Below are 70,792 nucleotides of genomic sequence, written 5' to 3'. Positions count from 1 at the left end.
ATATTCACTCCTGCCAAGTGATTCCCCTCGGGCTTGGACTTGTCGTAGATGCCAATATGTTCTAAAATCTTGACAATCGCGAGAGGCGTGCACGGTAGGACGCACTTTTGCGTTTCGTCGTCGTCTACGTAACGAATGTTACGGTACAAGTTGCCACGGTAGAATTGTCCCAGTCCTTCGACATCTTTCTTAATGCTGATGCTATCGCGGAGAAAGTCGTCCATTGTGCCACCAAAGAAGCTTGGAAAGGCTCCAAAACACGGGTAGTAGACAAGTATACCGTGAACGTTTGGGTCATGGTTGGCGGTAGTTAAAGCTTCAAGCAGATCGTCCTTGGGCACCTCGCGTAGCTCGTATTGAATACCATCGCGTGCACAAGCTTTGCCTGTCCACTCGGCGTACTTTTTAGCAGCTGGGTCGCCGTGGGCAAGTAACCCAACGAGCTTTGGACCGACTCCACCCATGGCGTCATCAATGTAATGACGCACCGCGCTACTAAAAGGATCGGCGATGGTCGAAGCATTAAGCTTGACACCTCCAACGCTTGCGTCGGTCATACTGACGATTGAGGAATTCCCGCCACCCAAAACTTTGACTTATGCCACAAAGTCACAAAGTACAGATTGAAATAATGCCTTAAGTTTACTTTTTGATTAATTAGACACAATTATTGGCTCCGCCTCAAAAGAGTTTGATTTCATTATGACGACGTTAAAAAACTGTTTTACCAAGTTTATTCCGAGTCTGCGGGGTACACGACACCCACATCTTTCCGAATCTTGTCCATGATGGTCATGATCTGGAGCGATTCGTCCAGGGAGTACTCTTTGCATTCGATTTGCTTGTTCTGGACGGCTTGGGTTACGGCTTCGGCTTCATAGCGAAGTCCCTCCGAGCCTAGGTAATTAAACGTTGTACCCGCTGGAGGTGTCGGCCACGGAAAGAGTGACCGACTCTCTTTGTGCAAACCATCTTCCAGGTACTTGACCACTCGCACCTCCGTTGCCGTATGAGCCGGGGATGGCAAATAAATGCGTCCTTTCGAGCCCGAGATCGTAACCGTCTCGTCCATTAACGACAGGACCGTGTACTCGACGGTGGCAAAACGCGAGTCACTAAACTCAAGGGTTACGGTATTGTAAATGTCCACGCCACCTTCATTAAGTTTACCGGCTGACGTAATCTTTTCGGGGGTCGAGCCAAACACCATCGTGGCAAACGCGAGTGGATAAATTCCAACGTCAAGTAACCCTCCACCTCCCAAATGATTACTCCACATTCGGGCGTTGTCTGCCCCAAAGGGTACCCCAAAGGCCGCATGGACGTGGTGAACCTCTCCGATCGCCTTTTCAGCCAATAGCTGCCGCACATGGCGAATCGCAGGAAAAAAGCGCGTCCACATGCCTTCCATTAGGAAGAGCTGCTTTTCGCGAGCCAGAGCAATGGCAGCCGACGCTTGCTTGGCATTCATGGCCATGGGCTTCTCCACCAGCACGTGCTTTCCGTGGCGCAAGGCGAGGACTGTGTGCTCGTAATGCCATGGATGGAGCGTGCCAACGTACACGACGTCAACGGTGGTATCCGAAACGAGCGCCTCGTACGAGTCGTAGGCCTGGTGGATGCTGTGCTCCTTCGCGAACGCTTGGGCGCTGTCCATCGACCGTGCGGCGCATGCTCGCAGCTCGACGCTTTCAAGTGACTTGATGGCACTGACGAAATCTGTCGAAATGCGGCCGCAGCCGAGAATGCCCCAGCGAAGAGGGGACGAGGGAGTCATGGCGTGAGATTAAGGATTATCGCGGAGAAAGATCCACCAGAGGGATTATTTATAGCGATCAAATAAATTCCTGATTTTCGGTCATCTGAACAACTTGCCATGTTTTACTTCAAGCAATTTTAAGCGTGTGTTTGATTTTAACTTGCAACTTTTAAATATTTCAGCCACTGCTAATTCAATTAAATATTGCTTGCTAATGTTCGGTTTAATGATGTTCCACTAACGTAGGGTCAGCAATAATTTTGTGCGCTATTGAATTGCAATTGCTGCCACGTCCTCGTTCACCGGTTTTGATGCGCAGATAATACGTTGCAACTGCTCAGCTAGTCTAGTGCTCGAATTTAGCTCTTTAGTACTCTCACATGCATCCTCCTGTCGTGTTTCTGATGCCATCAGTTCCATTTTTGCGAGCAGACCATAATACAAGTCCACGTCGTCCCTTAAACTAAATATTTTCAGTCTCATCCGAGCATTATCTCGCAATAAGTCTTCCTCGAGACACCGCGCCACTTCCACCTGGCGGTGTAACTCATCTTCTGTGCTCATCAATTTGTCCTCCTCCCTTTCCATCTCTTCAATGGCGTCTTCCGTGACAATTGCATCACTGGTGTCTGCTTTTACGGTTTGCGAATTTATAGACTGCAGTTGACTTGACTTTAAGCATTTATTAGTGCTTTTTAAGGCGCCTTCTTCAGCATCAAGTCGCCTCTTCTTATACCTCTTAGTCTCAGGTATCTCATGAACCTCTCGAAGCAATTTAAACTTACGTAAATCATACAGTCTCGTAGGCGATCGTATCCCAGTTACGGGAGGTGGCGACGGCTTTAAGGGCGAGCTATATGCACGTGAAGCCGACTCTTGGTGCTCTGACATAAAACCAAGTTTTATAGGGTAAACGTAACCCAAAGTTCGAGTTTACAGATAATATTGTCCAAAATTTCGAAGTTTCGTGTTTATTATTTATTGATATAATTTGATCAACTCGTCTGAGACTGCGGATGGAGTGAGTACACCTAGATCTGTAAACATGAGCGCAATGTATCTAGGCGGAGTATAATCAAAGAATGGGCTTGCAAACGACACATTCTTAATCGTTTCGTCAGTAGGCTCGCCACCCGCAATGTCACCGGAAATCGCTGCCATTTGCTTCTGTGGCACGTCTCGTTGAGTCAACGGATACAATCGCGCAAACTTATAGCTTTCTGCAGCCACATAAAACTGCTTTTTTAATGCCTGTGCAATTACTGCAATCGAATAGGTGCCAATCTGCAGTAGCAAGAAAAGGTTAGTCTAAGATTTTCATCTCCATAAAGTGTCCGAACTGTACCGAATTTACAATTCCTCCATTTTCCACGACGCCCTCAGCTCCAACTATGACAATGTCTAGCTGCTCCATATAGTACGCTACTGCCGAGTCAAGAATCACCGTTGTTGGGATCCCTGCCTTTGCCAATTCCTCCGCAGTTTTCATCCTACCAAAGCAGAATTAGGTTGACACATAAGTACAAATAAACTATAAATTGCGAACCCAAAACAATTACTACGCCCTTCAGTCACATAAACAGTGAAGTTTCTCGTTCTGGCAGCTTCACACAGCAGCGCTATTACCACACGTGACGTGCCGTGTGTCAACACTTTCTACAGTTTAATGACATAAGTTGACCCACCAGCCTAACTAAAATTTATGTAATGACACCAAATGCGTACCATGCCATCGCGGATAAAGTTGTGTCCCACATCACTGATGCGCTGGCGACTAGATAGCGAAGTCTCGGCAAAGACTTTGCCACGGTCAATCAATTGAGAGCGACACAGATCAAAGTCATCAAATTCAAGAAAGCAACGCGTCACATAACGTAGAAAGAGCTGACAGCCAGCGGTCGTAGCAATCGAATTGTGAAGCCGTGAGGCTTGGGCAATATCATCGGCGGCCTGAAAAGTGCGCAGCTGCTGCGCGGCTTCCTGAAGCTCTACCTCCATTTGCATCATAGTACTCGCTCCGCTGCGGATAATGACGCCTGTCAGTGCCTTAATAACAGCCACGGCTACGGCCACGTCCCGGTCTTCGAGATAGCGCAGGAAATCCGTCACTACTTGTGGCTCTGGCATGATGGTTCTTTGGTTTGGTCAAAAGATGATGCGAATCAAACATGCGTTGTGGTCCACAACGTTTGTTCTTTTCTTTTTAGCCAGTCTCCTGACCAATTCTTTCAGCCAATCAAACAGTCCAATAGCTTCGATCCGCAGACATCCATTCACCTATGACGGATATTGAGACGCCTCTGCTGTGGTGCATCGATGAGCAAAACGTAGCCACGCGCCGTGGCCGTGTGGTGCGTCGTGTGCGTGAGCGCTACTTGCGTGATGATCTTAGCTGCTCACTTCCCGAATGCGCCCTCTGTAGCACCGAAAGCGACGTATCAGCAGCCTCGCACGTACTAGGCACGACCAAGACCCTCTTAGCCGAAACTCCGCGCGACGGACTATACCTTTTACCATCCATGAAGACAGTCCTACTGCAAATGGACGTATTGGAATATAGTAGTAAAAATAAGAAGCGAACAAAGGTCGACATTATCGGCCCTGAAGTTTTCGGGGACGTCATCGTGCTCGAGACTGTGTGGGAATACGTCAAACGTCAGGATTTGGGTGTTTACAATCGTCTACGCGCGTTAATTATGAACGCTGATCGACGCTTTGTGGTCTTTGCCAATGAGCATCACAGGGCATGCTATGTTCAGAAGAAGACATTGTTGCCGAGAGGGTACACCGATACTCAGCGAGGCGACACGCCACTCGAGACAGAAGCCGAGCGTAATGAGCGAGCCGTCGCTGCTGCTTGGAAGTGGTACGCCAATCATTTGATAGAACTTCAACAAAAGGGTACGAGAATTCTGTTTTTAGCCAATGATGGCGAAGACTTGAAGCAAGCGGAAATGTTGGGGGTACAAGGGGGCATTACGATTGCCGACTTTGTAAAACCGATGGCAGAGCAACATCCTGAGCTTCAGGATTTATTGTCGGCTTCTGCAGTGGAAGAGAAAGAGCTCATGACTGAAGGTGTGAGTGGCATGAAGAAGCGAGGAAAAAAAGCATTGTATTCCGAGCACTGGGGTACGACAGAATTGCTGGCGGGTATAAAGAATCAGAGGTTATTTAAAGGAACAATTCGATGCAATCGAGATCATTGGCTAGAATGCCACGTCTTTATTCATGGAACTAATGGGGTCAAGGTGCCTGTCTTGGTGCAGGGACGAGAGCATATTAATCGCGCGATTGATGGAGATGTCGTGGTGATTCAATTGCTACCGAAAAACGAGTGGACACAGCCATCGGATGCTTTTGCTGTGAATGAATCAGCAGCTCAAGAGGCCGAGGATGAAGCCATGGAGTCAGCACAAATTGGTGTCGCCGAACCCACGGTATCGCTTGCGCAGGTGGAGCTGGTGCAAAGTGACGACATATTGAGTTTAAAACCTGCTGGACGCGTTGTCGGCATTCTCGAACGCAATTGGCGAAAATTTTGTGGTTCATTGGAGCCTCCTCGTGACAAAGTCATGCGCTCTGGATCAGGGAGCTGCTTTGTAGTGCCAGTGGATCGAAAGGTGCCGAAAATCAAGATTCAAACGCGTCAACAGGAGGCTCTGATGGACAAACGCATATTAGTCGCGATTGACTCGTGGCCAGTGGACAGCGCGTTTCCATTGGGTCATTATGTGCGAACTTTAGGGGTAATTGGGGATAAGGAGACCGAGACGACGGTACTTCTAATCGAGCATGATATTCCATGCGATCAGTTTAGTGACGATGTCATGCGGTGTTTACCCCCCGAGGACTGGACGATCACTCAAGAAAACGCTGCAGGGCGTCGGGACTTGAGGGACTTGCCCGTGTGTAGTATTGATCCTCCCAATTGTAAAGACATTGACGATGCGTTGCACGCAAAACTGTTGCCCAACGGGAATGTCCAAGTAGGGGTACACATTGCGGACGTAACCCACTTTGTGGTACCAGGAAGTGCACTGGACGAAGAGGCCGCGGACCGTGGCACGTCGACGTATCTCGTGGACCGTCGTCTTGATATGCTGCCTGGTCTCTTGACGACCAAGCTCTGTTCCCTCACGTCGACGGAAGATCATTTTGCCTTTAGTGTCTTGTGGGAGCTCAAGCTTGTCGGGACCAAGGATGTACAAATTGTAGATGTACAGTTCTGTAAAAGTCTGATTCGTTCGGTGGCATCACTTTCGTATCAGGAAGCGCAAGAGATCTTGGACGATCCAAACGCGGGTAGGGTCTATGGGCAAGATGTCACTGAAATGAAACCAAAGACAGGCGAGACAATGCAAGTGTTTGAGCGACGCCAAGTGCTTGGAAGTGGCATTAAGACTCTTAATGCAATTGCTTGTCGACTGCGTGCGAAGCGTATTGAGGCAGGCGCCTTGACGCTTGCGTCACCGGAAGTGCGCTTTGTGCTCGACACGGAGACGCAAAATCCGCTGGATGTGCAAATGTATACTTTACGGGACACAAATGCGCTCGTGGAAGAATTTATGCTATTGGCAAATATTACTGTTGCCAAGAAAATTGTGCGCCATTTTCCGACGTTTTCCATGTTGCGTCGTCACCCCGCACCGTCGAAGCGCCAGTTTGATCTATTATGTAGTCAGGCTAAAGCTGTGGGGTTTGAGCTACATGTGGATACATCGAGGCAATTGCAAGATTCGCTTGACGGGGCCGAAATGATTGGACCAAATGACAATGAAGTGACTAATTTGCGGAAACCCAGCGTCAAGGCTAATCCTTACTTCAACAAGCTACTGCGAATTATGACCACTCGCTGCATGATGCCTGCAAGTTACTTCAGCTCGGGTGAAGTAGCTCCATCCGAATTTCATCATTATGGGTTGGCGGCACCCATCTATACGCACTTTACGTCACCTATTCGTCGGTACGCTGATGTGGTGGTGCACCGTCTACTAGCAGCGGCAATTGGCGTCGCTCCGCTTCCTCACTACCTTGAAAACAAATCGCATCTGCATGAGATTAGTGAACAGCTTAATCGTCGTCACCACGCTGCTCAACTTGCTGGTCGCGCTTCTGTGACGCTCCATACGGTGGTGTACTTCCAGCAATACCCTACCCGCACGGATGCCGTCATCACAAAAGTCAAAAATAATGGGGTAGGTGTGCTGTTACCTCGTTTCGGTATTGAGGGTATGATCTTTCTATGCAAGAAGGGGGAACAGGACAACGAGGAAATTATTAAGTTCGATGGCACCCATCACATGTTGACTTTAGTGCAACAAGGCAACCGCACATTGCAAGTCTTTGACCGTGTTCGCGTTAAAGTTTACGTAGCGCTCACGTTTGGCAACCGGCAGGAATTAAAGATGGACTTGCTGGATGAGAATGATGATGAAGAAGGCGGCATGCATCGAGACGAGGCGCAAAAGGAGGCCGAAGCAAATTTGTGTAATGCTCGCAAAAAGCGAAAAGTGGCCGCGTGAAGATTGCCTCGTTCCAGACGTAAGGTGTCGGTCCATACTTTGAACATGTCGTAAAAATCACTCGGCCATATCAGAATTTGTGCAAATTTAGTACATTTCTTAAAAGTCATTGATTGCTTCGGTAAACTATACCTCAGTTTCTGCTTGTCGCAGCTTAAATTAAAAACTATACCTCAGTTTCTGCATTTGCACCACGCCGCTAGATTTTTTCATGATAGCCTGTTGTAATTTTAGAGTCTTAGCCCCTAGATCATTTGCAGTTGCTAGATCCAAATTCGCGCTTCATAAGCACTTATGATTGATGCGAAACAACCGACATGTGCGTCTTCATCGCACATTGTAGCAACACCATCAACTAGAACCCGCTTCGTAGATTTAGGTGTCGCAATGCCGGAAATCCCTTATATAAGTTTACGGAAGTTAACAACACGGACAGCTGCCCATTAATCATTTAAGATTACTTTCGTTTATACACTTTAAGCAAGTAATTTACCACAAGATCACTTACTTAATCGAGGAACTCGTTCAATTTTTATTATTGTTCATATTCGAAAGCCACGGGCGTTACGTTTCATAGTACTGTAGTCAATCCAACAAGTTTCCCCCCCCATGTACTATGCAACTAAAAATCAAGATGACCACGACGCAGATTCTCGTCACTAATGCGAATGACAAACGAACGGTACAGACACCCGATACTCAACTCATCCGGGGTTCTCAAGCCTGGCGAGGACGAAAGCTGGTTCTTTGTTGATGATTTTTCCGGCATTAATGGTACACCTACAAGCGCTGCAAAGAATGTAACTCCTTTTTTTCAAGCTTGAAATGCATTCGTTGAGAATGTGCAAAGCATAGGACGTGAGGCCTGGCTTGACAAACTAGTAACTTTTCGCGACCGGTTTGAAAGACGGACTGTAGTCGGTGAACGCTTTAGGCAGCATATTTGTCCAGAGAGACAAAGTTTCCTTAACTCTCGTGGGATGACTCATAATCCTGCTTGAAGACGGTGCAATTTAGACATCTAGGAAGGCTTATCTCTCCCCTTGAAGACCTTCATTGGAGGACGCGCATCTCAGAAGAGATGCACAAAGGGATTGAGAGCTGAACAATCTACTACGAGCGCAGGAGTAGCTCATCCTCTAATGGACCCTCTTGAAGAAAAGGTTGGATCTTATCGTACTGCACCGGATGATCACCATTAGTTGGGAACGAGTTTCTAAGCTCATTATGCGAGGGTGGATATCCCCGCCATCAACCAAGATAACTCGTTCGGACGCCATTTACCTTGCGATTGGTTGAAGAAGCGTTCAGCTGGAGAGCGCTTCTCACCACTCAAGTTCATAGGGGGACGATAAATCGAATTTGACTTCCTCGTCGGACCCGACTTATCAAATTGATACATGCCGTATTCTCTGGTATTTCCGGGAAGACTTCAACTATGAAAAATTTCCGTCGTCGTGTTGTAATGTTGACGGTCGACCAGGTTTGTCGCGTACGAGTGGGAAAACAGACGCAAATTGTGGTCAACCAATTTGTCAAACGAATGGGCGCATCAGATCTTTCGCGATGAGCTGGCGGCATCTCAACCAAATAGTTCATCCTTGAAGTATGAAGCAAAAAACGTCTGATTCGGGAAAGTTTAGTCTTTTACCATCTATCTGTCTTTGGCGGTGCCTAGACCGTACCCGTGTTTATCGGGACCGAAAAAAATCCTGTTACTGGTAGTACGATGTCCGACACAAATAGTAGGATGCCAACGCATCCCTCCAGGCAGCTCGACGTGGACGTATTGTCTTGCCGGTATTGTTCACGGAACTGGCCGATATACTTGGGCATACAATTATTACTGACACTTGTCTCTGCATTTTTAGGTAGATTTACCGTTTACAGTAGGAATAGATTAATTAATTTAACAAAAGCAGAAAAGCAAATGCTCGTTAAATGTTGACGTTTGCTCTTTCATTTCTGTCAGAATTCTGTTTTTGTCAGTTCACCGCATCAACGATAAAATTTTATACGATACGAACCATTTCTTTCGACCCAGGGGGAATTCTCCTGCTGACATAATTCTTTTTAGTGTAGTGAGACCATTATTTCTCACTTGTAGTGTCGTTTTCGACGCTGACAATGTCCTTATCGCTATTTCTGAGTTTGTTTTCTTCAATGTTGATGGAATGAACATTGGTCCCATGATTAACACATCTTGCCAAGTTGGTTTTCCGTACTTATATTTTGTCGCATCGATGCCGATGCTGCGATCTTCAGTGGTCTTGTTGAATTCGAGCAGCCATCTTACCAAAAAGTTGGCTTTGACTGCCACAAGCTTGGAGATATCAATTTTCAAGTTTTCGGATTGACGCGAAAGCGTCGGCGTTTCAACTGCTTGTGAAATTCTGCTGTCTCAATATTTCCTGCTGTTGAGCACCTTGTTCGACAATTCTGCCTGTTAAAAAACGTGCTGATGAAGCTACGTTACATCCTTCGCATTAAGTGTCGAAGGCAATGTGTGATGAGCAAGAGGTCGATTAATCTTTGCTCGAGCGACCCTTTGAATAAGAGTCTCTCTCAAAGAATGTCGGTTAATGTATATGGAGTCAGCCGCTCACGAGAAACGGTGCATGCTATTTATGCATGCATTGAATTCTTGATGGCGGATGCTGCCGTCAGAAAGAGCTAACTCAACTCGTAAACGAGTAGACGTATCCGCGAAGTATATCTTTTAAAGATACGATTTGTACGTGTTTGACCATCTGTTTCCAGATGGTCAGAAGTTGACATTTCCAACTGTTTTAAGCGATNTCTCATTCGAAGGCTCATAATCAGCCGCCTGACGGGTATCAGGCGACTGTTCCATCCTCCCCGAGTCGGCCATTTCGTCCGACTCGCACTCATAATCGACCTCTAAAGAGGGGTCGTACTCACGTGGTGAATCACCACGTGCACTCGCAACACCAAGTGTTGTGCGAGTGGAAGACACTACGGTAGACGGAACGTCTACCGCAAGAGATAACAATGCGTCACCCGCGGCTGCACGAACCGCAGCCGAAGGTTCAACACTATCCTCACCCCGCATGAATTGTTCCTTCATGCGATGGAATTTAAAATGATGGATCTGACCAATCAAAATCATTTTAAAAATTAAGTGGTCATTTAGCGACCACTCCACCTAATGACATTCAGAGTGATTGTCGTTTAAGGGAGGGGTGATGTAACGGGGTGTATCGTTACATGAAATTAACAATAAAAGATTGTTAATTAATATTATCCAAAAGGTAGATAATATTTGGAGGAAATTACTTTAAATAGTAATTTCCTGAATTCTTATCCATAAATAGGTATAGACCATTATGTCTATTTATTCCGCAGACTAATCAGCTGTAGAAGTAATCAAAGAGAGTTACGAGATAAGATAGATAAGAATTCATTTACATGTTTAGTATTAGTTTATAGTTAAGACAACATTTACAAAGATAGATTAACAAAGACACTTAACTATATTAATACAGTTTTCATTTTACCCTCTTAAGCTAACTTGCCTAAGAGAAGTCTTCCTCTATACGTACAGTGTACGTTACTTAACGAAGGCACCACTCACAACTGAAGCAGTGTGAAGTGGACTTGTACTGAAACAGTACAAGTCGCAGTGCCCCGTCAGAAAGAGCTAACTCAACTCGTAAACGAGTAGACGTATCCGCGAAGTATATCTTTTAAAGATACGATTTGTACGTGTTTGACCATCTGTTTCCAGATGGTCAGAAGTTGACATTTCCAACTGTTTTAAGCGATTTGAACACAGATTGCAAAATTCCGTTGTGAACCAAGATCTCGACCCGAAACCAGTTCACGGATAATCCATGGAGTCGAAATATCGTTAGTAGAGAAATGATCATACCCTTCGGCTGTGACCGGGGCTGATCCTCACTGCTGCTTAGTTCAGCCGGTCCAAAATCAGGCCGGCAAAAATTGCATCAGCGACAGCACAAAGTCACCCGGCTTATGTTCACACAGAACTCGTACGCCGCGATAAAATACAACCATCTCGCCATTCTTAACACCATTGTTGACGATGACAACAGAATTTGCCAAGGCTGGTGTCAGTGGCAGGACAAGGATCAAGTTATTACAATTTTGTGACGCATGCAAAAGATCTCACGCGAGCCTACTAGAAGATCTCTGATTACGCTATTGATTGCCTTCGCTGCCTTTCTCTTTCTAAATTTTCGCGGCATGCGCTTGAACGTGCCCTTGAATTGCCACAGATCCATTTAGCACTGATGGTAGAGATGTCAATCTTTAAGGTTGACATCTCTAAGTATAGGGGAGTCGAAGAAGACTCCCCTTTCTTTTCTTTCTTTCTTTCTTTTTGCAGTATATTTTCGTTTTGTAATAACAAACCTTTACCCTTGTAAGGTTCAGGTTTTTATAGTTCTTAATCATATGTACAAATTGATTTAAAAACGTGATGTTCCTCGCGCTCCAAGTCCTGTTTGTGGTGGGAGGCATTGGTCCGATAGCTATGCATCATACGGTTCTTCGTGAATGGCTTACGTCATCCACGTCGGCAAAAACTATAAAAGATCTATCTCCTATGAGATACACCCTAAACTTAGCCAGGCATATTTGATGGCAAAGCGGTCCTTGGCATGCAACGGATATTTACATTTAGTTTGTTGAAGCTGACTTGAATGTTAGTAGAAGACGCGCTCTGCGCCGTCTGTATCAACTGCATCAACGCACAGCCGATTGCGAGAATGCTAGGAGAGAGACCACATGAAATGGTCTGTCTTGGTCTGCCAAGATTGGCGATTGCTTCAATATTGTCTCCTTTGAAGCACTGCTGAAAATCAGCATTCCCGGGCATTTTTATATTTTCTTTAACGAACAAGAAATATTATGGCATAGTCCCTCATGTGATTCGCTGCTAAGCGAACGGTAAAGAATTTGTCGATCGCTGACTTGTTCACGAGGCAATGGTCACTGTTTCATGACACAGTATTTCGAACCAGGTATCATGTCGGTTTCGTGTCGAGTGCTTCTATTCATCGGCAACTCGCACGCTACCGAATCAGGAAACAAATTCTTAAAGTCATTCAATACTTATACAAACGATTTGTTTTTAACCATTTTCAGGATTGAGACGTTAACGTTCCATCCGAGTCTTCTCATCGAGGACACTTTCGGCCATCAATAAGCTGCTTAGATCCCGTTAGTTCTCAGGAAATACTATTGCTGACCGAATATCAGCGACGTACTTGTAATACGTGTCAAGTACCCGGATCTACTTGATTTTGCCACTATGCAGATCACGCAAGAACCGTTTCGGTTGTAGCGATGGGAATAAAGTTATCTCTGAAGTTTTTTTCGGAGGCGCTATCAGATCAAGTGTATACGCTATCAGATCAAGCATATACGCTATCAGATCAAGTGTGGAAGCACCTACTTATGATCCTTGTTACAAGTCATTCAATATCTCACTTTTTTCCTTGAAACTTATTTCCAAAGGCATATGAGACTCATACCTATCAGTTATATGAGACTGCTTCCCTTATTTTTTAGGGGCATCCCTCCAACTGACTCAAGTTGTAATTGTGCAACTACAGCGAGATCCTCTACGATTGTTTTTCTTGACGATGTACGTTTTTTGCACTGTCTCTTGCAATAGGCGTTTTAAACTTCTTTTGAGGTTGCTTTTTATCAAGTGTATTTGTTTTAATCCATCCGATCTATTCGAATGGTCGACCTTTGACACTGCCCCCGCTTGTGAACAGCCGCCAAATTCTATTTCCATTATGTGATGGGTTATCACGCTAAGGTCTTGTGCAGTCGTGCTAACGACCATACCACATGTGAAGCCATCACATTTAGTCGTAGGACATTTATACCCTTGTGGACGCTAAAAGACATTCACCAGAAAGCTATCTGATGAGCGAGAGACAGGCATTGTTATGGTTAAATGTGCCAAAATTTGGATGGCTCGTACTTTTTAAGCCATGGTAATCCAAGGATGATATCAAATTTGCTATCTCAAATTCAGTACGATGAAGTTATCATCGTACTGTTTACCCTTTTAACGTGTACTGGACACCAACTACGTTTCTTTACTTTTACAGATTGGCGTGTTGTGAGCGCACTGTCGTCCTCGTGAGAGGTAGATCACGCTAGATTAATTTCTGTGGACGATGTTGTAGCGACTGGCGTCAGATTAAGTTGCTCGATGCCCCACAATCGGCTAGGGATTTAAGTGGCAATTAGTTTGCAACTATTTTTTAAGGTGATGAGGTCAACCTCATCACCTGGGGTGATTATATACAATTGTTATGGGTAAGGAGCAACTTTCGTCAAAAGGCCTGTAAGTTTGTAAGCGTTGCTAGATCAGTTGGGCGCTCCGCCCCTATTGACCCCGACCTTTATTTGATCCCCCTCGCTGTTGCGAATTCGCATCAGCGTCGGGTCCGCGGCTCCAATGTTCCTAGCGGGAGGTCGATCATTTTGCTCACTGTTTCTAGGCACTGGCTACAGTCATAGGCATAGTGGCCCGTCTTTTGACAACGATTACATTTTTGTCATCGTTTTGTAACTTGAAGATTGAGGTTTCCCGCTCTCTATATACGAGAATTTCATGGGCTTTCGCAGTTCGTTTCCCGTCTCAGGATGATAAGCGTGAGAGTTAACAAAAGCTGTTTAGGCTTAAGTCCTTCTGTTCCGCTACAGAGATCGCTTGGTGAAGCGGATCAAGTTCGACCCGGAACCGGTGGATCTTGACAGGACCGGATTGTACGGATTGTACGCGATGGACATGTCCAATCTGGTGCCAAGCACTCGGAAAATAGATTTTCATAATTTACTCGTGGAATCGGGTTGGATTAGAGACAATTCCACAGGCAAGCCGTGTTGTCGAAACACGCGATCAATGAACAGCCTCGCGGTACCTTCACCATCAATTATATCCGGTACAGCCGGCTATATGAGCCATTTTGCTCAATCGGTCAACAAAGACCACGATGCCGGCGTTACCGGCCGAATCTTTCGGTAGGCCACAACCAAAATCCAAATAATGGACTCATAACACCCTGTGGGTACCGGCACACTTGCCAGTGGTGCAGCAGCATGGGCTTATGGTTTTACCCGCTGGCAAGTTTCGCATGTAAGAACGCATGTGCTTATCCGTTTTGAAAGCTTGGGCATCAATAAATTTGGCTTTCAGATCCGTAGGTCCTTTTGCAACCGAGATGACCACCAAGGACAGTATCGTGTGCCTCATAGAGTATTTGATACTTCAAATTCTCATCATGCGCGAAGTATCCGCAGCATCCATGCAATAAAGCAACAGGCCGTTATCGGAAGAAAAAAAAACGATATAACCTAGCACGCAAACGTGCCGACATTTAAAATCCGATTCAGTTCTTTTTAGAGCTCGTGGCAAAGCTACACTGTTCATCCTTGGCGTAAGCCGGACGGATTAATTCCGTGTAAAGCGAGAGCTCATAATTCGGCCTGCATGATAACGCGTCAGCAAAAGCATTCTGCTTGCCAGGCTTATTCTTCAACTCGAAGTTGTATTTGGCGAAAAAGGTTAGCCATCGGGCCATTCTCTGTGAGACATGGGGGCGACTAAGTCGAATTGCGTAATGACGCATCGTCTGTATAGATAACAAACGGTTCAGATCCTAGCAGATGACTCGGAATTTGACGAGAGCATATTTCATAGCAAGTAACGCTTTGTCTTGAACTGGGTAGGTCTTTTCCGCAGCTCTAATCTGTCTTGACTCGAACACAATTACGCGTTCCACCCATCATCATCTGTTTGTAACAGAGCACTGCCAATATCAAAATCCGATTTGTCACAGGCGACACTTAAAGGCCAATTTGGATTTGAGAGTGCCGGGCATGGATAAGACTTCCTTAACTATTTGAAAAGCATTACGCTCTGTGCTAGTCCATAACAGCGGTATTTTCGCTATATTTGTGTAAATGGTCGGTTAGAGCCAACCACTTATTCAAATACTTTTGTTTCTTAGGAACCGGCTAATCAACTACGGCATTTACTTTAGCGGGATCCGCTCGTATGCCTCGCTTCACAATGAAGCACCCGGAAAAGAATATTTTTTTTTTCTTTGTCGCCAAAAATGCATTGGCATACAATTTATTCGTGTGCATGCACTCGGGCACTGCTCACAAATGGTCTAAATGGGTTTTCACATCCGACCGACCCTGCTCCGCACGATTCTGGGCAAATATGTCATTAAAATAAGTCTATGTATAACCTCGTTAGGGCTGAACAGTTGCGTCACTAGACTATTAAATGATGCCGCGGCGTTCGAAAGCCGTTGTGGCATAAACAACCACTCCCGTAGCATACCGCTTAGGGTGCTGACCACTGTAAGCGGGATATCGCCAACTCGCATGAGCAGTTGGCAATAACCATCGACTAAGTCAAGTGCACTGTACATCGTACATCCCGGCATATTGTTCTGGGGAACAATCTTTGTTAGGCAGTTTAAATATTTATTATCCTGCCTTCGCTCTCGTATAATAGAGCCGTGATTTCTCTTTGCGTTCGGCTACTTCTTCATGCATTAACTGCAAGCACTCTCGCAGAGCTTCTAATCTCTTATGAACTGCAGCTACATCAATGTGCATCACCTTGTTGTTCGTCTGCAAATTTCGCGATAGCGGCGCCGTAGCCAGCGGGGTCGGTACATGCAAGTCAGCGAGCAACTCAATGGGTGCTCTCTCACCCAGTAATTTGACAGGTGATTGAACGAGGTTGGCTTGCTGTAGAAGCCAAGAAACTGTCAGCTTTTGTTCCAGGTTGCGTCTCAAAGATCAGTACTCGAATTACCTGAAGTGCATCGCAGTTCAAGTGCTTGAGTGTCCCTTTCATCCAAGAAGTATCCACGTGCACAAACTTATGTAGCACGATCGTGCGGTCAAGCAGATTCTTCATCAATGATTTGTTTTAATGCTGCCGTTGTCAAAGGACCCACATGGACGGCAGGACGAATCTTTTTGTCCAGTCGAGCACAGCCATTGTTGTCACGGAGCTTGTTGAAGAAACACATGGCGCCAACTCACAATAAAAATTAACTCGTCTTTGAGGACGAGAAGGTAGCGTGTACCTCCTATTTCCTAATTGTCTCTCTTCAGCTAAAAGAAAATGCTACACCTCGGTGCGTGCACGTAGCTTACAATGTTCGATTCAGGAAAGATGGATCTAATAACTACCCTATACATGTTTGCACAGCAAACGGGTTGCTACGAAATCATTGTCAAATTTTCCCATCGCTTTCATGCTATATATCTGGCGCAGCTAACGCATCATAATGTCCGCACATACTGTGTACTCAAAGTACAGTGTGTGATAGTGCGCATTCGCGGAAAGATTTCCTTTGCTTGCGTGGGTACTTCAACAGGTGTAGCCACCTTCTCTACACAAGCACAGGGACTCAGTTCATTTAGCTCACATACCATTCGGTAAGTAAGCAGGATGCAGTCGGCGCGGGTATCTGCCCAGGATGTCTTTTTGAAAACGGTTTTGAGGATAACAAGTAGGTCTTTAGACGTACCTAAAACTGGACAGCTTTTACTTGCAATTGTTTATTTTCACGTCGTTCATTTGCTCAAAGCTGCTTCCTTGTAAAATTCACTAGCTATTGGACATTTTTTTACCCAATGAGCTCCGTTTTCACGAAGTAGTATTTGCGCGGTGGTGCGCAAGTCTTCTCCGCCCCCCACTTCATAGGCCTAGGCTCGAGCCTGTCTGCTAAAGGCTTTCAACATTGGTTGTGTTGATGTGTCATCGTATAGACTGCCTTCTGAGCGGTATGCTAATCTTTACCTGGTCACGTGTCTTGTTCACCTTCTTATGCTTCTGCGCGAGCTTGTGATAATGATGCTGCTGCTCGCTGGCACGCTCTACCTGAGTTTCACACAGCGCAACGTCTTCTTTTGCAAGAGCACGTTTCGCAATGACAAGGAATTTCATTTCTAGCCTTGGCATGTCAGACGTAATATCGTCAGCTGCATGTTGCAGCACTTCTTCTTGTGCTCTTCGTACGCGGCCTAATTGTCTTGACCACTGCCTTAAATAAGGGCGCAGGTGAACCCCTAAAAAGGCATGTTCTCTCAAAGATCCTCATTGTAGGACGCTCATCTCTTCTGAGGGTACGCGAAGGGTGGTGACTTTTTCTGAAATAAGAAATGAGGGTCATTAGTAGCTAAGAAGTCTTAGCTACTCTAGGTCAGTAGTAAGGCTTTAGTAAAGAGACTAATAAAATTGTATTACTATATTAAGTTCTTTCATAACGATCTTCTATCCACTGAATTTAATACATAAGCAACAATTATGTACAGCACTTCTTGCGCACCGCCCAAACGTGTCCCATAACGATTGGCGGGGTTGGTATAAACATAAATCAACCAATGAACAAATAATTGTTTTTGTTGCCTAAATAAAACTAAAGTTGGTAATATAGTCACAGTAAAGTCAAAATTATAAAACGATGCTACTTTTTGGGAGCCGCTATTCACCACTCCCTTTTCGCAAACCACCACTCACCTACCATTAAAAATATTAAACAAGCATTTTTGAAGACACAACTTTTCCATACCTCCAGCGCGATTTCCAATCTTAGTCAAGCCGATTTTGAGGAGCTACGGCTCAACAGTTTCTGCTTTTCGGGCCGTGTTGGGCCTAATATGGACGTAGTGGTGACTACAGCCACGTCTCTTACGATCGCTTTTCTGCCGAAAAATTTCCCATAGTGATTTTGGATGCCCAAATTTCTGCATCCATAAAGTACCAGGTTTCCCTATATAAGAGAAATATGATTTTTGAAGAGCTGGCTACACGCAATTTTCGTTTTTGGCGTTGTTGGCCCTTTTCGGACTTAGTGATGATTATACCCACTTCTTTTACAAGCACTTTTCTGCCGCAAAGTCTGATTTTGGAGTGCCCAAAAATCCAAGCTATGCAGATAACTATGTCAGATTTATCCTTGTGTCCCTCATAACTATAAAAATAAACCTCTTCGGATACTGCTCATTTACGTTTGGTCTATTCAAATTCTTCTTGGATGCGCTATATTCTTTCTCGAATTGATGTGGGTGCTACATGCATTCTTCTTGCCAATAAGGCTGCACAACCACCAGTGTGAATCAAATCTTCGAGGCTTAGCATCCTTGGCATTCTGGCAGGTATTGCTGCTGCTTCGGCTGCAGCTTGTCGGACTTGTGCCTGCATGGTGTGTCAATGTTCGAAGTAAACATACTGCGACATTCCACATTGTTATATCATTCTTCTTCAGGTATGTGCCGCGTTGCTGCTATATTTAAAGCTGCAGCAGGAACCTTGCCGGTAACGGCACAAAATACTTATATTTAGCCAAACCCCATTGACGCCCGCTCCCGACCTTTTTGAAGTGTGTAGTCGCAAGCTATTTATCACAAGCGAGCTGGCATATATTTTCCACCGTCAAAATATATCCCGTAGACACAGTAATCCTTGACTGCTACACGCGCGCTTTCAACGCGCGAAGCTGATGTATGACCAAAAAATGCAGCGTATCTCATATAAAGACTGCTTCAAAAAGGTCCTGGAACTGCAGTCAAGTTTCTCAAGAAAAATCATGACATGGCGAGGAAAAATCTCATTCATACTAGTCAATTGTCGATTGTATAAAATTGCATTTTTTCAATCGCATCAAGCTGTTCCAATGCTCTTCAAGACTTTTGGAGGCTGCAAAGCTTGCAAAGGTCTTTCTGCTGCGTAAAATATTTCACTGACGTTTTACTGAAACAAAAGGAATTTAACGTTGTTATGGTCAACAAATACTGTCGAAAGGGCATTCACATAGGCCAGTTCACGATCAGTGACAAATGTCTTAGGTACTAAAGGCAGAAAACACCTGTTGTATATGCCGTAACGCTTAAAGGTAATCTTCTCACGTTGACCAGCCATGATGAAGTCGGCAAAGGTAAAAATTCGATGCGTGGACGGTACTTCCACTTAAATCGATTGACATTTATCATTTAAATATAAATTACTGTAAAGAACATTGATCTTCAATGTTGTCCCTTTTGACTACATCGTACTTCCACAACGTGCATCAAAGTCGATCCAAAACAGTTGATCTTGTACGTTGAGTTGATCAACCAAATCTTTCAGTACTAAATCGGCGGCAATTTTCTTACGCGGAAGGGGAATGGTTAATAGATGCGTCAATTCTTGTTGACCATAAAATGTAGCAAAAAAGGGCACTTTAGGGCGATATTCAAGGCGATCAAGAAGAGCAACAAGCGGGGAACGACCAGCTAGGATGTGCAGATGCTCCACTTGCTTGAAGTTGTTAGCATTCCCGGGGGGGGGTTGTTTTATCCCTGCGACGGCGCATTGCGGCCACTATTCGGACAGGTTTCTGTCGATCAACCGCAGCTTGGATTACATCTTTCCGCTGCTCTTCTGTCAGCGCGCGTCCTTGCGGATGAACAGCTGAGTCGGCAAAGGGTTCGTGATTGTGATCGTATGTAACGGGCTAAAGTAAGCCTGATGTTACACAGTCCCCGTTAAGTACACTTGGTGTACTTTAGGGGATGGTCAATTACTTAAATAAAGTGGTTAAACCTAGCACTCGGATGTGGTTCACATTTGTGACCAACCCTTGTGTATTTGCTGCACACAGGTGCATCTATATTAGGAGGGATGATGCCTAGCGTCATCCGTGATGACAGCTAGCGTCATCCGTTACGCGAGGTATTTAAAAAGATACGCTCGCAATACATATTAAGGTTTATCTATAGAGATGACATTCTGATTATAAAAACTAATGCGATTAAATGTAAATCAGTCTGAAAACTACTTTCTACTTGCTAAGTGCGCACGAGAGGTCGATTTACCGCTCCCGTGACGACACTTAACTAAAGTACTTAGTGCGTTGGGTGAGGTCGCTAACACGCCCACCACAACTACCTCACTGCACGCAAGAAAAGCTGGTTTAACCGCTTTCTCGATGTGCTAGGGTGTGTCTAGGTAGAGCGTGGCCCCATTACGACGTGCCCGCCTACATTTCGTAGCACTTGAAATCCTCTCCACGAACCGCATCTCTGCGTGTGTACGTGAGGATGAGCCTCAACATTGATTGGGCTCATTTTCCCCACCTCTCCGAACATCATCGGGAGGTGGCAGGGCTAATGGCGCAGGGACGTGGTGAATAAGCCCTGGCCAGGCTCCTGGGTAGTCCTCCTGAGCAACATGTTGCTCAGTTGGAGCAGTTTGAGGCATTCGTGCTCGGACAGCGAAGGGCCGCGTCCGAGGCACGGGGCCATGCTGCGGCAGAGTCCGTCACTCACGCTCAGGATGAGCTGCAGGCTTGGAGCGAGGCTCTCAACAGGACTGTTGAGATGCTCTCTGCCCGGCCGCATCAACCGAGGCCCATTCGGATGGACCCGCCCAAGTTTGATGGAACTGCAGCGCACACGATTGTCCACTGGCTTTAGCAGTGGAGCAATGCGGTCATCGGGGACGACAGCCGGATGGTGTCGTACGCCATGTCGCATCTGCGCGGTAAGGCCTCAGAGTGGTCTTACTCGGCGCTTATGGCGGACAGAAAGGCGTTCCCTACATGGGCGATCTTTAAGGAAAAGATTCGCGCCATGTACCAGCCGCCGAACAACGAAGTGTTGCTTCAGGCGCGCTTCTTTGGGGCGCGACAGGCGACGCGATCTCTGCAAGATTATGTGCAAGAGATGCGCTCGCTGTCGGCGTCCATTATCGTAGGTCCAGTATCGGAGCACAATAAGGTGCCTACGTTTATGAACGGACTACGGCATGGCCCATCGCGACAGGGCCTTTTCAGAAAGGTGCCGTCGACGATGGAAGAGGCAATCCAAATTGCCTTAGTTGAGGAGCAATCCTACAACAGTGCCTCGGCGACTGCTTGGCATAAGCCGTCGGCCGAGAGGACAGATGCCACTCCAATGGAGTTGGGCAATGCAGACGTTGTCTGCTATAGATTCGGCAAGTGCGGCCATATGATAGCTCGCTGCTATGCCAGGGTCTCTGCTGGATCGAAGACGCCCAGCAAGAGGACTCCCTTCCTCAAGGGCGATGGCAAGAACCAGCATGCGAGACGCATGAGTTCTGCATCGACCACTAATGGGTCAGGAAATGCTGGAGCGCAGTAGGGGCGGGATGTTCTACTGACGCGGACTCTAAAGCTACCCCTAAGTTCAGAGTTGTGGAACAAATGGGTAGCATAGTCCCTGATGTCTCAAAATTTCGGATCTCAAAACTGCTGGTCTATAGCGCCCAAGTACGAGGCTATGCTCAGGTGATGACCCACCAAGTGGATTCGGGTGCATCACAAAATTTGTAAAACTTGCGGTTCAAGAAAGAGACCAGCGATATTTGAGTCGCTTTGCCAGGATGGCAAGCGAGAAGAGGCAACCGTTCGTTTAGCGAACGGCGCGCTCGTTAAGTCTGAGGGAGTTCAGGTAGAACTCTCCTTCAGCTTTAGTGACTTCTCTTGTAAAGAGAAGTTCACAGTGCTATGTATGGAGAGTTCATATGACCTCATCCTAGGCATGCCATAGTTGACAAAATTCCAACCATGGATAGACTGGCATACAAGTACAGTTGCGAACTCTAAGCAGGACACCAGAAAGGATGTGCTCCTGCGAGAGGCGTATGTAACTGATGTCGTGTCGAACACAGTTCAGGGTGCGTTGACGGGATGTCAAACGTCACCAATTCTACCCAGCTCTTGGAGACTGGGGAAGTTAAAAGGACGATGACAAGTAGTCATGCGTCCGAATGTCGTGCACAGAGCCGAGAGCCTGTGGCAGTAGGCGGTGAGGTGACAGGAAAATCATGCGTCACATAAACCAGCACAGTGCCTAGAGCCTGGTGCGGTTGGAAGGGGTGTGTTAGCCAGGAGTGCAACGACACCCGCTTCCCAGTCAAAGGTCGTGGCGACTCGAAGGACGAGTATCCGACAGATTAGGACGATCAAAGGCACGGTCTAAGCGAGTGACCTTTGGATCAGTCCCTGATTAAGAGGACGGGCCTTCAAACGAGGTGTACGAGGCTGTAAAAGACAAAAATGCGGTGGCATTCTCAGTTGAGGTGCCCCGGCAAGTTTTTAAATCTGCCGAGGAGATAGTAAATCCCCCGGAGATGTCGTGGGATCTGTTTCTTGATGAATTAGAGGAAGGAAAGACCCACAAAAAAGTCACACCAGTCTCAGAAGAGAGCTTGGTAGACTGTTGCTCGTCGTCCACAATGGACGAGAGCGTCCTAGAAACGGACAAAAAGAAACGGTTCGCTGCTCAAGGCTGGGATGCCTNATGGAGAGTCCGTATGACCTCATCCTAGGCATGCCATGGTTGGCAAAGTACCAACCATGGATAGACTGGCGTACACGCACAGTTGCGAACTCTACGCAGGACACCGGAAAGGATGTGCTCCTGCGAGAGGCCTATGCAACTGATGTCGTGTCGAACACAGTTGAGGGTCCGTTGGCGGGATGTCAAACGTCACCAATTCCTACCCAGCTCGTGGAGACTGAGGTAGTGAATAGGACGATGACAAGTAGTCATGCGTCCGAATGTCCTGCACAGAGCCGAGAGCCTGTGGCAGTAGGCGGTGAGCTGACAGGAAAATCATGCGTCACATAAACCAGCACAGTGCCTAGAGCCTGGTGCGGTTGGAAGGGGTGTGTTAGCCAGGAGTGCAACGACACCCGCTTCCCAGTCAAAGGTCGTGGCGACTCGAAGGACGAGTACCCGACAGATTAGGACGATCTAAGGCACGGTCTAAGCGAGTGACCTTTGGATCAGTCCCTGATTAAGATAACGGGCCTTCGAACGAGGTGTACGAGGCTGTGAAAGACAAAAATGCGGTGGCATCCTCAGTTGAGGTGCCCCGGCAAGTTTTTAAATCTGCCGAGGAGATAGTAAATCCCCAGGAGATGTCGTGGGATCTGTTTCTTGATGAATTAGAGAAAGGAAAGACCCACAAAAAAGTCACACCAGTCTCAGAAGAGAGCTTGGTAGACTGTTGCTCGTCGTCCACAATGGACGAGAGCGTCCTAGAAACGGACAAAAAGAAACGGTTCGCTGCTCAAGGCTGGGATGCCTTGAGAGACAGTCCGTTCTTTGAAGTATTGTGAAAACATCGTGATATATTCTCAGAAGAAGTGCCGAGCCGCCTATCATCAGATAGGGGCATCGGGCACGGGATATACGTCGAACCTGGCACCAAATATTTTGTGACCAGGCAATGGCCGCTGCCGAAAGAACAAGTCGATTGTATCGATGAGTTCTTCGACAAGCAAGCAAAGGCGGGTAGTGTGCGTTAGAGCAACTCGCCTCACTGCAGCCCGACCTTTTGTGTGCGTAAAGCCACAGGTGGATGGCGCGTGGTTCATGCTTATAATAAGCTGAACACGGCGACCATACCGGCGCAAACGCCAATCCCGCGGAAAGATCTCTTGTGGAACTCCATGATAAAGTCGAATATCTTTTTCGCGTTGGATTCGAAGGATGGCTACTATCAGGCACTTATGAGGGAGTCCGATGTAGCCAAAACGGCAGTAAAAACCCTAAGCGGTATGCTTTGGAAATGGCTTGTGATGCCCCAAGGGTTGAAAAACGCACCAGCAACATTCAACCGAGTGGTGGCTCACGTGATGCGTCAGCACCGTGCCTACGCGCCTCATTACTTTGACGATGTATTTGTGCATAGAAGGGCCGAGGACGGGCCGAGCGCAATAGAGTCGCACAAGCGTCATTTAGATGCTGTGTTGCAGACTTTGAAGAACGCCCAATTGCACGTGATTTTGCAATAGTGCATCATAGGGGTCCGTGAGATACCTGTATTGGGCTGCATCGTTGGTACACATGGTGTACGAGCAAATCCAGACACGGTAAGATCAGTAAAGGAATGGCCAATCCTACGGCATGTGAAGGATTTGCGCCAATTCCAAGGGCTTCTAATTACTTGCTTTAGTATAGCAACAATAATGCCTGGCAAACTAGACCATTATCTGATATCCTTTAAAAGGACGTTGAATGGGTTTGGTTAAAAGAACAAGATGATGCGTTCACATCAGTGAAGCAATCACTTGCAGAGGCACCGGTCTTGGCATTGCCAGACGCGGATAAGCCCTTTAGCATCGTCTGCGATGCAAGTAATTTGCAATCGGCAGTGCACTCATGAAGAAGGATGACGACGGCGTTGACCGTGTCATTTCTTATCAGTCCCAGCTTTGAAAAGCCGCAGAACTGAATTTCCTGTGCATGACAAAGAGCTACTCCCAATAAAGAATGCTCTTGTCAAGTTTCGTGTGCACTTATTGGGCACCGAACCATTTGTGGTTTATACGGATCACGCATCACTGCGGACCGCAATAAACTCACCGCACCTCTCGCCTAGAATGGCAAGATGGCTCACATTCTTCTCTGAATTTAATTTCAAAGTTGAATATAAGCCGGGTAAGTCGAATGTCTTGGCTGACGCTTTATCGCGCAGATCAGACTTCGATGTGAGACACCAGGAAAGTGTGTCTAGTGCTAAAGCACAATTTAAGCCGTCGACGTTGGCAGCCATGAAGGCATACCACGTGACGAGCTCATTGGCCTCTGAGATAAAAGAGAGCTACAGTCAGGACGCCATTGTCGCCTGCTGATGGATCGCTTTGGTGGACGAAAGGTTTCCCTTCCGTCGCACCTGAAAGCTAATCGAAATCGCTTTAGCTACATTGGTGGCCTGTTATGGCATCAGCTGTCACCTTGTGATCCATTGAGAATCAATGTGCCTTATGACACAGATCTCAAGCTAATGATCCTTCACGAGCTCCATGATGCGCCATCTAGTGGGCATCTGGGCCGTGAAAAGGCATTCTTACGAGTGTCAGAGGAATTTTGGTGGCCACACCTATATAGATGGGTGGCCAACTATATTCGCTCTCTCTTGCGAACAGTGTCAGCGCATTAAGCCGCGCCGTCCAGCAGTGCGCCACTGAAGCCGCTACCATTTCTAATCAACTGTTTTGAAGTCAGTAATCTGGACTTCATGTTTGGCATGCCGCCCGATCATAAGGGTTGGAAGGGGCTCGTCGCCTCTGTAGACAGACCGAGCAAAATATTGCATCAAGCACCGTGTAAAACATCGATCACAGGGAAGGAGGCCGCTCTGTTGTTTCTGGATAATGTATACCGACTACACTGGATGCCCGAGTCCATAGGACGGGTTGAACAAGAAAGTTTCTGGGCAGTTAAAGCTGGCATTTACGATGTAGGCGGGCACGTCGTAATGCGGCCACGCTCACAGTGGGGAAGCGGCCTAACCAGCTCTTCTTGCGTTTGGAGAGGTAGTTGTGGTGGGCGCGTTAGCGACCTCACCCAACGCACTAAATACTTTAGTTAAGAGTCGTCACGGGAGCGGTAATCCGGCTCCTCGTGCGCACTTACCAAGTAGAAAGTAGTTTTTTACTGATTTATATTTAATCGCATTGAACATATATACCAATTTTTACAAATCACTTTGTCATCTCTATAGATAACACTTAATATGTATTGCGAGCGTATCTTTTTAAATACCTCGCGTAACGGATGACGCTAGGCGACATCCCTCCTAATGTGAATGCTTCTATGTGCATCACATACACAAGCGTTGGTCATAAATGTGAACCACACCCGAGTGCTGGGTCTAATTCCTTTGTTTAAGATATTGACCATCCCCTTAAGTACACAAAGTGTACTTAACGGGGACAGTGTAACATAAGGGCAACTTTTTAGCACGTTACACCATCCCCCCTTTTAGAACGAATTTACATCTTAAATTCGTCAAAGAGGAGAGAGGAACTGCGAGCAGCTTTACGCGCCGCTAGTTCACTCAATCACTCAATCACTCTAGCGACCTGTGATTCCATACACGGCGCCAAAGATGCCACCTAAAAGGGGCCACGTTAGTAAGTCGTCTGCGAAGACGACCACTCAACATCGCACTAAGCGCACGGCCGCGTTAACTCGCCGGCCGCGTCTAATACCTTAGTCGAAACTCCGACAGCTACTGCTACTGCTGCTGTCGCGTAAACGGTACTAAAAGATCCATCCCACTTTAACAGTGAGGATACTGATCCGTCGCTTTTTGTCGACTACAATGAGTCGCAACCATTGCCGTCACCTCATCGTAGTGATGCGGACAACGAGCTCATGAGGAAGGATGATGGCGTATTAACGCCCATTCAACTTCTCTTATGGCTCACAACATGGAGACAGCAGCATTTACAAATTCTATCTCGTCGTCTGCGCTGGATAGCGCAGCGACAGGTAATGAGAGCGCTGCTTATAAAGGCGCAGCCGCTTCTCCGTTGGGTATAATAAAACGCCTCATACCATAATCCATAATAGGTCTGACAACGAGGATTCGGAGCCTAAAGCTCCGCCGACGACACGTGAACGTGCTCAGTCGGTGTCACAAGCCAGTCGTTTAGAACGTGGCTATGTGACGGGTGGCATATCACTGATGCCCCCTCCATCTAAATGGCCTCGTTTAAACGGGCCAAGAGCGTCGCACATAGAGCGCGCTCTTCTAGCTCCAACCTCTTCGACCACCGTGAAGGGCCCAATGAAACGCCGTAACATCTTCGTAATACCTCCAGGTAGTGCATAAATTGCATTCTTAGGTAACTTAATTATACTTTTTCAGCCGCTTTAAAGCGTTCACTATTTTTGCGACCATTTTGGTCCGCGTATTATTTTTGCTTGTCCTGTGCGCTTGCCATGGCATCACGGATTTTTTGTGATGGCTAATCGCTCATCCACAAGCGTTGAGCCTCGTTCACACTTTTAGCATCAAACTCGCCTATGACACTGCCGAGAGGTCGGTCATTAGGCGTAGTTTTATTGATCTCTGCTAAACTGGCAGGGTCACTACGGCAAGTTTCTGTCGTTGAGATGAAATCCTCGCGGGTCATCGTCATATTGACGGAACTATGCCCCTCTTTCGCGAGCATAGTGAGGGGTCCTCCCCCACTAAGTCTTGAGCTGCGCACAGACGAGACTGTCGTCCTTGGATGGCGCAGTCCACTAATATAAAATGGTGTCTCACCCGTACTGGTGTGGACATTTTTATTTATTAGAACTTCACAAAGGGCAATTGTTTGCTCCATTCGTTGGGAGGTACTATCGTACGCAAGACATCCGCCACGACCCGATTGGCACGTTCTGTCTGGCCATCGGTGTGGGGATGATCTGCGGTCGACATCTGGAGCTTGCTACTTAGCAGCTCAAGCACATGTCGCCAAAAACCACACGTAAAACGTGAATCCCGGTCCGATAAGCACAAGTGGTGTTAATAAGTTTTTTGGTAACGATCCATGCTGATTTAAATGTTCGGAATGTTGTGAGTCTTGAGCGTTCAATGGAACGCGAGCGAAAGCATATTTAAACCTAATATTTAATCAGCCAATCACAATTCTCAAAAATGGTGGATGAGTGGTCTTTATCGAATAATGAGTTATGAATAGCGGCTTCACTTATTATAATTAGTCATTATTTTCCTAATATTGGAAATAATGTTTATTATTCCTCTTATAGTGATAATATTTATTTAACGGCGTTTATCTTCGACAATTTATGTGAACCAATTCATTTGAAGGCAGCACGGCTGGCAAAATGTTTGCGAAAACATGTTCATCACACGCAACGAACAGACTTCGATTTAACATTGCAAAAAGCGACCTCCCTAATAGTAATACTACTTCCTGAAGGGTTATATGTAGCTAAGGAATGGAGGCAACAGAGGATAATGTCGTGGGAACGCTCTTCCTCCAAAACGGCGAAGACAATGGTTACGATCCAGAAGACTTTGTTTTGGAGATTGACGTAGGAAGTTTCGCGCCGCATTTTCATATATCTGTGGCCGATGACGACGGCGGCATTCCTGGCTCGCTATTTGCTTGCGCCGTCTGGCATGGAGCGGTGTGGCTCTTTTTTTAGCTGTGGCAACTTTAAACACTTTTATCTAACATAATACTCCGTTGTCACTCAGAGATTAATCGCAACCTATTTTGCCAGGCACCACGAAGTATTAAATGGTCGAAAAGTCGTAGAATTTGGCGCTGCTTCGTACGTGAGCGATTAAATTTTAAATCTTATGCAACTAGAAATCCTTCTAGCTATTTTTCTCCTTCTCCAGTGCTTTACCGTCACTAGTGGCGCTCCATGCCGGGGCCAAAGTGGCTGTCATGACCGGTACGAGAAGCTTTAGAGCTTGAAAGGATACCAGTGCTTATGACTCCAGTCTTCTATGACACAGACTACCCGAACGACATATTATTACGAAACATTAAAGCAAATATAACGCGAAATGCGCATCTTCTTGGCACTGGGCGACATGAAGTGCGAGGGCACCTCTGGGGAAGTGATACGATCGAATTACTAAAGTGCCTCGAGGATTCAGATTCAGCAAATGAATTGCGTCAAATTGTGTCAACACCTACGAGGAGTGCACGTTTTGACGTGGCAATTGTCGCAGAGTGTTTGTGGCTACATGATATGGTACAATTGCAAATTGAACACTTGGTATAAAAACACGACTAATAGTGTGCTTGGAAGCATCAAGACTTGCTCAAGTCGATTAATGCTTGCTTATCAACCGACGGAAAGGTGGGTCCATTGCTCGTGGATTTAAGCAGTAAAAGGAATTGGATTAGGTCTGATAGCATGTGCTGTAAAGCAGGTATTTGTGAGCTTTGCGCATCATGTCCCAGGCCACGAACACCACGACTTGTCGTTCTTTACGACGGCGAAAAACGTCTACGGGTTCGACGCTATTCACATAGACACAGTAGCCTTACCACACATCTTCAATCATGACCGAATCGTCAAACAGTACCTGTACATCTTAACGAGATCTCGCACAAAGTCGACGAGTTCCTAGTAATTAAATCGCAAAAAACCTTTTTTCAAGCCTTTGATCACAAATTGCATTAAAAAAAGAATGCAAATAAAAATGATAAGAAATAAAAAAAAATACCTCTTATGATTCCTAAAAACCAAGTACGAATTAAAAATCCTCAAAATTGCGTTCGTTATCGTTTTAATGTCCGTTGTTTCTCGGCATGGGCGACAATCTTTTCATCACGCGACAAACCTTTTCGTTTTCGAATGGTTTCAATATACCGCCGCACGTAATTGTGTTCATAAATCCGTTCACCAAATTCTTCGCGTTCTTCCTCGGTTTGTGGCTGAAAGAATGGATCCATATCAATAAGATTCCAATGCGAAAACACAAGTTGTGGATTACTGGCCGCTCCCGATGTCTGAATCAAGAGATTCGTTGCAAATCCAAAACTCTCGACAACGGGTAAATACGCCTTGACAGTAAAGAGTGCCGTTCCATCCGACAATTCTTCGGCAATCACGTCGCCACGTCGTTTGGAAATCACGCTGTATAACTTCCCAAGATGGTCTGCTTGACACTGCACGGTACACTCGTACACGGCTTCGACTAAACGCACAGGTTGCTTCACAAATGCCAATAAACACGTTGTTCGCATCATTGAAATCACTTGACCACTTAAAGGTCCGTATTTGCTCGTTTCAGTCTCCACGTCATCGCTCAAAGTGGCATGGAAATCGACCGTCTCTACGATAAAAGCAACGCCACAGATTGGTTCGTCACACAAGGGACCCGCAGACGTGGCCATTTGAAACCCCGTGACAATACTATTTTCCACTTTATGAAGTTGTTCGGCTTGTGTGATGTTGGGACGCTCGAGCGCTGTGATATCGGGGAACAAACGCGTGGATGAAATGTAGTGTGGAATGTTATTCAGGAGTAAGTTTGACCCCATTCGTCGAGGACCACAGCTCCAAATTTGATGCAATGAAATCGATTGGAAAACACTATAGTCACTCGTTGCAAGAGACTTTTGAAGTTTGGTCTTAAACACTTGAATATCCATTGCCGTAATTTCGGGTGTTCCAAGTACTTTGTCGCAATTGGTATCAATGGAAGCAGCCTTGTTGCTCGTAACAAGGTCTTTTAACAAGACCGCATTGTCTTCCAATAATTTTGCCGTCTCGAATGGCAATGGCACGGCTCGAAGTTTTATAGTCACAAAGCCATCCGGTGTCGTTCCAACGGCCACTTTAACGTCTTTTCCTTTCTCCTTCGTGTCCATCGATTCATTCGGAAACAGTTCTTGAAACACCATCTTTTCTTGAAACGACGAGATTGTGCCATTGACAATACTTTCTCGAAAACCCACTAACGGTTCCGACACCTCCACGGCAACTTTTGCAAACCGTTCTTTCAGATCCTTAATACATCGTTCCAAATGAAGTTCACCTAGCGCGACAATCACGTGTTCGCCAGTCTCTTGGACATGCACTTCTACGGTCGGATCCGATCGATAAAGTCGCTGAAGTCCTGCTTCCAATGCACCAAAGTGACGTGGATCCTTTGGTTCGACAGCCACGCGGACAATGGGCTTGGCTTGCCATGGCATTCGTGTTAATGATGGACACGCTAAGGTCGATGACAGCGTCGCGGTTTTTAACACATGCTCTTGAAGACCCACAATTCCAACAATATTGCCAGCAGGAACGTGGTTTAATTGGAAAAAATCGCGTCCCATCATCATATACGGTCGAATCAAGCCTTTTTCAATCCGTTCGACGTGTGGAATTGTCTTGAAATCCATCGTGTTTTCGTCCACGTCTTGATGAACGCCTTGGAATTTGGGATCCATTACGTAAAGAGCTTGACCTTGTTTTAAAACACCCGAATAGACACGTCCAATACCCACATACACTTCTTCAAAAGCATCAAGTCCGAGTTCCTGATAATTGGACAACACATTTGCTTCGACGGAAATGACTTTGCAAATGAAAACCACTAAAGGCGCTGTTTCATGAGTGTGGCATAATTCTAGCGAACGTACGACGAGCGCTTGTTGAGGAGATCGAGAAAGCTGTTCCGAGGAGAGTGGACAGAGCTTTTGAACGCGCTTTTTTTGAGCCGTCACGGGACTTGGAAGTACTCGTGCGACCATTTTAAGCACGGTCGGAGATAATGGGAGCCACTTTCGCATGATTAATTGAAGCGCATGTTTTCGATCCGATTGCTTTAATTCTCGCGCGGTTACGAGCTTGGCAATGCGCAATTGTCGCGTTAATTTCGTTAAATGACTCATGTCAGCGTCCGTTTCAATATGCTTGGATACCGTTGCGTACGTTTTCCAGACAATGTCTAGAATAAAGGAACAAAACATCGTTTGACTTGACGAAGAAATGGGTTTAGTGACAATCTTTTTTGTCGTATGATTGTAGTAATAGTCACCCCATAACGCCTTTCGCATGACACGAACGGGTACGTTGCATTTCTTGGCATACCTTATTGCAAAGGAACCAATTCCAAAAGCCCATCCATCCGTGGCACTTGCAAAAATAACGTTTCCAGTCGAAGGAGAAAAAAGCATGTCATGCTCGAGCTGTTCCGTTTCAATGGAAATCACGTCGAATTCTTTAATTGATTCAACCATTGGATCGTTTGATACTAATAAAGGGTGTGATGCCTTGTCTTCATATTTTTTCAAAACTTCCATTTTGATCATGGCACTTAATACTGCATTTGCTTGTTCGAGAATTCGATGAAGACGTTGATATGCTTCTTGAGGGGATAATTGGAGCTCTTGAATCAATCGATCCATCTTGTTAATTACAAGACATGGACGAATGCCTTCGTTCCACGCTTGGCGAATGACAGCATGCGTTTGAGCACACACGCCTTCAACAGCGTCAATGAGAACAAGAGCTCCGTCACAAAGTCGTACGGCAGTGGACACGTCAAAAGAAAAATCAACGTGGCCAGGAGAATCCACGAGATTAATCAGGTACGGCGCCTCAAGGTTATTCTCGGGTCCCGGATCGGGTTGATAGACTAGCGAAATGGCACTGGATTTCATTGTAATGCCTCGAATTTGCTCTTCTTCCGTGTTATCGAGATACCGCACCTATGATGAAGATTACATCAAATGGGTACACAATGGCGAGCACAGATGGGTAAAGCTCCTATATATTACCTTGCCAGCAAGCCGTTCCGAGATAAGACCATTTGAAGATACAAGACTGTCACTTAGTGTGGTTTTACCATGGTCTACGTGCGCTACAATACAAATGTTACGAATACGTTCAGGCGTATGTTGCAGCGCCGCAAGAACCTCCGGTGTTACACGAGTAGCCATTTCCGACCAGTCGGATGGTCTTTTTGAATCGGGAATCCTGTCCAACCCTTTCAAATCTAATTATTCGTTTCTGCAATCCAGCCGTCCCCTCTCGGTAGTAATAATACCTTACAAACACGATTCCGATTAAGTTGGTCGACCATGGGGCAGCACTTCTTGTTCCATCGCGATCTCGTCGCAGCCACAGCCGTCCACCACGCAGTCAATGCCCGACTCTCTAGTGATCTTCAAGCCGATCTTGTGCTTGTAGGTCCTCAATGGCTTCGCATCTACCGCATTGAGCCATGTCTCCGTCAATTCACGACCTTGGAATCGTCCAAAAACCACGTCCTCCATCTTCTCGCGTCGTTCCCTCTCGCGGGCGTTGCCCATAGTCTCCACGTCCTTCATTATAATCGTATCCTCTATCATCCAAAACATCGTTTTGTCACGGGCCCCGACGTGCTTTTGCTGTCGTTTCCACGGTTTAAATGGGTTCTCGTGGGCTACGACCGTCGTACTTTCACGCTCGTAACGTTAGCAATGTATACCTTTGAAGAACATGCCATGGGCCCAGGTGCGACATTAAAAGGCGAACCCAATGGACGAGAACAGCTCTTAGGACTTGCCACCCAAGCCGCGGCACGCGTGGATCCCCAAACGCGTTGTGGCGCAATGCTCGTATACGGTGATCAACTCGTGATTGTGCCATTTAAGAGCGAATCTCGTGAACTTGCATTCTTTGAAGACGACAAAGAACTCGACGATGATGCGTGTACGACCAGTGATTCCGAAGACGATGAAGACGAGAAACAACTCGAAGAATTGGTGCATGAAAGCCACCATAAAAGCACCTCCTTGGTGCCTGAAATGAATGCCAATGTCCATGTCTTGTTGGATCAAAGTGTGAAAATGGGAGTCAAACGAAAACGACATCATCGAAGTGGGTTGCTTGCCAATACCTTAACGGGTCGCGAGTTTCTTCTACGATTGCGTGAATTGGAGTTAACGAGTAAAATTGTGGATTTTGCCTTCTTACATGGGTACTTGGAACCAACCTTGATGGTTTTGCATGAAGAAAATGAAAAGAATGCCACAAGTGGCCGCATGGCTGCAGGGTACGATACGTTTTGTTTAACTGTCCTGTCCATAAATCTCCATACGCATTTGCATCCCAAGATCTGGACTGTCAAGAATTTGCCATCGGATTCGTTTCGAATTATTCCATGTCGTGCACCCTTAGGAGGTGTTGTTGTCTTGGCAGCCAATGCGATTTTATACTTTAATCAGACCCAATTCTATGGTCTCGCAACGAATGCGTTTGCATTAAAGACCGTGAATCTATCGGTGTTTCCATTAAGTGAGGCCGTGTACGAGACGCTGGAGCATGACATTCAGCCGTTGGATGTGGTTTTGTATGATTGTCAGTATGAATATGTGGGGGAAAAGGAGCTGGTGTTGACGGTACCTAGTGGTGCGGTGTATATGCTATCATTGCCGTCGGAAGACGTGTCAAGAAGGGGGTTTTACGGCGCGGGAGGAGTGGGCGGAAGTCGTCCAGGTGTGCTTTCATTACGATTGCTTCACGCGCGAGTTCTGGCGCAGTGTGTGAGTGTTCATAGTGAGACACAGACCCTTTTTCTTGGCTCACGATCCGGAGATTCGATTTTGTTTGCCATGGAGAAGAAACAAGTAAAGGATTATGGGGATTCCGAGTGTACAAATGAGAAGGAATTGAATGTGGAGAAAGGTTTGGAATTGGAAGCAAGGATGGATGGGAAGATTGAGGGTAATATTGAAGACGAAGAGGATGAAGAGGATTTATTTTTGTATGGTACAACACGTGTAAAGGAAGAGGAGGATTGTACGAATGCACGTGATACGATTCATGATGTTGGTAGGAAGCAAGAAGAGAGAAAGGATGCCATCTCGTTGGGGGTTGGATATACGTACGATCTTCGACCAATTGATCTTCTTCCTGGTATTGGACCGATCACGTCCATTGATTTGGGGATGGAAAACAATGCCGATTCCAGTGACAAGCGGGAAGAATTGGTAATTAGTGGCGGCTATGACGTTAGTGGTGCAATCTCGATTCTTCATAATGGTTTACGTCCATTAGTCGGCACAGAAGCGGAGCTTAGTGGGTGTCGCGCCATGTGGACCGTATCGTCATCCCTTGCATTGGAACCAACGAGTACCGATGGAAGGCGTTATAATGCGTACTTGATACTGAGCGTGGCGCATCGTACAATGGTGTTACGAACGGGAGAAGGCATGGAACCTTTAGAAGACAATAGTGGATTTTATACATCCGGTCCAACGCTTGCGGCGGCAAATCTTTTTCAGCATCAACGAATTGTTCAGATCTTTAAACAAGGAGCACGTGTGATGATGGAAGTCTTGGACGACGACGTATTGAATAATGGTGACAAGACGGCACTCGACGACAATGTACGTGTGAAACTCGTGTGTACGCAAGAGATTACGCTTGAAGGCGACGTGGAATCGGGCGGCATGAACGTTGATACAAGTAAAGTGGGCATCGTATCCGTGGACGTGGTGGATCCGTATATTCTGCTATTGTTAACGGATGGATCAATACGGTTGTTAATGGGCGATGAAGCCGATTTAGAACTCACGGTCATCGATCCCGTGATTGATTTTACCACTACTTGTATACATTCGAATGGAAATGGGGATGTTTCAATGCATAAAAGTAGTGCCGCGTGTCTCTTTTACGACTGGACAGGAATGTTTCAAGAAAAAACAGGGGAACACGAATGCAAACAACAAGTGGAACCGACGAGAGTCAAGCCATTAACTACTGCCGAAAGAGACGACGATGAGCTTGATGCATTGTATCAAACACGTCCAGCAACGCATCCAACGTTTCGTAACGAATTTCCTTCGTCCCCTCGATCGCATTCAACTCGAACACACACGGATGAATCGATTTCAATCCCATTACTCCTTCAAAACGAAGCTTTGATGATGTGTGGTTTGTGTTTCGAAGACGGTTCCCTTCATGTGTATTCCCTTCCGGATTTTCAAAAGCGTGGAGTGTTTCCGTACTTGACATTTGCACCGCAGTCTTTAGTGAATACATGGACTGGTACTCTCGCTCACGAATCCATGGAATCGACGGCTCCTGTGCTTGGACTCCATGCTTCCACGTCACTTGCAAACGACACGCGTATTCAAAAAGCGCATGCCATGAATTCTCCTGTTGCGGATATTGTCATTCATCGTGTTGGACCAAGTGAAGGACAAATGAATGCATCGTATCTTGCACGAATGGTCTTGCTCGTATTCTTAGCAAATGGCGACTTGCTTCTCTACGCAGCAACACCAACACACGACCGTCTCCAGTCGCGTTCTTCTTCACCGATCTTTCAATTTATTCGTATCAATACGGAATTAATCACACGACCATTCGTCCCTCCAAAAGTTCGTCCTTCGACGCATTTAAACGAAACTTCTTTGGAAACAAGCACGTCGGCCGTCGTCGCCAAACTTCGTGCCGGATTTCGGTATCCCATGCTCACCAAGTTTTATAATGTCAATACCATGAGTGGCTGTTTCTTTCGTGGAGCGCATCCAATGTGGATCCTTGGGAATCGTGGCCACCCTTGTTTCGTGCGTATGTGTGTCCCAAATGCCGCAATCAAGTCACCGCTTGTTGCCAATCAAACGACGACACCACCACGCGTGAGCGTGCCGGTTTTAAGTTTCACGCCTTTTCATCATTGGAATTGTCCAAATGGGTTTATTTATTTCCACTCCCGTGGATCCTTGCGTGTATGTGAGTTGCCATCGAGTAAAACATCGACAATCTTACCATCCAGTGGTGGATTTGTGCTTCAGAAAGCGGAATTTGGTGCGACGTTGCATCATATGTTGTATCTTGGGAACCACGGTCCTGGAGGTGTTGCTGAAGCGTTAGTCGCACCAACGTATGCAGTGGTTTGTAGCCTTCGTATGAAACCTGCGGACGCGGAAAATGCGACGGAAGTTGAGACGGTCGACGACGAGTTAGAAACCGAGACACTGGATGCGAATGGAAATGTTCTTCTTGGCAGTAATGTCATGGCACCAACGACCGAGATGTTTTCCGATCTAGAGCTTTCGGCATTCCCCCATACGGAAGAAGACGTGTATGAATTGCGTCTTGTCCAAACGAATGAGTTTCGTGAATGGGATTTTCGTGGCGTCTTTCGTGTTCATTTTGAACGATTTGAAGTCGTCTTGTGTATACGACTCATGTATCTCTTTGATTCGTCGTTATTACACGACGAAGTGGCTTCGACGTCGGTGGAATGGCATCGGAAGAAACGTCCGTACTTGGTTCTTGGAACAGGATGGGTTGGACCACATGGAGAAGATGAAAGTGGTCGTGGAAGGTTATTACTCTATGAATTGGATTATGCCCAGTACGTGAATGAAGAAGGAGGCGCCACGAGTGGCAAGCTTCCGAAATTACGACTTGTGTTTATGAAAGAACACCGTCAAGGAGCAATTTCTGCCGTGGCGCAACTTGGTCCGTACGTTTTGGCAGCAGTTGGGTCGAAACTTATTGTGTATGAATTCAAGTCGGAACAATTAATTGGATGTGCGTTCTACGATGCTCAAATGTTTATTGTCACACTGAATGTCGTGAAAGATTTTATTCTCTATGGGGATGTCTACAAGAGTGTGCATTTCTTACAATGGCGTGAATTGCAGCGTCAATTGTTGCTCTTGGCAAAAGATTATGAACCTTTGACTGTCTCGGCGACGGAATTTAGTGTGTTTGAAACGAAAGTTGCATTATTGGCGGTTGATATGGATGAAAATTTGCATGTATTGCAATATTTGCCACAGGATATTGAATCCCGTGGGGGACAACGATTACTTCGCGTGAGTGACTTTCATTTAGGGGTTCAAGTGGCCAGTATGTTTCGAAAACGTGTTGAAATGGCTGGCGCGGGAGCGTATACGCGCAAAGCGGCGGTATTGTCGTGTTATGTAAATGTATTGGGGACGTCGGAAGGAGGAATTATGGCACTTGTACCCGTGTCCGAACGCGTGTTTCGACGGTTGTATACACTCCAGAATGTCATGATTAATACGTTGCAACAGAATTGTGCATTAAATCCACGGGAGTTTCGGATGCTCAAGACAAATGGACAACAACGATGTGGACGAGGGGATGCGTGGAGTAAGAAAAAGTGGAAAAAAAGCTTTTTAGATGCCATGGTGTTATTTCAATTTTTGACATTGGATTATGTTGCGCAAAAAGAATTGGCACGTTGTATTGGTACGACCTCCGAGGTGGTGATTCATAATTTGTTAGAGGTACAACATGCCACGTCGGCATTTCTATAGTTTCGAATTGCAACGTTGCGCGATGCATTTTTAAGTAGACAGTGTTGCTTTAAGTTGACAAAAAAGTATTTTTTCCGAATTTTCGTACTTCAAAACGCATTTGTTGCTAAATTTAGAGTACTTGTTATTGTTGCTTAATTTAGAGTACTCGTTGTCTTATTTTTTTTTATTAAAACCGGTATATCTTGTATCTACAGGGCGAGTTTAACATTATGAAACGCCAGTTGTTTGGTGTAAATATGGCACCGTTCGCACGATGCGACCAACTGCTTGCGTTCTTCCTTCCCGCAAAACTAATGGCAGATCCGGACGAATGTATTCAGGCCAGTACATAAACTCCAACCGGCACATTGTCGTCGCTGGGAAATACGTCGATAGTGGCTTGGTCACACTTGCACTCATGGGGTCTTCTAATCGGATAATCTTGGCCATTTGCCGAACTTGACCCGTGTGGATAACCGCTTGAAAATTGTTGCGAAAAGCGCGCGCGTCCGGCAAAAAATGCAACTCGGCATCAAATTGACGTGTCGCGATGGGACAAACGCTCGGGTGGACCAACATCGTGCCTTTGCGGATACGAGAAGCGGGCTGAGCAGTCGACACGAAACGAATGCGTACAGCCCCGGTCTCTCCAGCGCATAACGTCTGCGCGGCTTTGTGCTGCACTTCGATGCTTTTAACGACAACCTCGCAAAAGTGACCATCCATATCAGGTCCAAGCAACATTGGCTCTCGAAGACCCAAGGTGCCAGCTTGTACAAGTCCCGTCACAATAATTCCTGCTTGATCAATATCGTACGCTTGAGTAATTTGAAATTCGACGGGCGTCTGGGCTGTTGTGGCCCATACTCGTTTTGGCTCGAGATTAGCCAAGAACTTCTGAAGAATGTCTAACCCCGTCCCATTGACACTCGAAATTTGAAATACCGGTATCGTAAACCCACAGGTTAGTGGCCTAATAAGTTCGTGATCCTCCCCTACCGTCGGGAGACTTTTCGGCCAAACAATTTGTTGCTGAGGGCAAAATGTGGTCATTAAGTCTGTCACTTCAGTAACCGATTGTTGCAATCGTGCATTGGTCGCAAGATCAATTTTGCTAATCACTACAAAGATGGCTACATTCAGCGCGGTTGCAATTTGAAGATGTTCTCGGGTCATGTCTCGAACGCCACGAACTGCATCAATAACCAGCATTGCATAGTCTGGAAACTGTCCTGCAAGTCCCGATGCGGTACTTTTCAAGTACTTTTGATGGCCGGCCAAGTCATTGAGCGTAATAATTCGTTCCTGTTGCGCTGTCACGTCCTGGTCGTGCTCACCAAAATCACAGGTTTGAAACTCCTCAATGCATCGAAAATGACCGTCTCGAGCCACAGCAATGGTATGCTCGCTCACACTGGAGGTACAGCCATTTTCGAGCTCATGACGATGACGACAGACGTGCATTCTCGCTAATCCAGCTCCATCATCGAGACAACCTCGGGTGACGACCCCTACTAAGGTCGATTTGCCGCTTTCAAAGTCTCCAATCACGGAGACGCGAAGCCTCTTGGTACTGCTAGGCTCTACGATTCTTGCGACTTTAACTCGTATGGCCCTATGCCGTCGATCGCGTCCGTAACGGAATCGAGATAGAGACATCTTGGCATGGACGACACGGCACAGACTGTGTTTAAAACAGGCATGTATTAAACCATGGCTCAGTGTTCACAATGCAATGTAGCCATTCTCACCGCGCAAGGGTTCCTAATGAGTGTACCATGGCATCTTCTAAAAGACCCAGGACCTCTCCATTGTCCTTGACGCCAATCTCGTAAAACGCATTGTTTCTACCTTCATTTAGACGCCAGTGCATCTGCGTGGTTAATTGACGCAGGCGGTCGGGATCCTGGGTTAGCAATTGTAGCTTGTATTCAACGTTGCCCTCCTCTACTTCATACGGTAAGCGATCGGAAGGAGGAAGGGAAGTTCCATGCACGTACTCGGCATGTACTTGGCAGCACAATGCTGCTAATCCCACGTCTGTGAGCGTTGTCATGTTCAAGACTTTGGAGCTGAATGCTTTACTGCGCGTCTTCGATGTTATATGATAGGCTATTCGTTTTCAAAGGAAGCGACAAAGCACAAACATTGATATTCCTCAACCTGTAGAATCTTATACCATACGATCGTATCCCAAAACCTATGCACATCAAATTTTGGATTGTATTTCTCGGAGACTTGAGGCAAAAGGAACGAATGCATGTATTTGACATTAAAAAGTTCATTGCTATTACTTAAGGATCACGAAATAAATCGATTTCAAACTATAACGTTAATTTTTACAAAATAAATGTTTACCGATGTAACTCGTGTCTTTCAAATTAAATACCGTATAACACAAACTGGTGACGATTACGACAAAACCCAACTACTCTTTATAAACGCTTTTCCAGCTTCGCATTACAATTTTCCTGTCAAACGCATGATGCAGATTATCAATCAATTATTCAAAAAAAGTTCCCAGTACATTATCTTCTTTAAATAAAATACTCTCACTAGAGAATCAGCAGCACTCACACATTCCCGTTTCTCCTGTGCCAGCGCCCGCCTATAAATACTTTCCATTTATCTGAAATCGACATACAACGAAACAATCACTTCCTCCTCTTTCTTCACGCCAACAAGCATATACTTCGCTTTATATCATCCACATCATCATCCCATCCGGCGAAAGTGCTGTGCTCTCCATCGCAAAGTCAGGCAACGTGCTGCTTTGGACTTCGCCCGTCACGCGATTGCCTGTTAATTGCGAGTCATTGATACAAATAAAAGCCAAACGTCGCATTTCGTCAAAGCTGAGTTTGTTGCGACGGCGAGCTTGTGTTAAGGTGCTCTTACAAAGGGTCTTTTCCGAAGCAACACTACTGGGAGCCAACGAAAAGAGCGTAAGTGCCAACGACTTCAGGTGTGGCCAATCATCGGCATCGGTCTGCCAGAATTGCAACGGGGTTCGAGTTCCTTTTTCCAACATCTCCCACTTGTACGTGCGATTATTGCGCTGATTCTTGGCGTACATGACGTAGTCAGTATATTCTTCAGTCATTGCTTGTCGCCGTTCTTGATGAACTTCGGTATCCTGGTCCGTTTCAGGAAAAGTAAAAATGAGCTCTTCAATTTGTTCCCGATAATCTCTTGTCATCGACTTGCCAATATATCGAGGATCTAACAAGAAAGCCAATCCATGGGCCTCACTCAGCACGTACTGCCAATGCTCCGTAATTACCTTTTTAAGATACTCAAGTTCGACGGTCGTTAGACCAAAGACCGCATCAAAATCCGTGAGTAAATGTTTGGATTCAAAATACACTTCTGAAATGGAAGCGTGATCATCCTGGAACTTGTATAAAATCAATTCAATGGGTGTTAAAATCGTCACTGCCTTCTCCAATGTCAATTTCCAGTTTACATTGAGTACGAACGCTTTTAAATTGGTTCGTATCGCGCTTTCAGATGCCGATAATTCTGGACTTAGAAAGTCAGGAGCACTTACAATTGATTGCAAGATATCTTCAGCCTGCATTAAAACACGAAAGCGTGCGGCAAGCGTGCCCCAAGACATCGTGGACGTCGCATTTGCAAGACCTTTCATCGTATGCACTAACTGTGAGCCAAACATTTTATATTTTGGCGCATAGTGAGTGCTACTAAAAAATGACAACAATTCGTTGCAATTGATAGTAAGCTCGACCAGATCTTGAAATGGAAACTCCATGGGCCCTTGCGTAGAGGATACTTGTCGAGACGGATCACTTTCCAGCGGTTGTTGAGGGCCAAAAATATCCATAATTGCAAGGTGTAATGCGTGGCAAATACAGCCGTAGAAAAACTTGGTCGGATACTCCGCTTTCAACATATTCCACGCCCGTGAATGATATTCGGTACTTCCCGTGACGACGCCACTAATATTACTCACAATGGGTTGCATCATGCGTTTAATATCTTGCGCAATGAGAATTGAATTTAATGGCGACTCGTTTCTTATTGTTTTTTCGACCTCGAGAAAAAAACGTTTGTCCTTATAAAGTGCCAAATATGTCACGTACGTATTCTCGGCATTTGGGGTTTGATACAAATTCCAATTGGACCACGCCTCTCGTTTTAAACAGACACGAGCAAAACTCGACGACAACTTGCCCCAGACTTGTTTGTGCATTTTCTCATAGCATCGCATCATAAGAGTTGTTTCAAGACTTTTCTTGGTCGGAAGTTTAATAGTTGGGCGTACTAATGCCATGGCTCTTGCCAAGTGCGACTCTTCAATAGCATCAAACGCCATGCCAGTGACAAATACATGCATGGCCATTTCTTCGTCAAATCGTTCACTTTGGGTCTTGGAGAAAGGTCGTAATTTCTGAAGTTTGTTGTTGGAGTCGTTTTCTTTGAAATCCTCTTTGAGTGGCATTGATTCAATGAGACTCTCGGACAGGCTTTGTTGCATGGCAATTTGATTCATTACCTGTGCGTGATGAACAACCGCTTGGTCCAAGACACTCCCAAGGGCTGCGGTGGCTTGTAAGTGGACGTCCATCTGTGCTTGCGTGGCCGCGCGGTCGCTTGGACTGTGGTCGGCTTTTAGTCGCTTTGCTACCGGGGTTTTATCCAATACCTTTTGATTGTACAGCGGCAAATGATCAGAAAATTGATTCATAAAGGCAAATTGGTGCTGCATCTCTTGAAAGCGGGCACATTTTTTTAAATGCCGAATGGCTTGCTCGGACTTTTTGTAATACGCCACCGACTTTTTGCAGTGCTTGCAAGTGGCCGAATTGCGGCGTTGCGGGTCGGGCTCGTCGGTCAAGAGTTGCCAGATGAGACTTGGGGTCCGCCCAGGTTTCTTTTTCTTCCCCACGGGCGGCATGGCCAGCCCCTCGGATCCAAGAGGCAACAGATTGCCTTGCGAGGATGGCGAGGTCATTCGAAAAGGCAAGTTGAAGTGTCACGGCCCGAGAAGAAGGTTTTTCTTCCTCGAAGGTTTATTGCTTTCAAGCTTTCAACGCCACTGACCGCATCGTTCCCTTCGTGCAACCTCTTTCTGAACATTTTCAAAGGTACTTCGTAAGGTTACTTTTTATACTGAGACAGTTTTTTGAATCGGTGACTTCTCGAGATTTTCTCACAGTGAGTCGAATATTTGAGACCAACCGGTCTCAAATTTCCCACATGTTTTGTGAACGTACGATTTGTCGCTCCAAGATGCGATCGCTTCTTGGCGCACGTGCTTTTGAATGGGCTAAAGGCGTCGCTGTTTGCACTAAAATTTCGTTTCCTACCCGATGGATGATGCTGCGAATTTTTGTGATGACAATCATTCTCGGGTTGTCGCAATGCGTGGATGGTAACAGTCTTCCACCTCGTACACAAGGTAAAGCTGAACGACTTTTTTGCCAAACGATTTAACTGACAAAAGCATTTGCTCTTTATGATGCCAGATGCTCACGAACTGATGAACGTGGTGGTGGGAATCGATGAAACTGGCAATGAAGTCGATACGCCGCATCACAAGCCCTTGAAGACTACTAAAATACATGAGCCTGACGTTGGTATGTAAAACTACCATATAGCTTGTTTTTTTTATTTTTAACATTATGACAAACGATATGATAAATGCTTTTGAAGAAAGTTTACTGGCGGATTTTGACCGTGATGGACACGTCGGACGTCAGGAGATTGAGCAAATTAAAGACAAATTGCATCGTCTATTGGACACGGACGACAGTGGCGGGTTGGATGTCTCGGAGCTCAAGATCCGCGCACAGACCGATCAAGACGTGGATGCTGCACTTGGGAAATTAGATCGTGACAATGACGCCGTCATTTCCTGGAAAGAGCTGGACGAACGATGGGAGAGTGTTGGTGCCGAAATGACGGTCGCCGAAGTGGCCGATTGGGTGGCCTATGCCGTTCAATTACCTCAGTATAGTGACATCTTTCGCGCCCATTTTATTTCGGGGTATACGTTTCCACTATTAATGGCAAACGATGGCATGAGGTTACAGGAAATTGGTGTTTCCAGTGAACTCCATCGGTACCAATTGGCCATGTTCTTACAAATGAAGTATCTTGGCATGGGACGGAAACCCGAAGCCGTAGGATCGAGCGTTTGTACTGCTGAAGGCACGACGGCACAGGATCAAAAGCTGCTCCAAATCGCGTGGACCTCGACCGTTGCGACACCACAGCGGTATCAACTCCAACGTCGAAGTCCTGGCCAATCGACGTGGGTGACGGTATTTACCGGAGCGGATACGGAATTTCTAGACGTCGTGGAGCCTCCAGAGCATGTCATTTACCGCCTGACGACGTGGAATTCATACGGACGTAGCCCTCGTTCTTTTGTACGCTGTGAAGACGCTTTTGCAAGTGCTTCAGCCTCCTTTGGATCGTCCGCGGAGTCATCACCACAGCTGCTTGGCTCACGAAATTCACGTCAACAGTCTACAATTGAGCTACTGGAAGCCAATTCTGAACACGATGAAAGCTCCAACGAGAGGGATATGCTGACTATTTGGGGTTTGTTAAAGATTTATTTCTGGTGGCTTGACGACGCGATTGTTCTTCTTGTGGTGGTCATGTTGCCGATTCGAGGAATTATTTACGGTGACGCAGACTCGTTGCTTCGACTACTACGTCGCTTACCACCGAACATGCCTACACGCGTGACCGTTGAGGCAGAGCCGAGCAAAACAACTGTCAAAAGTGCTGCGGCGCGAGTCTCGTGGGAGAAACCTGTGGATAATCAAGTTCCAATCGTGTGCTACACAGTGCGTTGGACTCGCACCAAGATTGAAGAAGTCAAGTGGCTAAAATTATTGACACTGCCACTCCCAACGACCGTGATTGTCGACAAATTGCATCATGGAGAGACTTACAAATTTGTTGTCCAAGCGACGAATCAGTTTGGGTTCGTGACGTGTTCCAGTCGATCCACGTACATGGTGCCGGTTCCAGAATTAAAAGGAAAACTTCGACCTCGACATCGTCCAGCAGAAGCACGTGCGTTGCGCAGTCAGTGCCATGTATGCCACGATCCACGCTACAAGAAAAAAGTGCCTTTCACAGCCACGTTGGATCGACGAATCTTGCACTATTGCTGCGTCTGTGATCGGGAATTTTGTCATTATCATAAAGCAGAGGTGAACCATACAATTGCATTGAGCTGTCCCATTGTCGACGGTCGCTGCGTCTGCATCACGTGTAAAGAAAATCGCCTGCAGCGCACTATCACATACTGAGCCCCATTCCCCATACACCATCTTATTGTGTCAAAAACAAAGAAACACATTATTGTAAATATTATATTAAATTTCATAAAATATAAGCACAATTCATTTTTACGGTTATCTTACACCCCAATGTATTTGAAAAAAATAAGACAGATCGACATGAGAATCATTCCACCGAGTATGCCGGAGGACACGAGATGCAATTGGCCGTTTGCATACATAAAGGCAGTTGGAATGATCTCTTTAATGCTGATGCCGGACATCATACCAGCGCATAGACCATAGAGTATCCCTCGCGTTCCTTCGGCGGCGTTCATGCCGAGAAATGCAAACGAGATGAGGCCACCAAGTTGCTGGGCAAAGGCTGATAAGAAGCACCACAGCAGGCCACGGCATGTGCTTCCCGTCGCAAAGTAAATTGGTGTTGCGACCGCCACACCTTCGGCAATATTGTGTAAAGCGACGCCAATCGCAAGCGACAGACCGTTCCATCCATGTTCAGAGGACGCCACAAAAGTGGCCATGCCCTCTGGAATATTGTGAATACCAACGGCAATGGCACTTAAAATACCCATCCGCTTGAGTTTTTCTTTTGCGGCTTCGTCCATTTTAATAAACACGTCGTGACCGTGGCTTTGAGCGAGTTCCACCGGTGGCTTTAGTTCATACGTCCCTTCTTCAAACGAAAGGGGCTCAGGCTGAGTTCGAGCCGTTCCGTTCATATTTTCGCCTGGCGTGAGCTTTCGAATGATAATGTCCACGACGTAGCTGATGCCAATGCCACCGATGAAACACCCTGTGGTCGCTAACCACGCCGTTCCTTGATTGTCGTCCTTGAATCCGAATTTGCAATCGTTTTCGATGCAGCTGAACGCAGTGTAGAATTGTTTAAACGAGTGCGCGAGGAGCATTAAAAGAGTCTGGAAGAGCGTGATGCCACCAGAGACACTTAGGAGCACAGCCATGCACTTTGGGCTCGCGAGTTGTAGCAATTTGTTGCTGAAGACAATGCAGCCGCCTAGGATTGTCGTTAAAGCTGCTAATGCATTGATTCCGAAAGTTGTGTACAGGTCCAGGGACCTCGCGTCTTCGATCACCATTAGGGATAATGAATGGAAATTGAGTTCTGTAATGCTAATGGAATTTATACTGTCACGGTGTGGCGGTCATTGCTGTCTGAACGCAGGTGCACTTAACTAAAATAGAAGTTGTTTAAAGAAGGAAGTCGGCGCTTGTCGTTCTTGCCTTCTGAATAGTTTACCAATTGTCCTTAGGAAGTGGAAAGCGCTAGCTGTCGTCTCACTATATTTGTGTGATGAAGTCTGGCTATTATTCTAATTGCCACCGTCGAAATTTGGAGTCAGATAAAGGTAAAAAAGTTGATATTGGCCCCAATTTGTGGCTCTCCTTTATCGGTTATTTATCACGCAGCATACGAAGAACCATGCAGATCATTAAACAGCACACATATATGTGATTAAATCTGAAGCAATTAGAAGCAAAGCACATCGAAGCACTTCTTTTTTCGAAATTAGAGACTGATTTATTGCCATCGCATGGATTGCAGCTGGATAGACTTGTCCTCAGGTTTCACGAATCTTTGCATTCCATTAAATAGAAACTAAGATATTTTGAAATAATAAAGACTGACTCAACAGTAAATCGATCTTAATACTTTCTCAAACTGCTTTTTGGCAAATTCAAACATCTTCCGGCAAATCAATTTTCCTGGCTTTTCTTGCGAGGCGCTGGAGGGTGGAGACATTTGTTAACAACTTTTACTCGCTCTTGTGCAGCAAAGCGACTGTTCTTTAAATTGATTATCATATCTCAAAAATATTCGAAAATTCAGTCAGTTACGAAAGCGTCGTTAGTCCATCCCATTACAATATTTTTTTGGAGCTTTATTAGTTCTCCGACGTGTCAAAACCGCCAACGACTCGATTAAAATCGAGCATGTTGTAATATATTCATCATGAAAATTACAAGTAGGCGCTAACGAGATCGAAGAAAATGTTTCTTTTCGGTTGATGGAAGACGCATGCAATTAGCGAGATTTCCTCCACGGTAAATTTGAGCATCAAAACAATTATGGATTGATAATTGTTTTCATTTTGCATTAAAAAAAAAACTTAGAATGACGTGGTATGTGGCAGAAAATGCTGTAGCAAATTACGCTTTGTAAAAATATTTTTCGCGATGGATAATCATTTTGAGCCCATGCAAGAACGTATCCATTACACGCTTGCATAGCGAAAAGGGAAGCTTGCATCATCAAATGTGCCGCAATTAATGTGCACGAGTTGCTTCAACGTCAAATGCACGTTGTGGGAATTCTTGCAAAGTCATTGTATTGTTACTGAGTCAATCGTTGCTGCAATTCGCATCAAAGGGGTTTATTGTGGCCATGACTTGTTGTTCTACTCGCATCGTTAGCGAAAGCATTTTATAGTATTTTCTAATATTTTATACGGTATCACGATCGGTTCTTCGTCGAGGGCGTGATTACCGATACTTTGACTTTGCCGAGACACTAGAAGCTGTCAAAAGGTAGAAGCGTGAGATTGGAGTTGTAAATGATAAAAAAACATATCAAAAAGTGACATACCGTGCCGTGAATATCCTTCGAGTAACCAGTTGTTAACGCTTGTGTCGTCAGAACGACTGTAGCCATATCTGCAAGTGCTGGGTTCTACAGTGACAAACAAACGCTCGTTTAATTTTCAAAGTATCATTTTGGCCATTCATTCCGAGATTACCAGAGGTCTTTGTATGGCCAGATTCGTATCGGCATGCGTCAATAACACGACATTTGCACCACCCTTCTTCAAACCTTATTAGTAGTACGAACGACAATAATTTATCACTGCTACGTACGTTTTTCTCGTGTGTCAGCGTCTTGCAACACCGCACAAAGTCGAGCAGTGCAGCCTCACCAAACCACCACTTAATTGTACTTACGTCGTCGAGCACTATGGAGACTGCATTCTCTTCACTTTCATTGCTAAAGTGTTGTAACTTCTCAAATAATGGCATCCAATCTGTCCTTGATGAACCAATCTCTAGATTTGTCCAATCGAGCACTTGAAGCTGCTTTTTGGTCTGATACGATGCAAAATTGACACCCTGTCACTCAGCATTTTACAGAAATAAGTTAAGAAACCAGCATATTGAAGCGTGCTCGTTTATCCAGTACCAGTTTTCGACCAACTGCGGCGTAATGATCAGGGGCATTGACGCTTGACACAAAACACACGCGATGGCCGGCTTTTAGATATAACGAGGTAAAATGATGCACCAAGAAAGCCCCGCTGGCCTCCACGCAGTCCGCAAGTACCACCAGCTGCCCTCGAGATGCAGATGTTGGCGTCCATGTCAGCGAACTGCCGAGGTTAAACAGACCCTCCGCCATGCAAAATTTATGTTGCAAAATGTAACGTCAGAGTTCCGTAATAAAGATGTTATTTCCGATAAGAGAAGTTATTATTCCCCAATTTTTTTGGCAAAATCCGGAAAGCGGGCACAGCGTAGCAAATGATTATTGGTTCGTTATTGGTGTAACGGGGGGGGGGTCGTTACAAATTAACACTTAAAGGTTGTTAATTAATTTAGGGAGATGTTATTCGCACAGCCACCGTAGTTTTGGGGTTTTTCTAATTTTTATGTAGATTTAGTAGATGCATATGGCAACCTCCCTGACTTTCTCAAATCCATGATTGGCTGCTGCTGCTGGCTCACACGCCCCTGAAGTGGCTTGTTTGTCACTTCACCTCAAATCATAATTGCTTTCACCATGCATCTTGCTCCTCCAGCTGAATAAACATACCGATCAATTGTGATAGCAAAAGAAGCTCTTCAAGCTCACTCTGAAGCTGAACAATACGATATTTGCACTATTTGCTCAGAGAGGTATGGAAAGGGTGTGGAACAGCCAATGAAGAGCATTCTTTTTAGTTGCAAACATCATGGGGTAGGGAGGGACATGGTGCAAGCCCTGCACAGAAATCTAGAAAAACAGGTTGCCCTTTAAGAGTGAAACTAGTACGGGACTGTGCTGGGATTCGTTAAGTCAATGAGTTGAAGAATACTTGGACTGTGAGAGTTATTGAACCAGGACACAACCTTGAACCTGCTGATCTAGCAGCATATCCTCGAGTGAGGAACAAGGCAATCCACCAGATCATGCAGCTCATTATGCAACAAACCCTTGCAGGTGTTGCACCTCGCAACATAGTGCGCACTTTGCAACTTGCTGACCAAAGCAGCTGCGCAACTGCTCAAGATTTATGCAATGCGAAACAATTGTTGCGGCGACAGGAACTTAGAGGCCGCTCAACCCTGGAAACACTGCTTGACCATTTGGCAAACTCCGAGGTCAAATGGGTAATGAAGGGAGACGATACTCATAATTTAACGCACTTGTGCATAGAGCCCACCACAGCCACAACAGTTGCACAGTGGTGTGGATATCAGGTCTTTGTTATAGATTCAACATACAAGACAAACAAGCACAAAATGCCTCTCTTTCACTGCGTCTCCTCAACCCCAACCAACCAAACATACACTGTGTTCTTTTCTATGAATGTGCCTTGACACAGTTTCAAGAGGTAAGCACTATTTTCCTGGTCTTATTCATTGCATTGTTTTATATTCTTTCTTACTGATACAGTTCCTTAAATATTAGAGTTTGGGTAGTAAAAAACAATCTTGCAATAATTCGTCTTTGTTACGGAACATGAGCTTGCCCTCATGTATGGACTTGGGATCCTGTTCCCCTCTTGCAAAATATCGTATGCATTTGGCATATCGAAAAAATATTCTCGTAAATGTTCGCAAGCATTTTCCTGCTGGAAGTGAAGGACAGATGGCATTTGATTCATCGATGAAGGAGCATTCGAAGGCTGTTGTCATTTGCTTTTTGACACAAAATGTCAGTGTCGAATGGCGAGATTCGTTTTCTCGTACCATTCCAGCCTCCTGCTAGCACGAACTAAATCGTCAATGCAGCAATGGAAGAAAAGTACCAAGAGGCAGTGGAAGCCCTCTCGCGGTTTTGCCCTGCAGAGGCCTTTAATTACATTCGACAGCAATGCTTGGCTTACAATGAAAAAATTGTCAGGGTATAGTTAAATACATTAATCATTTAGGCACACTTCGACACAACGAGTGGAGAGTGCACGCTACGGTCTTAAGAGATAGATGCAGTCTTCAACAGGTGACCTACTTGTCATTCATAAGTTAATCGACAAAGCCTGCATATTTTAGCTCAATGAGAAAAAGAAGCAAATTGCAAATGACAAAACTTGCCGCCTTGCCCTTTAGGCTACGGGACATTATGGCAGCATGTGATGAGGTAACGTGAGCCAAAAATATGTTGAAAGAAATGCTCTCATTGTATTCCAGATCTCACTATGTCCTTTTCTAACTATGGCATCTTTGGATCTCCAGTCATGCATTGAAAGCAGCATACCAGCAGTCATTACGCCGATATGAAGCTGAACTTGGTACCTGTGATGGTGATTGCTGTTGGCAACTGATGATATTAGTATGGGATGGCCCTGTGTGCATCGATTTCACCTTCCTCCCCGCTCTCTGTGGAAAACTTCAACAAGCACTGGTGGCTTGATCAACCAGCAGCAAAAACTGCCATCCGACTAAATCTCACCTTGTCAGTTGCCTCCGCAAGCCATGCAGTATCCTTCCACCAGTCAGTTGAACGAATAACAGCAGAGTATCAACAGGCACCCCCTCGATTGCAAAGGTTAATGGATGAGACCTTCTCCAGAATCGAAACGAGTGGTAATGCGGCTACTGTTCTTGTAACTGTGCTTCGACGTGGTCGTGGTAGGCCTGCAGGGTTGCTTGGTGCCACATGGCTGCGTCGTGACCTTTGGTTTCATGAGCATGCCATGGTCTTAGAGGCAGCAAGAGTTGAACCTGATACGCCTGCCAGTGTCACTGCCAGTGAGAGAACGCGTGCCCAACCTACTTGCCGGCGTTGCCTTCAAGTTGGTCATACCAGGGCCAGTCACAGATGCCCTATTCGGCCAGCAGCACAAAATCCGTAACATTATATACATATGTAGCCCATTAATCTCTAGAAATTAGAAACCCCCTAAACTCCGGTGGGGATAATAAAAACTCCGGTGGGAATTATATATTTTTTAAAATATTTTCTAAAACGTAGAAAATATTTGGAGGATATTGCTTTACGTAGTAATATTCAAAAGGCTTATCCATGGTAGATAAAGGCCATTATATTTTTACTAGCTCCGCGGTCCAGTCAGCGCCGGACGCGCGCAAAGAGAGAGACAGATAAGACTTTATTACATGTTTTGTATTATTATATAATTAAGTTAGTATAAAAAAGATTGAAAAAAAAAGAATTGATTATATTTAATACAGTTTACTTTTAACCCTCTTTAAAGCAAGTGTTTAAAAAAGAGTCTTCCTCTGCATGTACTAGTGTATGTGAGGCACCACTTGCACTGAAGCTGTGCGAAGTGGACTTCTACTCAAGCAGCACAAGTCGGTAGTGCCCGGTTACACCTGGTCGCACTTTGTAGTCCGTCCAAAGACCACACTTCTATCATCAAACCTGGACATGTTCGATGATAATGGAAATGTGCACCACGTCCGCGTGATAGCTACTCCTTTCTAAGTGACATAGAAAGGAGTGCGGTCGAACGAATGAGTTCGACCGCAAAGAATGATGCCATCTTGGCCATGCTGTCCAGTTTGGACAGATATGCCCTCCATTCAGCCATCGCCAAGTTTTTACAACATGAACTTGACGAGGCGAAGGAGAAGGTAGCCTTGCTTAATCAGCAAAACTCTCAACAGGCAGAACTGTTGAGGTTACAATAGGTACAGACCGTACGTGCGATGACGCACACGCGTCATCCCGAAACCTTAGAGATAGATATAGGGGAGCCAAAAGAAACTCCCTTTTAAGATGGTTTGTCGAGTGGACGATGCCATAAGGACTCGTCATATCGTCGACGAGCAAATGCAAGTCGCATTTGCTCAATCAAATTTGGCAGGTCGTGCCAAAACTTGAGCACTATACCTTAAGTTGCGCAACCCATATGTCTTTGGGTCACTAAAGGCTTTAAAGCCCGGCTCAAACAGACATTTGAACCACCTAGGGCTGAGTTCAGAGCTCGATCTGAGCTTCTGAAACTCAAGCAAGGCAAGCGTGCAAGCTAAAGTCCTCCTGCATGAACACCGCAATCAACGTGTGTTCATGAACTGGGTTGTTTGTGATACAACTCGCTAAAAGTCGTATGTGCTGGGCATAAGCTTGAACATAGACAGGCTAAAGCTAGTTCGCCATCGTATCGTCCTCCAAGACGACACGAGCTAGGAGGTCTAGAACCCATGGACCTCTCTTACGTCGAAAGCGAGAGACCTCGCTTTTTAAACAATAAGCGATTGCAGAAATGCAATCGCTGTCAAAAGTTAGGACACTACGCTAATGAGTTCAGTGCCCCACACCCAGAACGTAATTATGGACCGAAGGCAAGAAAGGGCAACGGTCGCGGGTCCGACGTTGTTTTGAAATCGCAACAGCGAGGCGGACCGCCAAAAAATGAGCGGGGTCAGTAGGGGTGCAACGCCCTACTGATCCAGCAACCTTAGAAGAGTTTGCAAATCTCTTGACTAAAGTTGCTCCAGACACACAATCATTATGAGTCTCTGCACCTGGCGATGAGGTTTCCCTTATCACCTTGAAGTTAAAAGTGGCAGATAATTTGTCACTTGGAGCTTTAGTATACTGTGGGGCGTCGTATAACTTCATTCGTCGCCAGACGCTTGAGGGTCGTTGGCTCAAATATGTTGAGCGCGACATCCCTCTAACGAGGATGACGGTGCGTCTAGCGACAGGCGCATCGATAATAGTGAACAAACGCGTAGTGAAATTTCAAATACATTAAAAGATTTACAGTACGATGATAATTTCATTGTACTGGACTTGGATAACAAATTTGATGTCATCCTAGATTTACCTTGGCTCAGAAAATATAATCCAAATATTAGCTGGCAGCATCGATCCGTAAAGACGCCTTCTACTTGTTCATCAGATGGCCATATGATGAACGTCTTGGAGCGTCCACAACTGTGTAGATGTACTACGAGTGCGTGCGATGGCCTCACTTGTGTTACGGTCGTTAGTACAACCGCACAAGATCCCAGTGTGATTGCTAATCACACTGTGGAGTCAGCTGCGAGTGCACAGGCAGCGCCGAAGGTCCACCACTCGAATAAGTCGAGTGGATTGAGACATGAGTGTACGCCTAGCAGGCGACATTCAAAGGAATATACCAGTTGCTTAAAAGGGACAACACGATGATGCTGGGTCGAGTAGAGAGTCGACCGTAGAGGACTCGACTGTGATAGCGCAATCACAGCCGGAGGACGTTGAGGGAATAAGTCCCCACGTACTTCCAACACTAGAACCTAAACGGATCTTGAGAGATCTCCATAGCGCTAGAATCAAGCAGATTTGTGCACTCGTCACAGAAGACAAATACGTAACCGATATTCGATAAGCGATTATTTTTGGAGAGAACGAACATGTTCGCAGCAGCTTATCGATGAAAGAAATTGCCCTCGATGTGAAGACTCGGATTGAGATATACTACGCAATCCTGAGAGTCACTTAAGACAAATCCTTTATACAAGGATTTGATGGACTTCATAAAAGTATTTTCTGAAGCAGTTCCATGCGAGTTGCCTAAAGATATAGGCACTCGACATGAGATCGAGGTCAAACCGGGCTCGAAGTACTAGGTCATGAAGTAGTGGCCACTGCCTCAAGAACAAGTACTTGCGATCGATAAATTCTTTATCGATCGATTAAACGCGGGCCCATGAAAGGGAGCCAACCTTCACACATAGCTCTCCAATCTTCTGTGTGCGAAAGGCCACGGGAGGGTTGCAGATAGTGCACCCAATCAATAAATTGAATGCTGCAACGGTACCGGCTCAAATGCCGATACCTAAAAAAGACGTAATCGATGGTATATCTAAGAGTACTATCTTTTTCGTCTATTGATGATATGGATGAATTATATCAGATCCTTATGCGTGACCGGGACGTTCAGTACACAGCAGTGAACACTTCCAGTGGAATGCTCTGGGATTGGCTAGTAATTCCACAGGGGCTTAGTAACGCCCATACAACATTCAACAGATGCGTAACGAATCTGTTGAGTCCGGTGCGAAAATTCGCACCGAGTTACTTTGATGATGTACCGTCCATAGCCGGGCTCTGGACAGAAAGACGGACGTGGAAGTCCATAAAGCTCACGTTCGTCTAGTTCTTCCACTTATGCGAAAGCATAAGTTGTACGCAAATCTCAAGAAGTTTATATTCGCTGCAACCGAAATACCACTTCTTGAGTGCATCATTAGTAAACACGGCGTGCGCCCTCAGACCGAAAATATCGAGGCAATTACCGACTGGCCAATTCCAGCCAATGTCAAGGGACTAGAAAGTCACTTGAGCTAGCGGTGTACTTGCACAAATACTCACGCAATTATGCCGAAATAACAGTTCATCTCTCTTGTCTCTTGAAAAAAGACGAGAAATCGTTATGGAACGCTGATTGTCAGCGTTCATTTGAAGATATCAAGCCAAGCTTGAAGCAATCGCCCATCTTGGCAGCTGCAGATCAAGACAGACCATTCCGTGTGGTCTGTGACGCCAGCGATTTTGCAATCGGCTATGCGTTAGTGCAATTCGATACAGACAGCGCGGAGCGCGTCGTCTGTTACATATCGCGTCAGCTGCAACCAGCTGAACGCAATTACCCAGTGCATGACAAAGAATTCCTTGACATGAAATATGCACTGGCTAAGTTTAGGGTCTATCTTTTCGGAAATAGACCGTTCATCTTATATACGAACCACGCGTCATTACGCAGGCCGTAAACAGCCCACACCTCTCGCAAAGAATGGCGAGGTGGCTATCCTTCTTCGCAAAATATAATCTTTTGTGGAATACAAACCAGAACGACTTAATGTCGTCGCTGATGCGTTATCACGCCGACTATAAAAAAACACCATTTGCATGTATATATCTAGTAAACCCCCGATTTCGAGTCGGCTGCGCACGCCAACAGTGAAATTCATTCCACTGTTGCAGCTCTCACTACGAGTGTTCCGTCATCAACTTTGTTTGATGACATAAAGAAAGCCTTCACAGAAAAAAATACCGTCTGCTTTTAATGGATTATCTGATGAATCCATCAAATAAATATCTTAAAGATTTAACGGCTTCAAATCGATCGTCATCCGATCGATACAGAACACACAACGGCTTACTGCACTAAACAGCCGTTGCCAGCGACATTCCACGTGTCGTCGTCCGAACTCACAATGACTTGCGTTTGCGCATCATGTATGATGTCACGATGCACCAACAAGTGGGCATCGTGGACGTGGGAATACTAGGCTCACAGAGAGTCACGACTTTTACTGGCCTCGCCAGCATCAGTTCGTGCGCAAGTACATTCGCGCTTGCGAGGTATGTCAACGGGTGACGCCTCGCCCTTCATCCCGTGCACCTGTCCAACCTCTATCACTTTTGGCAGAATGTTTGCAGTCCGTATCTATGGACTTTGTCTTCGGATTTCCCACAGACGATAAAAAATATAAGGAATCCTTGTTTTTGTAGACATATTCAGCAAGACGGTTAATCTTGTTGCAGTATTAGAGTCGATTACGGCTCCGGGCTGTGCCCGTGTCTTCATCGACACGGTATTTAAACTCCACGGTTTACCCCGTGAACTAATCTCGGATAGAGATCCACGGTTCACGGCGGGGTTTTGGCAATCCGTGCTCCGAGAGATCTGATCACGGCCGACTATGTCAGCTTCTGATCATTCAGAGACAGATGGTCAGATGGAACGCGTAATTGCGTCCTCGAAGATATACTTCGAGGTTACGTCCAATCGTATCTGAATCGGAGCGAGTTCTTACCTATGGTCGAGTTTGCCATCAATAATTCGGTGCATGCGTCTACAACGCAAACCCACCCAATTAGAGGGATCCTTTAGTTTAAGAGGGGGTGGACTCGCACGAGCAACACCATTCCTGGCTCATGCTCATCACGCTTTCAAGTTAATAACGCCGCGAATGATGTCGATATCTAAGTTATCGACATCGAAGATGAGAAAGATCTCATGGCAGTGCGCACAAAGCGCACTGGAAAGACAACACAAATGAGTCAGCAGAGGAATTTTTGCTGGCTCGAGAATCAGTGGTCCGTTTCGCACAGGATTCCATTGCTAACGCAGTGGACCGTCAGAAACGGAGCCCAGACAAACATGGCAGACCAAATGTTCTTTCATTTTAAATAAGTGACCTAGTACTACTCTCTCTCACGGTAAACTTACCTAAGCGCGTAGTCAATATTGAGAATAGCAGTAAACTATTACCCAAGTTCATTGGGTTATTCCGTGTACTGCATCGCAGAGGCAATGCGTATACAATAGTATTGCCACGTAGGATGCGGACGCATCGTATATATTACGTTGGCTGGCTCCGCTTGTACCATCAGTACGTAGTTTCTTCAGAGGACGGATCTGACCATCCATTTCAAGAATCCCTAAAAGAGTCTTGTGGTCACGAACCAGATTCTCATGCTGAACCTGGAGATTCCATGTCGATTTCGAAGATCCTTCAAACAACGATGAGCTGACGACAGCTCATCACGAAAAAAAAAGCGTGGTACTTCCGTTTGTACTCCAACATTGAGTACACAGTCTCTGAACGTTTATCCCACCGTTCGATGCAGTGAGCCTGCACCGTCTGCTCCAAAGAGTGACGCTTACCGCGCTCGTGTGCAAGACCCTCCTCGAATACATGTAGGAAGCGATCGAGTTTGTCGATCTTCGACTCTAGATCTGACAAACGGTTCGGATATAATTTAACCTCCTTCACCACAACTATAAGTGGATTCCCACGGTGGTCAACGTTTCCTTGTGGAACGTATTTTAAATCACCGTGATGTGAATGGGTAGCGAAGGAATTATCCTTTCGCTGGCGCGGTTGTCCACCTTCGGATGACAGCTGGGAGCCTCGTTCCCAGTTAGTTGTTGGCGTTGAGGGCCTCGTCCGTCAGTATGACGAGACCCATCCGATGGATCAGAAGGTCCTTCGGAAAACAAGCGCCCTAGGCGCTTGTAAATTGATTACAAAACGTCAATCGCGTCGCGCATATCGATAGAGATGCGAGCCCTTCCCATGGAATACACATTCTCTTTCACTCGTTTCGAGTTGTCGACAGAACACGGACAGGTATCACTCAACGTGAGGCATGATAGTCCTGCCTCACAAGACAACCGTTGCAATTTAAACCTTGCACTGGTTTGAATCATTTATCAGACTTTACGCGACTCGCGTTAAGTCTTTGAAGCCAGGCTTCGCGTCCAATGTCTTTGACATTGCGAATAAACGCGCCCCAGGCTTGGATCAACAGGATTTTATCTCGTTTGTTGTTGCCACCATACCATCGATGCTTAGAAGGCCATGTAGCTCCGTCGCAATAAATAAGGGATAGTTATTGTGAGGAGTATTCTCTCCAGACAAACTACTGACTAGCCGTTAAAGCAAAAAAACGGCTTCTTCTCAGCATGACGAGACATTTTATTGTCTACGCCCCCCTGAGTGGTATCCTAAAGGACGGATACCACTTTTATTACGAGGGCTTACGTCATCGTCATCACCACGCACAAAGATAAGTGCGGGTGACGGCACGGGAGACGGTGCTGGCGATGAGGAATCATCGTCATCGTCGGAACCAAGCATGCTATAGCGAACGCTGTGCTCTCCCCAAGTCTGCCCATTCGTCCGACTCCCATTCGAAGTCGACCTCCATAGAGGGGTCGCATTCACGTGGTGACTCACCCCGTGCACCCGCAACATCTAGTGTTGCGGGAGAAGATGATACCACGGCAGACGAAACGTCTGCCGCAAGAGACAATAATGCGTCGCCCGCAGCTGCATGTACCACAGCCGAAGGCGCCGCACTATTCGCACACCGCACGGACTTGTTAAACATACGATAGAATTAAAAAATGTTCTGACCAATCAACATCATTTTTTATAGAGTGGTCTTATCGTGACCACTCTATCCAAATGACAGTCAGAATCATTGTCTTTTCAGGGAGGGGTGATTGAACGGGTGTACTGTTGCATGAAATTAATACTTAAAGGGTGTTCAATAATATATTATCTAAGGAAGGTAATATTTGGAAAATATTACTTTGCGTAGTAATATCCAGAAAGCTTATCCATTGGTAGATAAAGGCCACTATATCTACTTGCTACGCGGTCCAGTCAGCACTGGACGTGCGCAAAGAGAGATAAGACTTTATTTCATGTGTTGTGTTCGCATATAGTTCGTTTTATTTAGATAGAAACGAAAAACTTAATTATTTTTTATACAGTTTACCTATAACCCTCTTTAAAGCAAGTGTTTTAAAGAGAGTCTTTATCTGCTTGTTCTAGTGTGCGTGAAGTGACGTGTGGCATCACTTGCACTCGAGCAGTGCAAAGTGGACTTATACTGAAGTAGTACAAGTCGGCAGTTCTCCGTTCCAATTGGGGGCCAGGAGACTGAAGGACCAATGGAAAATTACCTGAAAATAAGTGGTTCCCGAAAAGCGGGAACATGATCGTACTTAGTACGATTAAAAATCATGGTAAAATTATGTTAACTGAATTTTACTTGGTACCTAATACTTGGGCTAAAGGCTTCCTTAAGTGTTCGTAAAAGCTAGTGACGGGACGTTCTAGTCCCGTTATAACTGGTAGCACTTAGTAGTCCTTCCCAAGCCCGAATTGGGATGAGCGTATAATCGTATTTCGACGCTCCAGATGGCTTCTGGAACGCGCGAACTTCCTTCATCTCAGTGGTGTTGAGTTGGATGCCCTTAGTCCCCTCGCGGCGATATCGGGAGAGGCGTTCGTCGCGCCGCTGATGACATCAGCGACCCTCGACGCATACCGACTCGTCATACATGAGTTCATGGCACGAGAGCTCTTCGAATCCAATCGGCGAGCTTTGACTCCATCGGGATCTTCACGGAACCATTACGTGAAGATTGGAACCTTCTTTAACGCAAAAAAAAGATCAGGATAGATTGTCGCAGTCGATGGTTCCGAGAAGTCGACATCGCCGTCGAATCGAGGCTCGTCGAGACACCCCAGTCGAAGGCCTACTTCCTTCTTTCCCGTCTCACCGTAAAATCCAAGAAATGGACCTTTGGTAAGCTCGTCGTGGACTAGCACGCGATCCCCACCATGAATGCCATCCAGGATAATCTTCTGCTTGCCTCCGAGCCACTACAGGAGGAGAACATGGTGCACTCAAGATTCCTCTCCATGCGACTGGGTAAAATGTCGATTCGCGATACGTGCAGATGACTCGCCATCTGGCATCGTGTATCACCGCACCTCCCATGGACAGGTACATACAGGTGAGTGTATTTACGGACGACATGCGTGAGGGGCAGACCCGCTTGTCGCTTGAGCGAGCGGAGCCAGCGACATTGGAAGAGGCCTTTGCTGTTGCCCTCCGACAGGACGTAGGGTCACGAAGGCTTATACCGAGCCTTCAGTTGTCATCGTTTCCTGCCCTCTGGATAACTAATGAAGATCGACGCGATTGAGTCGTCGGGAGACCGACAACGTGCGACTCCGTATAAGGGCGATACCCGCATCGGGCGTTAAATGGTTTGCTTTAGCTGTCGGGAACCAGGGCATCGCGCGGCTAAATACCGCGCGCCAGCGCTGATGTCGGCGTATGTAGTGGACGCTCATCATGAGGGCGCTGCCCCGGCCGCATTCAAAAACGGTCGAGACCAGTAAGTGCAGGTCGCCCTACTGGTTTGAACGGAGGTCTGGGTCCTTCGGTGGCAGCCAGACCTTCCAGCCCCCACGTGGTGTGTGCACGGTTAAATGCCACCTCTACAAGTCGTGATTTACGTCTAATATTGTCAATTTGCATGTTGCCGGTGTCCGGCGACCTTTATGAGCGCTCCTGAACTGAGGAGTGACGAAGATTTTCTTTCGTGAAACGTGTTTATCGATGCTGACTTCCAGCATTCCGGTCCATGAGGGGCCTGGATAAGTCATCGTCAAGTTGGCAGACGGGGACCAACTTCGCTTTTCGCGACGCGAAGTGTCATTGCCGAATACGTTTGACGGTTTTCGAAGTAATGATGATTTCTCAAAGGCTTGAAATTAGGAAATAGTAAAATTGTATTAATATATTTAGTTTTCTACGTAACGATCTTCTATCTACTACTGAACTTATTATGTTAATAGCTGACTAAGTATGGTGCACCGTACAATCGTGTCTTATAACGATTGACGGGGTTGATTTAGACTTAAATCGAATAATCAATAGAGCTTATGTCTTACTGCATCAATAAAATTACCAAATTTGGTAATATTGGAACTATTTTAGTCACAATTAATAACGATAACAATTTTGTCCTTCTATATTTATTTCCTCTCATAGGATATAATATTTATTACTCCTCTTTTAGAAAATGATATTATCACTCCTTTTATAGAAAATAATACTTATCTAACGGGACACCCCGTTACATCACCCCTAACCAACAATCATTGTAGTGAATGATGCAGGGTGACAGGAAATACTATTAATTTTTTCCTGTAAATTTGCGCTATCGGTTTTAATCAAAATACAAATTTTATCTGCTTTATCGATTTTGACTAAAATCAATATGGCGACAAACGAGTCTGTGCGCGTGGCCCATGAGGCCACGAAGCTGGCAACTGCACGAATCAGTGCAGCTGTTGGTAATACAAATGTTCAGTAGACGCTGATGCGTCCACTGTAGAGAATACGTCACCACTTACGCCCATTGAAGGTGACTAGAATATGTCATTTGTTGATGACATTGTAGGTGACGGTGACAAGTCATTGTAGGTGACTGGACCAAGTCACCGGCATTGCCCGACTTAGCGGCTACTATAAAGACCGCCGGATCACCCGGAGCCGAGTCCGCTAAAACTTTTGCGGTCGAACGCGACAATCAGAGAAGTGATGACGAGGTTGCTCGACTCGTCGGACCTCTTTGGTGTGTAGTCATCTGATGATGACTCCGTGGGCGAAGATCACTCTGGTGACGTTAGTATGCGTCACTAGGAGCTAAGTTATCGCGGAGGGATCGGTGCTGCTGGTCGTGCTAGTTTTCATCACCAGGAAAGGAGTGATTCTAGGGATTGCTCCAAGGGCCAAGCCAACGTTAACATGCGAGCAGGAGAGGGACCGCAATGCGTTGCGGTTCGCTCCTGAAAAGAGGCCTTGGTTGCACTGTAAGGATAACTTAGCTCGTTCGTCTGATATGACCAACGATCGATATCATATTCCGTTATTTGCCTCATCCAGGCTTCACAAGTCCAGTAAGGATGAGACGGAATTTTCATCAATGCCTTTTTTTTTGGCATCGGTGGTACTCTTCTAAGCGGGCAAAGGATATCAAACCTTTGTTATAAGCTTGGACAGCCTTTGTAGAAAATTTGCAAAACATAAATCGTGAGATCTGCTTTGACAAGCTGAACACTTTCTGGGAACGATTCGAGAAACGGACAGTAGTCGGTGCGCGCTACAAGCTGCACCGTTTGTCTAGAGAGGTAGGGATACCTTGCCTCTCATGGGGGTCTCATGCCCATGCTGTTTTCAGGGTGCAGGTCATGCTTCTAATGAAGCATATTTCCGTAAAGATTCTCATTGGAGGAGGCTTATCCCTTGCGAGATGCGTCAAGGAATTGAAAACATCCAATATTTTTACGAGCGCGGGAAGCGCTCGTAAATAAAAAATCCGATGGAGCTTTTGTCGAGGAGGATGGGTCTCTACGTACTGCAAGACGAGGCCCGAAACGTCCAACATTAGTTGGAAACGAGGCTCTCAACTATCATGCGAGGGAGGACACACTCGCCAACGAACGAGATGCATCGTTTGAGCCCCCTTTACCTCACGGTGGCTCGAGAAGCTTTCAAAAAGAAAACGCTTCCTGCCACTCGAATCCGTCAATGGATGTTGAAAAGAAAAAAGAGTCGGGTTCGCCTCGTTTGACGAACCCAAATCAACATCGTGATTTGAATTACACCATTTATTATTGGAAGGAGGACATTGATCACGAGCGGTCTCGTCGCTGCGAGTATGCGGTGACGGTTGATGATGTTTCTCGTGACCAACTGAGAGATTGTGCGCAGGTTGCGACTGGTCAACGGTCAAACGTAGGGACTCATCAGTCCCTTGAAAAGGAGGTGATGACAGCTCGAAAAAATCTCATCTTCGGATCAAAAGATCTCCTCCTTGGAGGATTAAGTGGAACGTCTGGTATAAGAGCACCAAACTCTGTCCCGAGACAATCATGCTTTAGCTCGGGACCATCAGGCTTTGGAAGACGATTTAGACCGTTCCGGAGTGATTTAGAATCGGACGAAGCCTTGTGGGGATGGAACGGACGGAGACGGCCGACATAAAACGTAGGATGCGTATCGTACGAGACAGCTCGATCGTGTATGCATTGCCTTGTCGGTGCAGTACACGGAACGAGCCTAGTGACGAATATAGGCAAAAATAAAATACCTGGGCGGTATTTATTTTTGCCTATATTCGTCACTATGTGTTTTGGTAGATTTACCGTAGACAGTAGGAATAGGTCATCCACATCAAATGAAAGAATGTTCGCTTTTTCTTTTGTCAGAGTTCCGTTTCTGTCGTGCCACCGCATAAGCGATGAAATCCCGTACGACGCAGACCACTGATTCTCTAGCCAACAGGAATTTACCTGCTGACTTGGTTTTATTTTTGTCTTCAGTGCGACCGGTGCGCTCTGCGGAAATGTTATCATCCGCTTAAGATTAATCTTTATTATTCTCAATAACATAATTGTTTTCAATGCTGAGTAAATAGGTATCGTTATTGAAGTCGTCAATAGCCTTTTCGCTATGCCTTTTTAATGTTGATTGCACCAACGTTTGCATCCTTCGCATTGACTGTTGAGTCAATGCGCAATGAGCAAGCCTCTTTGCTCGAGCGAGTCTCTCCCCTCCTTGAACTAGACTTATTCTCAAACAAGGTGGGCATAAAACATTCACGAGATATGGTGTTGCTTTATATATGCATGCACCTAATTGTTACTGATGGCAAATTGTGATATCGGCAAGTTTCGCTTCAACTCCTAAAGAGTGGTCGTATCTGCGAAGTATCTCTTCGACGATACGATTTGCAGGTTCTGTCTGACCATCTATTATAGGATCAGAAGTTGACATTTTCAACTGTGTTCCAAGTGATTTGAGCACAGACTGCCAAAGATCCGCTGTGAACAGGAGATCTTGACCCGAGATCAGTTTACGGAGTACCCCATGGAGTCAAAAAATCGTGTCAATCAAGACACGAGCACAGTCTTTTGCTGTGATCGACTCCGGGACTGCAGCAAGATGTATCATATTGCCTGAACGATCAACAAAAACATGAATACCATTATTATTTTGACCGTCTTCGGGAAAATCAAAGACGAAGTCCATAGATACGGAATGCTAACACTCTGCCGAAACAGTCAGAGGTTGTATTGAAGCACGGGATGAAGTACTAGGCTTCAAACGTTGACAAATTTCACGAGCGCGTATTTACTTGTGGACAAATTCATGATGGCGAGGCCAGTAGATATCCCGGCTCATCGTGAGATAAATTACCTCACGTGACCACGTGTTGGAACTCATAGATGATGCGAAATCGCAAATTATCATGGGTGGGGGTGATGACAAGAGGTGTGTCGCCACTAAGGGCTGTGTAATATAGTAAGCCATTGCGTGATATGTATGGATCTGTTGAAGATCGATACACTTATGACAACCCTTTTTAGAAGTATTGTAATATAACTTATAGTTTATCCATCAAACTTTAAGATCTTTATTTTCTTAATAGGCTATTCTATCGTCGTCAAGTTATGTTGGTGACGGAACAATTATTGTCGCAACAGTGGTCTTATGCTCACTGTTGATTTGCCCAGCCGGCTCAAATTTGGGCCGGCGCGAAAGGGCTTTAGCGAGGTTGTTAAGTCGTCATAATTTGTATTTCACGGAGAATAAATACGAAAGGAGAGACAACTATCTCGCCATTCTTTGCAAGAGGTGTTGAGTGTTTACGGCCGTGCATAAAGACGCATGGTCCGTATAAACAATGAATAGTCTATCTCCTGAAAAGTACCTCCTTAACTTAGCCTGTGCATATTTAATGGCAAGAGTTCCTTGTCCTGCATTATTAGTTTCCTTCAGCTGATTAAAGCTGACACGATTGATAGCAGACGATGCGCTCTGCACCGTCTGTGTCATATACAATTAGAGCACAGACGACTGCAAAATCGCTGGCGTCGCAGACCACACGACATGGACTGTCTTGGTCCGCATTGCCACTATTGACGATTGCATCAAGCTTTGCTTGATACCCTCAAAGGAACGCTGACAACAAGTTTTCATAACAATTTTTTTATTTTTTCAACAAAGAAGAAGGATGCACTGTGATTTCGGCACAATTGCGAGAGTATACACCGCTAAGCCGAGGTACTTTCGAAATTTCTTTACATAGACTGGCACGGGCCAGTCGGTGATTGCACTGATCTTAATCGGATCAGAGCGAACCCGTGTCTACCCACGATATACCAAATAAACACTCCTTGAGATTTGCATACAACTTATGCTTACGCATAAGTGTAAGACCCTTTTGGACGATGGTACGATGTCCTTTAACACTGACTTTCCGTTCATAGCTCGGCTATGCCAAATACATAATTGAAACAACTCGGTGCAAAATCTCGCAGCGATCTCAATAGATTGATTACAGATCTGTTGAATGTTGCAATGGCATTACTAAGACCCTGTTGCATTACGAGCCACTCGGCGCTGTTACGAAATCGCAACTGCGATGTAGATTTTCAGAAACGGTCGAAGTCAGTAGTTGCGGAGCCATTTACGCAAGATAATCTGCTGATTTTATGGCGGAAGTTGTTTCTCCCAAACATATATTGTGTGTACATGCCGCAGGTGATGCCTCACAATTGACTAGGGACTTTATTCGCCACTTGAATTTTAATGTAAGCTTTTTTTATCGACGCCAATCGCTAGAAGTTCGTTGGCTCAAGGTCGTCAAGCACCATACATCTCCACCGACGACGGCAGTGCACCTTGCAAAAAGGCGTATTGTATCAGTAGAATAAACGTGTAGTTTATACCCAATACACTTTAGAGGGTTAAGAGTACGATAATGATTTTATCGTACTGGATTAAATGACCAAATTTGATGTCATCCTTGGATTACCAGGGCTCAGAAAGTACGACCCATGCATAAAGTGACAGCTTTGATCCATTTTAATGCATGTATCTCGTGGACGCTCCAAAACGTTTCTTACACGACCATCTGACGACCATTCTGGAGCATCCACAATCGAACGGGTGTTCTACGATTAAGTGCGATGACCCCACAGTGGTTCGGTCATTAGTTCGACTGCACAAGACCTTAATTTGTCAACCCTTGTGCTGTGAATTCAGATACGGACGGACGACTGTGCGCAAACACAAGCAGCGTCAAAGGTCGACCAGTCGTATAACTTGAGTGGTCCGAACTAAGGACGCTTGCTTAGAAAGCAACATTCAAGGCTATTTGAAACCGAATGGCGAATTGTGCTGCTTCAACTTATAAAACGCTTGCACAATCTGCCGCGCCGAATATTAATGCTGCAACGGTACCGGCGAAAAGCTGATACTACAAAATGACGTAATCATTGATGGTATGTCATAGAGTGCCATCCTTTTGTCAATGGATCTGATGGATTGGATTGTACCATATCCTTATGCGTGAACAGTAATCTTGTTCACAGCAGTAAGCGCCCCAAGCGGAATGCTACGATTGTCTGCGTCTTCCGCTATTCTTTGGCGTCGGCCGTCCGTTCGCTCAGTGTCGTGGCACTAGATACGAGGCACTATATAGTGCAGCGCAGTTACCTTGTTTCTTAAGTCAGGGAAGACTCTTAGACTCAAAGAGTCACTGAATTCGATAAAAAACATTTACCAACTCAGTGAGTCGTTCAAGCTTACCTAATGACGCCTAGTTCAAGGGACTCAGTGGTTCGCAGAACCAAGTGACAACTAGCGCCCGAGAGAGTATATACGTTAGTAAGATAAAAATTGTCCCCGAATGAAGCGCAAGCCTTAGGAAGGCACAACACGCTTTATGATCGAAAAGGCATCTGAGCTTTATTTAAAGCATTAACATGTAAAAACCTCACCCTAATTACTTTTTAAAATAGATTTCAGCCACCAGTTCTCTAACTGGTGGCTTACACGTGTTTTACACATATTAAACAGAATTTGAAGATACCATCTATACTAAACAGAAAATGGCATTTTAGTCATACTATGATTTTTTTTCTACAACACTCATGGTCTATCAACCGAAGTGTATCCTTCTCCATCAGACAGTTGAGTGTCGACATATTCGTACAATTTTGAACAGCGAACGTGGTAATGCGGCTGCTTTGACCGCATTGCGCGTGATACTGGGCCTAGAGTCAAATAAAGTATCGAGCGTTTTCGATGAAGAGCAAGCAATCGTCAGGGAGCTCAGGACCAGGCTGAAGCTCGTGGAAAGAAACGATGAACATCGATTTACACCGCTAAGTGTGGAAGAGCTCCTCCGAGAGGTTGCGGTCCGTTATTTGTACCGTGGACCTCTAATTCGAAAAAGCCGGAGGAGCTTGCTACACGCGCCACTCTCCTTGAGCGATACCTTACGCCACTAATTAGGACACCACGTCAGTATTTGACGCGTTTGCGTGATGAAGCACATAGTGCTAGTGCCTCTGAGACCTTAATGATGATTTTTTAATAATATAACATCTTGATGAGCCGTGAAACGAAAACTAAGTTTCTTCATTTGATGAGTTGTTGCATTCAAATTACTAAGTCTATTTGAGACTCTGCCCATGAACGGACACTCGTTCAGACGGATAGTTCGCTTTGATTTCACGAAGCTGAAGACCAGAGGCCAATCAGGTGCGGCAAATCGGCCAAGACTCTAGACTAGGCCTAGCCAGCACTTGGGAGCTTCAGTTGCTCATACAACCGTGGAACCAAGCCACACTGAGGCCGAAATCCGTATATTCCTACCTCTATTGGTGGAAAGCGTCGTTTGACGCAAGTTGACCCAAACATTGCGCTCAGTGACGTCAACGGCGTAAGGGCCCTCTTGCCGAAGAGGTATCTTAGACTCCCAAGATTTTTCCGAAGAGGGATTTCCAAGCCACTTGACGAGATACTGATATTGGACATCGCGAAGACAATGCTTTTAAAGTTTTCACGTGAAACTAAAGGTTCTCTCGCTCATCGAGCAACGCAGTTGGGGTCTGAAAAATCGAAGATGTCTTTTTTGCTTATTAAAAAAATTAATATTTAGATTTAAGACTAATTTGCAAAACAATACATCAAATTTTCGATCTTGATTCAGATTCAATAGAAAGATGGAACATTAAATACAGACCGAGTTTGCATACGACGAGACCATAGGTTTAAAATAACGCTGACCTTTAATGGTTGGAAAACAGTTGCTGCTTCTGATTTTTTTGGAAAAGCTAGTAGTAGAAATAGCCCTCAGATATTAGCACAAATTTTTGTAGTTTTCCTGCTATAATATGAGAGAGTTTTATCCATTCTTGGGCACAATTCAACGACAGACGAATTCTTGCAAAGCAAAAATTAGCAATGTACTTCCTGATTGATGAGTGAATTTCTGCTTTAGGTGCAACTTCTCCGTAAAAATATTGCTCAAGGAAGAACATCCTTAACGCGATTCAAAGCCTTTTTTGACGTTGGAGCGTCAACAAATATGTTTAAAGGGCCGGGAGAACATACTGATGAGTCGAGGGGAACGTTCAAGTCCACCGAGTTTGAGGAGCCATGTCAGTTGGGACGCTGTTGGCAATTTGCCTAGGCATTCCGGAGTAGACACTTTTGACGCACGTTAAATTACACGTAACGGTCATTAGACAAGAAGTTTGAATTACGTGTCTCTTGGTCGGATGCTGGACTGGACATCGAGATAGAATATACCAAGGTCGGATACTGCGTCGCTTGTTAGAAGTGTGACTGGAATGGCGAGGATAGTTAGTCTTGAGGCAATCCCTTCGTTACATGCTCTGTTAGCGCTAGACGAAATGTCTATCGATGATTTCAGCCAGACCTTAAAGGCTAGTAACTTATCTGAGATGGTTGTCATTCGACCAGCAACTGAGTTAAACTCATCACCGTTTTTGGATGAATCCATCCTTCAAAACACGAAGGCGGCACTTAGTGCGCGGAGTGGATTCTCGACCATTAACGACCAACGGACCATTCTTTTTCTTAGGGAATTCCAAGAATTGGTATGTACCAATCCACCATCTCTTACAGCTCCGGATAGAGGTGTACGTCCTGAAATGACCTTAATTACTGGAATCTTATACTCTGTTACACGACAGTGTCCTTTACCGAAGGATCAGTGCGAAGTCACTGACAATTTCTTCCGTGGTAAACATGAGGCTGGGATGATACGCGAGAGTAAATCTCCCCATTCAATACCAATATTTTGTGCCAGAAGCCAAACGGTAAATGACGCATTGTGCATGCTTTTAAAAATCCTAATTTGCTGCCACTATACCAGCACAGACTCAGTTACACGGTAAATCGTACATCCCACCATATTTTCTGAAGAACATCCATTCCTAGAAATGGAACATCGATTCCTTGAGAGAGTAATCTTCAGTGCAATGTACATTGTTCATCTCACCATATTGTTCTGAAGAACATCCATTCCTAGAAAGGATGGGCTTCAGAACAATATGGTGGGATGTACGGTGTACAGTGCACTTGACTAAGTCGATGATTATTAACAGCTGCACATAAGAGCGAGTGATATCTCGTTTGCAGCTGTTAGCATACAAGCGTTATGCTTGGGATTGGCTGATGGGCCTTCCAGTGCTCCGGATACGTTTATTTGTCTAGTGACGCAACTGTTCGCCCTCATCGAGGTTATGCACATACTTATTTTGTTGACCTTTTTGTCCAGAGTTATGTATTGCAGGGTCTTTCGGATGTGGAAAACCACATCGATTATTTCCGAGCAGTGTCGAATTGCATGCATGCAAATAAAACAAATGCCAATGCTTTAAATGCACATTTTTTTCTTAGGTGCTTCAAGCGTTGCCTTAAGACGGATCCCGCTAAGGTAAATCCTATAGTTTATTGGCCGGTTCCAAACCCCAAAAGCATTTGCGTAAGTGGCTGCGTATAGCCAACTACTTAAATAGGTACAGCGAAAATTATGCTGATATGGCTCAGCCATTATCCAATCTCCTTAAAAATAGGCGGAGGGGTGTTGGATGAGCACCAAAACGACCTATTTTAGGCAGTTTCAGATAGTATTATCATGTATCGATTTTGGCTCTACCGAAGTCTGATGGGGCTTTTAGTGTCGCCTGTGACGCATCTGGTTTTGCCATAGGTAGGGCTCTGTTATAACAAGATCACAAAGGGCGAGAACGCGTCATAGCGTTCAAGTCTAGGCAAGCTTAATTCTGCAGAAAAGAACTGTCCAGTTTATTAAAAAAAATTACTTGCCATGAAGTAAACCCACGTCAAATCAGAGTTCATATCCTTGACTCTAGCCTTTTATGATCGACACAGATTATGCATCTTGTCGCACCGATTTAAAGTCGCCCCATCTCTCACAGAAATGGCTCGATGGCTTTTATTCCTTGCTGAATATAACTTTTAGTGAAGCATATGTCTCGCAAGCAAAATGCGTTGGCTGCTGCGTTATCGCCCATGCCAGATTATAAGCTTCCTCATGTTAGGACCTTCGGACTATAACGTCGCCAAATACTGATTTGATCCGTTCGGCGTATGCTAAGGACGAGCAGTGTGTAGTTTTGCCACGAGCTTTTGAGAGCAGTGAGTTTCAAACTCGAGCATATAATAGTCGCCCACGATTGAGTGCAAGCTTGCATCGAAATTCTATCAATGATGATATTTTGCATTTTTGAGCAGATGCGGCGGATCCACCGAGCATTGTTGTTCCTATGATAAGAAACATAAGTATTGAATCCTTTATGATGCACATGATAATTGTTTAGAGGTCATCTTGATCAGGAAGAGATTTACGGCTCAGTGAACCACAATAATTGGTGGACCAAACTTTACAAAAGAGTAAGCACCTATGGTCCGCACATGCAAACTTGCCAACGGATTAAACCCTCGGTTCTTGCGCCACTGACCAGTTTACCTCTGGGTCGTCTAAAATGATATGGTGTTACAGAACAGATCTCATATCCCCATCCGTTTGAGGAGACCGATGGTGACAACGACCGTGAGTCAAGCACTGTTTCGGTGGGGGTGACGGGGAAGTCGGAAAATTTCCAGCCAAATAACGCCCCCCACTTAGAGAGCAGAGAGGACTGCACACTAGACGCGAGTCTCTCAACACCTGATTCTCCAAAAAGTCTTTATAAAGTTTCAGCCTTTCGTAACACTAACGATACTTCGATCTGACATCGTGAAGATCC

The 70,792-nt window shown here is 45.6% G+C and overlaps 12 protein-coding genes across 12 annotated transcripts in view; 4 read left to right on the top strand and 8 right to left on the bottom strand.

The window, feature by feature from the left end:
* CCR75_006599 (uncharacterized protein) overlaps positions 1-557 on the bottom strand; it is a gene marked incomplete at both ends in the record, with an annotated part of 960 nt that extends 403 nt beyond the window's left edge. The window contains one exon of the mRNA XM_067964667.1: positions 1-557. This exon is cut by the window's left edge and continues 403 nt beyond it. Coding sequence (XP_067820862.1) covers positions 1-557 — 557 coding nt within the window.
* Positions 558-629: 72 nt separating this feature from the next.
* Positions 630-3,886, bottom strand: CCR75_006598 (uncharacterized protein; the record flags this gene model as incomplete). The annotated part of the gene is made up of 4 exons (XM_067964666.1): positions 630-3,043; positions 3,105-3,249; positions 3,306-3,415; positions 3,485-3,886. The coding sequence occupies 4 exons, from the start codon at positions 3,884-3,886 to the stop codon at positions 2,738-2,740; spliced, it is 963 nt and encodes a 320-aa protein (XP_067820863.1). The 3' UTR covers positions 630-2,737.
* Positions 3,887-4,038: 152 nt separating this feature from the next.
* CCR75_006597 (uncharacterized protein) lies at positions 4,039-7,464 on the top strand (the record flags this gene model as incomplete). The annotated part of the gene is made up of 1 exon (XM_067964665.1): positions 4,039-7,464. One exon carries the CDS (start codon positions 4,039-4,041, stop codon positions 7,282-7,284), a length of 3,246 nt encoding a protein of 1,081 aa, XP_067820864.1. The 3' UTR covers positions 7,285-7,464.
* A 9,616-nt stretch (positions 7,465-17,080) lies between these two features.
* On the bottom strand, positions 17,081-17,284 carry CCR75_006596 (uncharacterized protein; the record flags this gene model as incomplete). The annotated part of the gene is made up of 1 exon (XM_067964664.1): positions 17,081-17,284. The coding sequence occupies one exon, from the start codon at positions 17,282-17,284 to the stop codon at positions 17,081-17,083; it is 204 nt and encodes a 67-aa protein (XP_067820865.1).
* Positions 17,285-27,965: 10,681 nt separating this feature from the next.
* On the top strand, positions 27,966-31,775 carry CCR75_006595 (uncharacterized protein). Its single transcript, XM_067964663.1, has 6 exons — positions 27,966-28,266; positions 28,337-28,413; positions 28,484-28,539; positions 28,604-28,845; positions 28,903-28,953; positions 29,027-31,775. The coding sequence occupies exons 1-6, from the start codon at positions 28,075-28,077 to the stop codon at positions 29,225-29,227; spliced, it is 819 nt and encodes a 272-aa protein (XP_067820866.1). The 5' UTR covers positions 27,966-28,074; the 3' UTR covers positions 29,228-31,775.
* CCR75_006594 (uncharacterized protein) lies at positions 29,379-32,537 on the bottom strand (the record flags this gene model as incomplete). The annotated part of the gene is made up of 2 exons (XM_067964662.1): positions 29,379-32,306; positions 32,376-32,537. 2 exons carry the CDS (start codon positions 32,535-32,537, stop codon positions 29,379-29,381), a joined length of 3,090 nt encoding a protein of 1,029 aa, XP_067820867.1.
* Positions 32,538-32,678: 141 nt separating this feature from the next.
* On the top strand, positions 32,679-37,883 carry CCR75_006593 (uncharacterized protein; the record flags this gene model as incomplete). Its single annotated transcript, XM_067964661.1, has 1 exon — positions 32,679-37,883. One exon carries the CDS (start codon positions 32,679-32,681, stop codon positions 37,881-37,883), a length of 5,205 nt encoding a protein of 1,734 aa, XP_067820868.1.
* A 210-nt stretch (positions 37,884-38,093) lies between these two features.
* Positions 38,094-39,921, bottom strand: CCR75_006592 (uncharacterized protein; the record flags this gene model as incomplete). The annotated part of the gene is made up of 2 exons (XM_067964660.1): positions 38,094-39,549; positions 39,617-39,921. 2 exons carry the CDS (start codon positions 39,919-39,921, stop codon positions 38,094-38,096), a joined length of 1,761 nt encoding a protein of 586 aa, XP_067820869.1.
* Positions 39,922-40,563: 642 nt separating this feature from the next.
* Positions 40,564-42,840, bottom strand: CCR75_006591 (uncharacterized protein; the record flags this gene model as incomplete). The annotated part of the gene is made up of 1 exon (XM_067964659.1): positions 40,564-42,840. The coding sequence occupies one exon, from the start codon at positions 42,838-42,840 to the stop codon at positions 40,564-40,566; it is 2,277 nt and encodes a 758-aa protein (XP_067820870.1).
* Positions 42,841-42,885: 45 nt separating this feature from the next.
* On the top strand, positions 42,886-45,256 carry CCR75_006590 (uncharacterized protein). The gene is made up of 2 exons (XM_067964658.1): positions 42,886-43,287; positions 43,355-45,256. Exon 2 carries the CDS (start codon positions 43,511-43,513, stop codon positions 45,155-45,157), a length of 1,647 nt encoding a protein of 548 aa, XP_067820871.1. The 5' UTR covers positions 42,886-43,287; positions 43,355-43,510; the 3' UTR covers positions 45,158-45,256.
* Positions 45,257-45,267: 11 nt separating this feature from the next.
* CCR75_006589 (uncharacterized protein) lies at positions 45,268-46,248 on the bottom strand (the record flags this gene model as incomplete). The annotated part of the gene is made up of 1 exon (XM_067964657.1): positions 45,268-46,248. One exon carries the CDS (start codon positions 46,246-46,248, stop codon positions 45,268-45,270), a length of 981 nt encoding a protein of 326 aa, XP_067820653.1.
* Positions 46,249-47,237: 989 nt separating this feature from the next.
* Positions 47,238-48,560, bottom strand: CCR75_006588 (uncharacterized protein; the record flags this gene model as incomplete). Its single annotated transcript, XM_067964656.1, has 5 exons — positions 47,238-47,688; positions 47,757-47,840; positions 47,908-47,970; positions 48,026-48,274; positions 48,345-48,560. 5 exons carry the CDS (start codon positions 48,558-48,560, stop codon positions 47,581-47,583), a joined length of 720 nt encoding a protein of 239 aa, XP_067820652.1. The 3' UTR covers positions 47,238-47,580.
* Between the last annotated feature and the right edge of the window lie 22,232 nt (positions 48,561-70,792).

The sequence above is a fragment of the Bremia lactucae genome, linkage group LG12 (genome assembly GCF_004359215.1).
Source record: "Bremia lactucae strain SF5 linkage group LG12, whole genome shotgun sequence".
Lineage (NCBI taxonomy): Eukaryota > Oomycota > Peronosporomycetes > Peronosporales > Peronosporaceae > Bremia > Bremia lactucae.
This window is presented reverse-complemented; position numbering and strand designations above follow the sequence as displayed.

Coding starts and splice junctions, on each gene's coding strand:
- CCR75_006595 (XM_067964663.1), top strand. CDS start 28,075: ATGGAGGCAACAGAGGATAATGTCGTGGGAACGCTCTTCCTCCAAAAC. Junction 28,540..28,603: donor CAAAGTGGCTGTCATGACCG/GTACGAGAAGCT, acceptor TCTATGACACAG/ACTACCCGAACGACATATTA. Junction 28,846..28,902: donor GTTTGTGGCTACATGATATG/GTACAATTGCAA, acceptor TGTGCTTGGAAG/CATCAAGACTTGCTCAAGTC.
- CCR75_006590 (XM_067964658.1), top strand. CDS start 43,511: ATGACAAACGATATGATAAATGCTTTTGAAGAAAGTTTACTGGCGGAT.